This window comes from Xenopus laevis, chromosome 2S (assembly GCF_017654675.1).
Source record: "Xenopus laevis strain J_2021 chromosome 2S, Xenopus_laevis_v10.1, whole genome shotgun sequence".
In the NCBI taxonomy this organism is placed as follows: Eukaryota; Metazoa; Chordata; class Amphibia; order Anura; family Pipidae; genus Xenopus; species Xenopus laevis.
The window spans coordinates 74,463,924-74,536,012 of record NC_054374.1 but is presented as its reverse complement, the minus strand read 5'-3'; the positions used below and the strand labels follow the sequence as shown (position 1 = coordinate 74,536,012).

Below are 72,089 nucleotides of genomic sequence, written 5' to 3'. Positions count from 1 at the left end.
TTGTGCAGAGTTCCAATACTCAACACCGCTAAAGTTAATGAACCCCTATCAGATATAAATTCTTTGATATGTTCCTAAATTGTTCCCTTAATATTTACTGCTGTAAAGGCTATAAAGGCTCCCTAACACATTTCTTAGGTGATTTGACAATCTGTTATTTTAAATCTGTTATATATTTCTTAGTTAATGATAATTAATTGGTAACTAACGGCCTTTATTCTAGATCTAAATGAAACGGAAGGTAAATTCACCCTCATTTGGGAACAGAACTCTAACTTAATCTCTGGTTCAAAGATTCTTAAATTATTCTTTTACATTCTGAAGCAAGCCATGGATTTTATCCCCTTTGTGGATTCAACAATGTTTATTCATGAAAGACTTCTCTGGGAATATGGATTATCCTTTTATATAAAGTGGTATATTATATTTTGTCGTTTTCTCTTTATTTCCATTTTATTATTTATTAAGTCTTTCATTCTCTTTTTCCTCTATAGCTTGGTCTTGGAATACATTTTCTTCTGTGTGATATTTGTTTATATATCTAAGTTTACCCTACAGGATATGCTGCACACATCACGGATTATGGTTGCTGGTTAGCAGTATATAATTGTGGGCATACATTTATGTAAATAATGTACAATCAAAGCCAATGCAGTTCAATGGATGCTTTTTCTGAATTTAACATTTAATTCTCCTCCAAAATGTTTTACAAAAAGGCTTATTTGCAATCTATAAATACTATTTTCAGGGTACTAATGCAGTTTACAGTCATAATCCTGGGGCCTTTAGGACATTTCAGTATAAATCACATTTCCTATGAATCAGCAAATCATAGGGGTCATTTACTACTAGGGTGGCAGGGTCCAAAGTACAAAAACAGAAACAATTTGCCATTTGTTTACACTTTTCACCCTGCCTTCCTGAATGAATTGCCACTGTTCTCTGCTATCAGAAACCTGTGGTCAAGGCCATGAATGCAGGCCCTTGCTATCAGCAGCACTGTATTCAGGAGGTATGTGCAGAGTGAGGAATGAAGGTAGCCTCCCTGCCACTCTCCAGGTAGCAAGAAAAGTTGATTTTGGCATTGCTAGGCGATAATTCTGAAAATATGTGATGATAGGCACTAATGTATGTGATCCACAAAATTACAGAAGATAATGCAGTTTACTAGGCTAGCTTTGGAAATTAATTTTTTGATGTTATTTATGGTAAGCATTGGAGATAATGAAATTCTGATTAGCTATTATCACCCTATATCAGACTAGTATACAGATGCCTCAAGACTCTCTTCAAGCTCCACTTCTGCTTCTGTCTGAACCTTGTCTTTCTGGTCTCTGTTATTCATAACAGAACTTGAAACTTGTTTTCTCAGTCCCGGCTCCTGTAGTTCGGAGCCTTCTGGATAATGGGTCCCATACCTGTATTACGATTTATCAATATGTCTATCCTAACTAACCTATCCGTTTTCATCTCTAACAGTAGAAAGCAATACTGTATGCCAAGGGATATGCTTACAAAACAGTACATCTCTCTAGCTATCTATCACCATTAGTATGCATGTATTAGTATGCAAGTTTTTCATGTCCAAAGGTATATCTCACCCACATTTTGTCTCTAATGTCTGTACCTTTATTATCTCTCTGGTGATGTATCTTTCCAGAATTCTGTGTTCCATCTAGCTAAGCCTCTACACACTTTGCCATTTAGCTGCTATACTTTGTATGCACTTGTACCTAACCTAGTGGTGCAATTTAATTCCAAGATGAGCTGTTTTATAACACTGCCTTTTGGACTGATATATGTGCTGTTAGTACTGTGGATATGTCACTTGTAGGGAAACACAGTAAAAAGGAGAAAATGCTATAAAAAGTTTTCATTTATACCTATAAATCTTGTGCACCGCTGAGTGGTAGAGAATTTTTCAAATAGATTATCTTTCTCTCTTTTTTCCCTTCTACAGTTTAACACTCATCTGTATTTAAAGGCAATATAAACCCAGAAAATTAATTACTGCAAATTTACTCAGAATGCAGCACTGAGCTCTTTTGCAATTTTCTGTACTGTTCCAAGATAGGGACCAAGAGCCCTGCTTAAAAAACAACTGCTAGATAAACAGAAAAATCAAATATGATGGTGGTAAAAAATTTACTGGACAAACCTGCGGTGTAAATTGCAGGAAAACAATATATAAAAAAATGAGGGCCCATAGTAATACATTGCAATACTGTACATTGTAATTAGCAGGACTATGAGAAGAAATGCATAGAATATAGGAAAACATAAAATCCAGGGTTTGACTGTATTTGCATTTTTAGACTGCTGATACCAGTTTCTTGGTTCAGCTGGGGTTAAAGAAGTAGGTCACCATTTCTTAACTTATTCCCATGCTCTCACTAGTACCAAAACAAAAAAAAATTTTTGGTAAAAGGGCATGTTACAAAAAAAATAGCTTTTCTCCCCTACTAATAGCTTCCACGCCCAATCGAAGGGAAAAATGCCCTCAGTTCCAATGCAGCTTGCACTGCTTCTGCTCCTGGATGCACTGATGAAGAACTTTGGAGCAGATGGTTAGTAACCCCCCTAAGTGAGATGTAAGTGACTTAGATGAGGTTAACACACACTTTATTTGGAAATGCTAGGAAACAAGCCATATTTGCCAATATGTAATAAAAATGTTTAGATGGCAAAGCTGATTCCCAATATTAATTTAGGTCTCTTAAGCAAATGTTCAGAATCACTGCTTAAGAGAGATTTTAGATCACTACTTTGCAAAGAAAACTGTAACAAGGGCTTGACAGGGAATAGAAGACATGCAAGTGAAGATAAAATGGATTGCTATGAATTATGGTCAAAGCAGCATCCTCTACGGCACCTGTATGCCTGGCATTGTCTGCAGGCTAGACTTCTATAAATGCTGATGACGGTGAAGGGACAGTACAGTGTATAAAGGGGTACACTGAAGAAGAAAGGAAAGGGAAGGGCATATAGAGAAAAATTAGGAAAATTGTTTAGGGCAATGGGAGATTATAAGAAAAGAATGTAGGAAGTAATGAAAGTTCATATGAACAAAAGCCTTAAGGCAAGGTAAATGTGGTAAAGGGAAGATCAAAGCTAAATATGAAGGTTTGGGGGCAGTAGATCAGAAGCATCTAGGTTTTCTTGGTCTGGTAATGTACCATCCTGTCTTACTCAGAATATTGGCATGTCTGTTATGATGTCAGACTCCCTGTCTCAATTCATACTGCTTTGTGTATATCATACTTTTATTAGTATGCCTGCCACTGTATAATGTTCATGGAGTTCCCATTACTTCTCACTTGTGTGCCGGTACCAGTGCCAGTGCCTCAATTATAGATTTCCCTCACTGTATAGTATGCTTGGAATTCTGTTCCCTTTCCCATTGCTCTCACTGTAAAACATGTTTCAAATGATATTACCGATTGTACTTACTATACATATATTGTGCCACCACTAAATAATGTGCTAGGGATACCACCCATTGCTATAACAATGTTATATGCTGGAAATACCAGTATACCCTGCTCTCATGTATAATGTGCTATGGTTACGCTGCCAATATAATCCTTTAAAGTGCTATAAATCATGTTCTGCTTAGGAAAAAAAATCTTTGAAACAATTTCTAGGTTTATATGAGCATTGGATCTTCATAGAGGAAATTTTATTATCAGATATCTATACTTTGTATGTGTCTTCAAAGAGTAGGGTCAAAATCTTGCTTTGGCAAGGAGTATGCACTACATTACTACTACATGCCCCCTGTATATATTAAACTCTGCTGCCTATGGCCCTAATTATGAGAAGCACATCCTTATTCAGTGTTATTTGTACTGCACTTACTGTGTGGAGGTAAGTGCCTTGTGCATGCACTTTCTCCGACAGCTCTATAAAAAGTCAGCAGTGGGTCCTCCATTTTTCAGCCTTTTTTTTGCTGCAATTCATGCTTTGATGTCTATAACATGCACATTACTGTATCAATGCCCTCCTTTTACAACTGATGGAACCATGTGTGCATGGGCACTGACATGTTAACAGAAACCAATGGAAGAACTATATACTTGTGGAATTCTTTCTCCCTGTGCGAATGGAAACTAGTAAGTACTGTATATCTATAGCTTTAGTTGGTATACTACAAAGCTTCTCAAAGACATCATAGCCCCAAAACATGTACAGTATTTAATTTTAATGATTGATGTCCCTTTAAGTTGAAAGCTTCTGTATGTGAGAATGGTGGTTTGTTCTGGCTGGAGGACAGTGTTTCCAATAGTATATACTATTTATTCATCCCATGGTATTTTAAAGAAAGTCAATTTTTCCTTTGTGTGCTTTTTTTTCTTGCTTTGAAGATTCCAACCCAATCAATGTGTCGTATTGATGACTTGAGTAGCGTAAAATTAGCTTTTCTAAAATTAAACTTCTTAGTTGATCCCATACAATACCTTCAACAAGCACATTCTAAATGAGAGAGTATTTACGAAATACCGCCTGTGTCCCTAGCAGATATTGTTTCTGCTTCATTCCAATACATCAGTTGTGACAGGGCCCAGGGAAAATAGATTTGATGGTGCCCCGTTATTCGGGGTCCTTCTGTCCTCCCTGGCACCGGAGGCTGAAGACACCTGCATTCTTCCTAATCCCACATTCATGTCCCTTTTCTGTGCTTTGTCAGGGGCAGGATCACTTGTTTAGATTATGCACTAGTGAAGAGAGCAGAACAGATGTAAAGTTCTTTTGGAAACACTTAATACTAAATAAAGTATTACGGTCATCATCTTGCCCTATTTTCTTTCCTTGCTCTGATGCCTCCATCTAATGCCTTCATCTTGCCCTGCTGCCTCCATCTTGCCCCACTGTACTGCGTTGTCAGTTTTATCCTACTTCTTGCCATTTGCTCTATTTGGGTCTCTTAAACCAACTTATTTTCAAGAGCTTAAACCCAGTAATGTACTTCAATATGCCAATACACCTATTTTTTATATGCACCTCAGGCATGCATACTGAAGTTCATTTCTAGGTAATTAAAATCTCTTGTTATTAACTACTTAAGGGCAGAGACACACACTGCAATTCGGGGAGATTAGTCTCCCGGTGACAAATCTCCTCTTTTTCCGGACTGCCTCCCCTGCTTTCCCACCAGTTAGAATGAAAATCCCCTTTGTTTCGGGCGACTTCGGTAAACGAATCGCTCCAATCGACATCCCGCCGACGATTTTCATTCAGGGTAATTAGTCGCCCCGAAGAAGAAGAGATTTGTCCGAATTGCAGTGTGTGTCTCTGCCCTAAAACACCCATTCCATTTACTTTAAGGAGCTTAGTTTATCAGACCCACTTATATTAGACTGTTTGTTGTATTTATCCTAATTTTTTTTTGCATATTTTAATTATCTTTACATTGTTAAACCTGCAGGATCAATAATCTCTCTCTTAAAATCTTATCTTATTAAGGAGGGGTTTTATATTTACATATTCTCCTAATGCTTCTTTCTTCTATTTTCCATCTAAACCCCAGACCATCCTCCTTCCACCAAGATTTAAGCTAAGAGCTTCTTTATCTAAGCTCCTGATGCCTGTTGATATTTCAGGAAATATTACCCAGAAACATGTTGTTTAACCCCTTCCTGTGATATAAATAAGGTTTAAAGGTTCTTCTGTGCAGTGGCACTTCTGAGATGCTAGGGTTATAGAACATATATGTATATATGTAAATATATGTGTTTTTTACATAATCAGCAAGGTGTTAAGCGTCTTTAAGCATCTCAGCAGGCATGTTTGGTTTAGTGCCTCTGACAACAACATGATTCCAAATAAGATATGAACTGTGTGTGGCAAAGCAGCTAACTGATGTGGCTTGTAAATATCTGTGTGCATTGCATACAAAGCATTGTGCATTATATATTTCACATTATACAGACCCTAAGAGATTGTGGGTATATGTTCATGATCTGGCTATTTATATTAGAAATAACCTTCTCATATAAAAATGTGTTCCCTGTGGAATACTCCGTTATTATGATCAGTTGAGTATTTTGAATACAGCCATTTTCATACCTTTTGGGGTTATTTTTATTGCTTTTTATCTATAGTAAAGATATAGTGCACAGTATTTTTACTGAGAATGTTTGTCATTTGCATCAATGCCTTCCCCAGTGGATCTGTTATATAAATTCCCTTTCACATGTGACACACACACTAAGGGGGTTATTTATTAAAGTCAGATTTTATATCAACATTTTCTGCTACTAACTACAAAATTAAATCCGCTCGGGTATTTTACGCTTTTCTATTATTAAATTTTCCCTGAACATTTGCTTTGTGGGAAAAAATCAGATTTTCAAGATTTTTTCGGATTTTTCACCCTAAAACTCAAATTTCTGCTGCTTATTTGCCCGAAAACTCCGTAAACTTCAGGGTATTGCACGAAACCCAGCGCACCTCAAAAAATCATTGGGACTTCTCCCATTGACTTATATGCAACCTCGACAGGTCTGAGATGCCAGATTTTGGAGTTAAATAAATTCAGAAATTTTTTTGCATTCAGTTTAGTAAATAACCCCCTAAGAGGGTTACCTATTTTATTATAACAACTTCGACCAAACTCCATAATTTTACCTTACTTATTGATAAAATAATTTGAAAACTTTGGTGCCGGAAAGAACTCGATAAAATTTTGAAAATCTTCGAATTGTACCAAGCCTGAAAACTCAGGCGATGGATTATCGTACGAAATCCATTGCAGATTATGATATCTTGCAATTGTTACAGGGACATCTGACATTTACTTTTACATGATCTTGGCATGTTTGAGATGGAGTACTTTTGATTCTGACTTTTAACAGCCTCGGGGTATAATAAATATTGAATCATTTTTTTTTTACACAAAAAAAATTGTGTTTTCCCCTATAAAACTATTACCAGAAAAAAATCTGACTTTAGTAAATAACTCACTAAATATTTACAGATATGTCCCAAGTTGATATCAAACTGAGGGCCACAGTGCTGCATGGAAACGCAATGGAGCTCCCATGCCACCTGTTCTAGTCCTCATTTACAAGCACCCCACACCCAAAGTAACTTCTGCTATGAGAGATAGGTGAAGCCAAAAATTTTCACCTCGCTGCACAAGTTTTTATCCCTCTTTTCGTTTTTCAAATGTTGGGAGGTATTCTCAGTCCACATTAAGAGTAGCAATGGCAAAGCAGCCAGACTGGCAAAGAAAGCACAGCCCGATGAAGCAATTGTTTGCACATGGTACAATGTCTACACAAAGAATGGAAAATGCAATTTCTGTTCAAGGCAAGTACCTCACTCCACCCACTGGCTCACCTAAGGAGCACGCTGTTCAACCACTCACTTGGCGCCCTCTCAGTTACTCCTTATTTCAAGACAGAAAAGCTAGTTTGCTACACTAATCCCAGAGTTCACTATGCAAAAGTATAGAAACAGAAAAGCCAGGAAAAGCAATTCTGTGACAAGATTTGAAGCCTGTCTCTGGCTTGGGCAGTGTTAAGTACATGTGGCTCACATGCTAGCTGCGTGTAATTAAGTGGGTAGTGCATGATTAATTAGTAATTTACAGTAGAGCTAAAATCATTTATACTGTATGTCTCCTACAATATTCAGTTCCTTTCCTCTCTCGTCTCTTTGCTTCCACCCCTATCCTTCTACCCCTCTTTGTATATCAGACTCCCTCGATTCCTTTTAATTTTTTTTCACACTTCGACTTATTTGTCTTCACTCTCCCTTCTGTGCTGCCCTCTTACGTCATGTCTTCCCTTCTCTGCATTATCCTCCCTCATAAGACTCTGGCCCTTCTGGCATGGAAAGGGGTCAAATCTTAATAAACGATCACCACACCATTAAGCACACAAGCTGCTTTATAGCTGTGTTTTTTTCTTCATTATATGTTACTTAAGGGATTTAGCTAAAGAAGCACATATAGCCCAAAATTCCCCCGCAGGCTGTTTGCTTGCTGAGCTGCAGAAGGATTCTGGGAGATCTAGGGTTGCAGAGTTCAAGTTAATGTTTTGGATGTCATTTGAAGCTCAGCTGCATTCTCCAGCTCTGTTCTCTGAAACAAATATATGGTACAATAGTTTGAAATGATTTGCAGCTGCTCTTCAATAGCTGAGAATTGTAAGAAATATGTTTTCCTATTAAGTTAAGACAAAGAAGCAGAAGTTGCAGTTTCAGCAAGTGTGGTTATTACATTTATGGGGGAGAGAATATCATTATGCAGATGATTACAGGGGGGGTAATAAAGAAGAGAGAAGGAGATGTAACACTGAGTGACTGTGTGATACAAAATAAAATATTAGGTGAAGAGGTTTATAAGAAAAGAAACTTGCAGAAGAAAGTCTGTCTAGTGACTTCAAAAACGATGCCATGTTAGGCCATGGTCAACGAACCAACCAGAACCTAACACACCAGTTCTGATTGGGATTGAGTTGGACAAGTCAGGTTTCAGTTGCTTGGTGGGAGGAGTGGGGGTTCTCGCTCCTCAACACAACCCAGAAAATAGGAGATTTAACAATTCCCACCCACCATGCCATCACCATAGTTCCCTCAGAATATGTTCAAACTTGGGTTGTCATTGCCAAGTAATACATCCATAAATTGTATAATATTATAACATTATTGACTGAAATTATGCTTTGTTTTTATTTGGAGCTTAAAAAGGTATATATTGTATTTGAAGAGTAAAACTGCAGGGGCCATTAGCCAACATATTTGCCCCCTGCAACAAAAGACTAAGGTTACACTTCTTTCTCCTTAGATGCTGTGTCAATATTGTCATTTTCTTGGTTAGGCCATACCAATACCTTGCTTTCTTGGATGGGATTTTGGTCCTCACAGACCAAGTAAAGGTAAAAAGGATCAAAAGTTATGAATAAACAAGGAGGATTGTTATGGAGGGTGATATGGAGTGGTAGGGGTTTTAAGGAAATTAAATGATAAACAGAGATTTTAAAGTACTGTTAAAAAACCATTGATGTAGATCAGAGCTTGGTTTGTGGGTCTCTGAGTCCACCAAGTGGTGAAAAGTGGAACTCTGCCTCTAAACAAATCCACAGCTGTGTAGCATACCTCATGCTTTAATAGTTATTCATGATATTTTATGCATGTATTTGTGGGTTAAACCATCAGTAGCGCCGTGCAGCAAGATGACCTAGTGACAATGGTGTGTTTGCTTAGATAAGGCTTCAGTTCCAGTGAGCAGAAATGTGACATTATGACAGTGACGGGGTGTGTGTTTGTGGAGCTTCTTCTGTGCTTGTACTTTTAATCAGGGATGATGTATTCACTGTATTTTTTGACAGTTTGCTAGCCCTGACCAATAACTCTTAACTTGTCCCAATTGTCCAAATATATCTATGGTTTCAGGACCTGGCTCTGATTTGAAGATGCTAAAGGGGTAATATAATTCATTTTTCAAAATGTGTTCCAGGTCTAGTTATTCACAGTAGCCAATTAATTGGTAGGCTTTGCTGGTCACCTGTAAGCATCTGATGGTTGCTATGGGTTACTATACCTGGTGCACACTTTGCAACTTCTACCTATCAAATTCAAATTCTGCTTTCCTTTCCAAGCCTGATATAATTGTGCCCTTGGTCTTTCATTTCATTTGTACACAGCTTGCCTCCTGAACCAACATGCCTCATGGTAACATTTCTTTGGTACTGAATGAACCCTGGATTTAATTCTGATTATGGCTTTTAGTATTTTTTATCCCCGAAATGTCTTAGCCCTTTCATGCTGCAAGGTCCCTTTAAAATCTCCTCTAAACAATTCTTACCCTCCAGCTGACTGTGCAGAGTAAACACTTGTTTCTTTTTACAGTCTGCAGTGTAATTAGAGAGTAATTAGCAATTAAATAAATGTCCCCTTTTTCGTTATTGCACTCTGCATATAATTTCCTGCCGTACGCCGCTTGCAAGGTTTTGTTAATAAAACTGTTTTTCTCACTGCCACAGGTTTCGGCTGTGTTAATGACATTGTTTCTAGATACAATGGTCTCTCTGCGTGGGTTATGGCCACACGTCTCTGCCTCTGTCCATAAAATGTATTTACATAGTATATTGTTTATGATTATTTTCTCCTAATTTTTTGTATCTATTTTTTTACATGTAATTTTTTTTTAAAGCATTAGCGCTAACAGAGTAAAATACTGTTTATCCCCAGGATCTCAGTGTTTTCATTTTCTATTTTGGATCCTGAAATAGAGAAAAGCATTTTGCAATATGTTTTCATTATCTGCGCTTGCCTGGCAGAAAGCTCCAATATGCATGCAGAAAACAAGCTACGGTAGTTACTTTTGCAATATCAGGTTGTGAAATCTTACAGCTCCTTATCCATAAAACCGGGCCATGACATAACTCCAAATCTTTTAAGATTGCACCCCTGAAAATGTATTTTTCAGAAAGATTGGGGGGGTAAATTTACAAAAGAGCAAAGCACTTTTTTTTAGCAAAAAATCTACAAAATGTCAATTCACGGGGACATCGCCATTTTACTAAAAGGCAATTAATTCTCTAGCGAAAAAGCTCAGTGAAAGAGAATTTTCTCGTTGTTTCGCGAACCATCATTAATCTGCAAATTTATCATAGTGTGGGACCTGTTATCGAGAATGCTTGGGACCTGGGGTTTTTCCGGATAATGGATCTTTATGAAATTTTCAAACCTTAAATCTACTAGAAATCTACTACTTAAATCTACTAGAAATCTAACAAAATAAGCTGTTTTTTCTTACAATAATGATTAATTATATCTTAGTTTGGATCAAGTACAAGCTACTGTTCTATTATTACAGAGAAAAGGGAAATAATTTTTAAAAATTTTAATTATTTGATTATAATAGGAGATAGCCTTTCGTAATTTGGAGCTTTCTGGATAACAGGTTTTCCGATGGCCACTTCCAGAAATTTCACCAACATCACCAATAAATACATACATATGACCTATATGTACACGCCATCTTTAAATTGATGAAAGAGTAAGTAGGGTAACGAAGTTTCCCTAGGAAGAAAGTAACGCTAGAGAAAAACTTTTGCACTGATGAATTTTTGCTGACGAAAGTACTCCAGCGTTCATTTGGCGAGACAAAGTTTCACATTTTGATAAATATGCATATTCGCCACCAAATAATGTCTGACATGGTTGCGCAAATTATGACGGAGCCTTCCAAATCAAAAATTGCCATGTAAGTAAATATGCCCTTTGGTTTGTGCACAACCACCAGGGCGTCTCAACTGTGCCCCACTATTCTAATACCTAACAGTTATAAGGCTAGGTTAGTATACTTTCCTAAGTTTTCTCAAAATTATATTTTTGAGGAAAAAGGATTGCTAAGCCTCTTTTACAATAGTTAGTAAATGTACTGTAACATTGTTGAATGAATGAGTAACTTATCGCTTGGTGTTAAACACTCAAACAACAGTTAAACATTGTGTTTGCCAGTTTTGCCGAGGATGTGTGTGAGAATATTACCTGTGGTGGATGCCCACCACGTCCGCTTCCTCGCGCTTCCAGCCGCAAATAATGCATTCTCACGCGGCCTAGGGGCACCTGCACTCGAAATCTGGCCCTGCCCCAACCCAGAACTATAACAACCACCTTTCACTTTGGGGGGAGCCCTCCGTTAATCAGGTGCCACCAGGTCTTATTGTGAGAGGACCAGGGAGAGAGGTCTAGGCAGGCAAGGGAACTGAATGTAGTACTGGAACGGCAAACAAGAAGCGTGGTCAACGGACAGGCTGGGTCGATACCAATCTGAAGAAAAAGTACAGATTCAAGAGACGAGAACCGAGGTCACAGGCCAAGTCAAACACACCAATATCGCAGTACAAGTCAGAATCCAAGAGAGTCATCAGTATACTGGCAAGAGTCAGGACAGGCAGAGAACTAGACAAGGTCAGGGACAGGCAGGGTCAGGAACAGATCAGGAATACTCAAAGAACGTACACAGGAACTATAGAAATAAACCTTTACGTTGGGCAATTGGAATAGGTACATGGCACCTTTTTAAATTTCACCCCAACCACAATGACGTCAGACATGGCGCACGCATCAAACCAGGAAGTAGCGCGAGCATGCGTCATTTGCAGCTGGATGCGTGAGGAAACGGACGTGAAGAGGGTGTCCCTCTTGCACCCCCACTAGACTGCCAGGTAATAGTCTCACAATTGGGGTCATTTATCAACACTGGGCAAATTTGCCCATGGGCAGTAACCCATGGAAACCAAATTGCTGCATTCATGGTTCTACTTGCAACTGACTTTTAAAAGCAATTCACTGATTGGTTGCTATGGATATCTGGCCATGGGCAAATTTACCCAGTGTTGATAAATGAGCCCCAATGTCTTTTTTAGGGGGTTATTTATTAAAGTCCTAATGCCAAAAACTCAAAAAAAAAAGTCAATGGGAGAGGTCAAAGAGGTCAAAAGAGGTCAAAGAGGTCAAATATCATATTTGGAAGTTTCTGTGGTCTGCGCTGGAATTAGCCCGAAAATCCAACTATTTTTGGATTTTAGGGGAAAAATCCCCAAAATTTGCTTCAATCACAATGACGTCAGATGCGGCACTCATGTCAAACCTGTAAGTGGCGTGAGCACGCGTCATTTGCAGCTGGACACATAAGGAAGCGGACATGAAGAGGGCGTCCCTGTTGCACCCCCACCAGGTTATATTCTCACAATATGTTTTTAGGGGGTAAGGTCCTAATGCCAAAAACTTGAAAAATTTACTATAAAATTCAAATTTTAGTGGAAAAAAAACCCTAAATTTTTTTGAGATTTATTATGCTCCAAGGTTGCAAAAAGTCTGAATCCTAAAATCCGCCATTTCAGACCTGCCGAGGTTGTATATAAGTCGATGGGAGAGGTCCCAATCCTTTTTGAAAGTTTCTGTGGTCTGCACTGGAATTAACCCGAAAATACGACTATTTTGGGCTTTTCGGGCAAAAATCGGAGCTTTGCCCGTCATGCAACTGTATCATTTAACCTTTATGCATAATTGGTTTAACCCTGACCCCGACAACCCTCTTACAGCATTACATGGGAATACTGTATAATCGGATCTCTGGAAGCATTACAGAACGCCCCATACAGGACGAAGGAAGATGTACCTACTATACCAGAGGTGCTTAGTTCCCCCATTAGAGCATGGGAAAAGGTACGGAAGCAGATAACATCTGATCATAAATCTTAAATTCTAATTCTTATTTGAGTTTGGATTATTCCCAACTCGAATTTGTGAGTTTTGCCAAATAATCCAACTGGAAAATTTTAATTTGAATATTAGTCAGTTGCTGGCATGTAATAGAAAGGACGTTCAATGCTTTATGCTCTCTCCCTTATATCACTCTATAGGTAGAGATTAGATAGGAATAGTCAAGTTAGTAAAGTACCCCCAGGAATGTGCAGATATAAAGCAAAGCTTTATATCAAGTTACTATAGTTAAGGCTATTGTTTTAAGAAGCATATTATTACTACACATATTGGCCATAATATACTCTGTTTTCAGCCTTAAATATTATCAAAAACAGTGCTGTGAAAAGTATAAGGACTGTGGAATAAAATCACATCTACATATTCAGGAACATTGACTGGAGGGATTTTACATAAGGTCATAATCATTGTTGTACATGGATTGTTGTATATTTATAGGAAAGTAAAAGCATAAATAATACAAAGCTACACATTTTCAAGATTAAGGGAGGCAGAAGAGAGTAAAACTCGTCATTTTTTCTCATTATGCAGCAATAAAATGACCCAAACTATCAGGGGCGAATTTGATTTTTAGCTGCAATTAACATTTTTTTTGCACTAAAAATCACAAATTTGGATAATAGTTTCAAATGTTTCGCTATTTATTTATAGCAAAAAGCATGAAAAACATGGCATCTTAAAGCTAGCAAGGTCATGTAGAAGTCAATGGGGGCTGTCCTAATCTAAATGGTTTTTGGGTTTATAAAAATGATGAGTAAATTAGGAATATGAGGAGTTTTTTCCCACAATTTTTTTCAATCAAGTTTTTTATATTTCGATTTTTAAATAAATAAACAAACATCCGAGTAAATTGTGAGTTTATTAGAAGTAGAAAAAAACGTCTAAAATGACACAGATATGAAGTTGGCTAATTCGTTCTACTGCACATGCGCCTGCCCCAGCCCCGGGAAATTCGAAGAAAGAAGAAGGAAGCCGATTGATCTGTGGAGCTCACTGGTATAAACCCAGTCTGTTGCAGTACAGGGTTTCAGGTATTTATATACAATCACTTGTATATAACAAGTAAATAGACCTTTCCTTCTCCTTTGAAGCTAAATTTTTCTTACCAATGTAATACTCGCCAGCGAATGATTTTAAATAGTGAGCAGCGCTCATAATAATTGGGTTCAATAGTTTCTCTTGTACAAAGCTTCGATATACAGGATTATAGGTTATAAAGTTGTCTTGTACACTATATTGGGTTCAACATACCATATTGGGTTCAGTAGTAGAACAGTTCTTTGTGTTATATTTCTATCAAACGTATCAAAGCATTACAATGAGTCACCATTGATATTGGTTCTTTGTGTTACATTTCATCAAATTCTCAATATTTGTATCATAGTATAACCATAAGCCATTATTGATAAAACTCCTTTTATTACAACATGCCTTCTACTTTGTACCTTGTGTGAAGGCTGAGTGGCACATTGGCACAAGTTGTAAAAAGCAACTACTTGCTAACTACTTGGTACAGAGAACATGTATAGGAAAAATGAGGGGAACAGGGTCATATGTGTAACATTCAGCAATTTATAAATACATATTTAAAATTACAATTACAAATTGCCAGAGGACAGGACCTTTACTTACCCACCTCAGATCTGACAAGTCACATCTCCATGCAACTCAGGGTAGAGCATTCATGGGACTCTCTTTTAAATGAGCCCTTGCTGTAGGATGGAGGAAGAGTATCTAGAAAAAGTGCCAGGACCAACAGACAAAATATAGGGTAATATTGATTTAAACAGCACCACCTTAGTGCTCGAAGGTAGGATTTAAATATTCCACCGCTATGTGATAGACCCTTGTTGTCTCACCACCACCTTAATTATTCTATAAAAAAGGGAATTTTTTTCTCCTTCTTTTAAGGATATTTAGGTGGGTACTCACAAACAAAACTCTTCAAATTGCATGTAAAAAACGAATCGCTTAATTCAGCCCTCCTTCTGGTATAAATGGCATCTCATGTATAAAAGCATATCTATGCTCCGTCCTGTTGGGACTGTCCCATTCTGAATGTCTGTTAGATATGAAAAACAGCCTGCAGCGTTTCTTCCTCATGCTCAACGGGGCGCCCTCCAGTGACGTCGCCAGCCTTACGCGTTTCGTCTGCGACTTCTTCAGCCCTCTGAAACGTGAAAAGAAATATAAGCAATGAAAAATAAGAATATGGGTAAAGCTTCCCCCTCACATTCCACATTTTTTATAGTTGCAGCTGGAGACATGCAGAAATACTAATGATTTAAACAAAACCCAAAAGAATGAAGACCAGTTGAAATGTTGATTTGAGCAAGTCTCACTTTAAGTCCAGTTTTAGCAAATACTAGTCCCCATCACCTCAATATGGAGGTTAACAAAATGGGTTATAATAGTTATTATTTATTATTCTGCACTGCAAGTCTAATAGAACTCTAGTGATCGTTTATCTTGAAATATGGAGAACACTTCTGACAAGTCTGTTGATCATATGATGAAGGTACAATGTGAAAACAAAATGCCAGTAGATTAAAACACTCAGCACCAGGTGAGTTCTGAATTCCATTATTTCCCAATATTTGGGAGATGTATGTGCTCCAGTCCCACCCCACCACACACACATGGCACTCTAACTGCTGCACTTTCCAAAAACTCATTATTGGAATGATGGGGCAATTTTTCACAGAGAAAATTGCCAGGACAAAATGCTAGGTAATAGCTATCAGAACCTTAGAGCGTCGTGCTTATGGCACAGACTTGCAATGGGCACACTTTTGTACCACTTAGCTCTCTAATAGGTGTGCCCTAGGGATCAGGAAATAACCCCTTTTGTGCACAATATGCAAAAATTTGCATGTTTTTTTCACCACAACTTCATGTTTTTTCTATGAATTTCTGTATATAAAAATAGTTTGATGTTACAATGTTTAAAGGGAGCACTGCTGTACTTACAGCCTGATTAATGTCAATTACAGTTTACTCAAACAAGGTTTCTTTCAGTAAATTCATGTATTTTTTAAAATTTTAATTAATCTCTGTCATACAATTAGGGTTGGACTAGGTGATCCAGGTCCACCAGGCCCAAACTTTAAGGGCCCACCCCTCCTGTGAAAAACATGTGTATGATGCTGCTGCCCCCCACTTAGTATATACTGTATCTGTGAGGTTCATCTAAAACTACAGCACATCTACATATTGCAACTGGCTGAATAATCACAGAAGTTCTTTTAAACTAACCCTGGAGGCAGGCCTAGGGAATCACTTCTTCCACAACATTTGGTATAGACTAACTCTATCAGGTCTAAGAAATGTGACCATAAATCATGTGTCTTTGTGTGAGTAGAAAATTTTGAGCAGGAGATTAAAACTGGATAATTGGTGTATTATTTTTAATATGGCAGACCATTTGATAAAAAGTTTAGAGAAGTTTGGAGGCTAGAAAGAGCCAACAAGCCTACTACTGTACATAAAATACAATGAAAACAGTTTTCGTTTGAATAGACCAGAGTAAACTTTGCTTTTCCTAACATTTGTTATGAATGCTTTTTTTTCATCTTTTCTTCCTGGGGACTGTGCCAATTCTCCTAATTTTACCTGCTCGCTTGACTTGTCCTTTGCAGTAGCATGGAGAAAAGGATGCTTTTGTTTTGTGGCTGTAGGGTATGCTTGTAATTGGCAAAATGAGACTGAAGTGACATTGACTATGATAGATGGATGACCTACAAAAATGATTAAAGAAGAACATTTCTGGCAAGAAGGACCCAAGTGAAATTGTGCATACTTCTGGAGCAAGAGCTGCACAGTCGTGTGTTGACAATTACCTGTTTAGTGAGTTGATGGTAGAGTTTGCTTTAAATAAAAGATGGCTGTTAACAAATGGATCACTCAGATGGAGTTTCTAAGATGTAAATAAATATACTATTTTATTGAAATACATATATCACGTGCATGGTCAAGAAACACATTATTGTTGCTATTTTTAATGCCCTTGTGACACATTGATTGGCTGTGGTGAATTTAAACAGAGTTGACCCATTTTCTTTGGTAATCCTGTACTTGTGTATGAGCTATTATTATTTAAAACTTCTCTGCAGAAAACTGTAGTTGTGGAACCTATACATAAAAAGAGCCATATTTATATCATTGTTTATTGTTCTGAGTATATATTTCTTTCTGGCTGTTGGATGATGCTGTGAGAGCTGAAGTTCAATCACAATGTTAGGGTCAAGTATAAGTCATAACCAGGCAGAACAATTGTAATTGTATCTGCAGTTAAACTCCTTCACTATTTTATATAATTAGTTTCTTTAGCTCTGGCATATCACACTAAATGGAGTTATGCTGTGTGGCATTATTCAGAAGAGACAAGCTTGTGCATTCCAGCTGTGAGTTCCTTGGATTCAGCAGAGAATTTCACCCCCATGAACTGAAAGACTATTTGTACAGGAGCATCTAATGGGTAGAAGGGGGGTTTCATTAATTTCTCTTCAGTAGAAGACTGTTACATTACCGCTGTCTCTCTGCGTTGGAACTTGCAAGGAGGTGGCGGAAAGGTTAAGGAAACTGAACTGTAGCCCCACATGTGATGAAAGGCACTATGATTGCTCAGTAGAAGTAAGCTATAGCTACTAAGAAGATGTTTGCTTTTAGGGCAGGACTACACAGCCGATTCCGCCGAGATCTGACGCGCTGCGCAAAATCACAGGCGTCACGTTGGATGCGACAGAAATAAGGTAAGTAATGCCAGTGTCGGATCGTGTTGCGTTGTTTATGCATCTGACAGTTGTGTCGTGTCGAATTGCAGCAGAATTGCCTGTGTAGTCCTGCCCTTAAACAGGTGATTAGTAAAACTGGTTGCTATGGGTTACTGCATCTGGGACAACTTGTGAATGATTGATTTCTCCAGTACAATGACACCTTAGCAAAATGGGCCCCTTGAAGTGATAGCCTCTCATGGATAACAATTAGCCCCAAAAAGTGTAGGTGGGTTGATGTGAACTGTTGTTTTATGAAAGCAGGGAGCAGATGTAGTGACAGCAGGATACGTGTAGGTAGCAGGAAGTGGGAAGTCATTACCTCTTGGTAAGTAGATGAGAGCCAAAAGAGTTTTAGTAGTCCGAATAAAATTAGGTTAAAATCTATTGCAGCTCCTAGCATAGTAGGGTTGCCATAGTGGGTAGCCATAGGGGGGATATAGAATGAAGGTGCAGGTATTTGGGAGGCATAGGCCAGGGGATAGGCCTGGGGGAAAATGGGCACAGTTAGGAGGTAGAGGCTTAGTCTCGGTACACAATTGTTCAAATGGTTATTGTTAATTTATTGTTTTGATAACGTGTTATACAGTCATCAGCAGCTAATATTCACATATGCATCTATATTATTGTGTTAAGTGTTTGGATATAGTGTGTAGTGTAAATAAAGTATGCTGCAGCCTTTTGCTCATAAAATTATGGATGTGTGTATTTGGTGTGAAGACAATCCCGCTTTAAGATAAAATACCAGCCTTTTTTTTTTTAACTTTTATGACTTTTCAGCATACAGGATATGATGCACTGACATAAGATTGAGGAGGAAGTAGCTTTATCTTCTAAGTTCACCAGGTCTAAGGTGGTGAAGGAAACTCTGGCGAAAGAGTTAATGTTCTGTAAAATTCACCTAGCGATAGGGTGTGAACTACGCTACGACTGTCTCTTTCACTAGCAAATTCTCCTCTATGCCTGTTAGTAAATTGGAGATGTCCCTGTGGAGGGGATTTCTGGCGAATTTTCACAACAATCACTTTGCCCTTTAGTAAATCTGCCCCTAGTGTAGTTTTATGGCACGCAAGATGATGCTAGAGTGACGATGAAATGACATAAAGCCATCTGTTTTAATATTAAAGACTGCTTGATACATGACAGCAGATGGTTAAAAAAGAAAAGACGCCTGCTATGGGTTGGTGTTTTTTGTTACCATTGAAACATTATATATGGTATCCATGCCATAGGCAACTGTATGTGAAACTGCCTGAGTGGGATGAAGAATGAGGGGCTGCTCTTAAACAGGGCCCAATTTTCCAGTAACTCCACTGGATAATAGAAATCGCACCAGTTAAAAAAAATGATGACACTAATACAGAAACAAATGTATGTTATGGCCCCTGATGCTTTCTATTGCCTTAGCTATTGCCATGATAATTCTCTGGCATTGTGCAGAGAAAGCAATCACTAGCACTGAACACATCTGTCAACCATGGATACATTTCCTACTTGCTAGCATGGTTTTCTCAAGCAATAATGGCCATTTTGTGAAAGGTTTTGTCAATTCTGGCAGACAAAGGTGTCCTTCTGTATGGTCAGAATCACAAAATACCATAAAGCCCCCAATTTCTTCTTTACAGATTACAGATATTATTTATAGGGTCATGGGTTGCACAGCAAAGCAGTTGTAAATCTGTCAGTGGTTGTTACGAGTTACTAGTTTGGTCCAAATTTGTAGATTTTGTAAACAAACCCCTCTAATTTAAGGGGGAGTGGATTATATATAAAATAAGGATCGGTTGGCATATATCCAATAACAAGACAAAATCTTGCAGCATTGCTATGCAACTCTTGGATTCTAGATTGATATCAAAGGGTTAAATCTGATACACCAATATGTTCTGTGTCCTTTTGGTTGTCTCTGTCTGTCTGCATCATTTCCTCTCTCATTCTCTGTGCTGCTTTTGTGTATTTAGTTCTTATTTATTCCTCTCTCAAGGCTCTTATTGATCTGTCAGGGAAAAACTATCAGCTGCATGAATAATAACAGCTGCAGGTTAAAGCCGCACACTTACACAGAGTCTACAGAAGGCATTTAACAATCACATTATAATTTCGTGAGGAAAAAGAAACGCAAAAGGCTAATGTGCACTTTACTGTGGACAAATAAAAGTTCAGAATTAAGGGGGACTGGGAGAGATTTAAAAAGGTATTGAATTTTAAACACTGGTATTTTGTATGCAGGGTATCCATTAGTGGTGGAACTTTTCTATGGCTGCATACGGCTGGACAAGCCCTGCAACATTCAAATAACACTTGCAGATTTAATTTAAGTTATGTGCTTCCATGACTGACATAAAAGGTAATACCACAGTACTGAGCTCATTATTCACTCTTGGCTGATGACTTCCTAAAGTAAAACAGAGGTGATATCACTGCTGGGATCCATTAACAAACTGACACATTCAGTGTAAATTTACATGAGGGTGTTGCTACGGGCGGGGGGGAGTATAAAGAGGGGCACCTTATTAGATTCATGAGCTATGAATACATTTTTGAAAAAGGTACATTTTTACTGCATGTGTTTGTGGCTTTATATATATATATATATATATATATATATATATATATATATATATATATATATATATATATATATATATATATATATATATATATATATATATAAAGATAAAAAATACCAGCAACACCAGGTTTTTTTGCAAGTAGAAAAAGTGTTATTGCATATGTAACCGACGTTACGTTTCGGTCCCTTTTGGGACCTTTCTCAAGGTGAAACATGTGCCAAACAATTCACTGAATAAATACCCTCCCCTCCCAAATGCACACAGGAAGTGACCCTTCAGTAATTAGCATAAAAAAACAAACAATGATCCATGTGTTAAAGTGCTAGTGCATCCATAATAGATAGCTAACATCAGCATCACCTGGTTAATGTGTGGTGGCAGTAAAGTGCTTAAATTCATATATAAAAAAATATCCTAAAAACATGTGGGAATGTCCATATAAAAGCTACTGTTATACCATGTAACTGGTTTTAAACTACACACATATATTAGATAGACACATTTTTTTACAGTATGTAACCCCAAGGGATCCCTACCAACATTTATAATATAATTTAGAGTACTCTACAAAGCACCACCAGAGTTACAAAATTCAACATCATCTCAATGGTAAAAAGCTATTAAATTGAAGGTAGGTATTCAATCCTCTGGGAGCCACACTGTCAAGTTCATAGGTCCAAAAGGCCTCACGCTGGAGCAATAAACGATCAACATCTCCTCCCCGTGGGGGCGTTGGAATGGAGTCTATCGGCATACATTTAAAAGCTGCAATAGAATGTTTAGCATTTAGCCAGTGCTGTGCTACCGGCTGCTTGGATATATCCTGTTTTTTAGAGTCCCCCTTAGGTTTAGGATCCAAAGCTGCCCTAATGGAGGAGCGATGCATACTAATGCGCTCTTTCAATTGTCGGCATGTCTTACCGCAATACACAAGTCCGCACGGACATTTGATTATGTATATCACATTTTTAGACGTACAGTTTAACCTGTCTTTTATCTTGTATGATTTGCCTGTATGCGGGTGAAAGAACTGGTTGCCCGTTATAAGTGTGCTACACATACTGCAATTGCCACATCTGTACACCCCAGATCTACCTGCCAGCACTTTGGAATGACAAATATATTTGTTAATCGGATCTGTCTGTGTCAATAGTTCCTTGAGGTTCCTGCTACGTTTATAGCCAAAAGACAAACCATCACTCACCAGTTTGCCCAAGTAGGGATCCCTTGGGGTTACATACTGTAAAAAATGTGTCTATCTAATATATGTGTGTAGTTTAAAACCAGTTACATGGTATAACAGTAGCTTTTATATGGACATTCCCACATGTTTTTAGGATATTTTTTTATATATGAATTTAAGCACTTTACTGCCACCACACATTAACCAGGTGATGCTGATGTTAGCTATCTATTATGGATGCACTAGCACTTTAACACATGGATCATTGTTTGTTTTTTTATGCTAATTACTGAAGGGTCACTTCCTGTGTGCATTTGGGAGGGGAGGGTATTTATTCAGTGAATTGTTTGGCACATGTTTCACCTTGAGAAAGGTCCCAAAAGGGACCGAAACGTAACGTCGGTTACATATGCAATAACACTTTTTCTACTTGCAAAAAAACCTGGTGTTGCTGGTCTTTTTTATCTTTATATACTGGTCTTACCGAGCACCCAGGCAAAGGACTTGGAACGGAGTGCTGTCCACTACTATAAGATATACATTTCTTTGACGTGCACCCGTCTACATATTCATTTTTGACAACCACTCACGCTCTCAAGAATGGCTACAGGAGTCCAAAGCACTGAAGCATTTACTATGTTTACCAAGGATGATGTGAATCGCATCTTATTTACTGAAACTTTTAAAGACACATTTGGAGATCTGGGGCCGAAGGAGTCCTTCCATGAGCTGTTACGCCTACGGAAGAGGGAGGTGGAGTTGCACCTTCACGGTGTTTCACTGTCTGAATATTACCGGGAACGCAAGATACCGCGTGGTTTTCGTATAAATAATGCACCCACACTGGGACGCAGTAACCCGGAATTTTGTGATAAGTGGTGTGCCATTCTGGATAAATGCTCGCTTGAGCTAATGTTGCATGTTATTGAGGAAACGGGTCGTGATCTACGCTCGGTGCGAAGTGAGATCCTGCAGTTTGAAACCTCGCATATTCATACAATATCGGCGGATAGGGACAACGATTGGCTTAAACGCCTACAGGACCAGGTGTCACAATATAAATCTGAAATACTTGCCTTTAAGAGATCGAAGTTCATGCGAGTGACACAGGACTACAAGGATAATACAGTCTATCGGTGGCGTCATGGAGGAAGGCAAGGCACGTATAGGCGGAGACTACCAATGCACAGGGCACGCAAACCTCCTGGTTACGTCTCAAGCAGCGGTGATTCTGAGGAGGACGCCGATGCGTCTACACAGGCTGCAGCGGATGCCTTTTTATCTATGGAAACACCGGCAAATACCGCGCTAGAAAAAGGCATCGCCGTGGAGGACGCAAACACGGCCAGAGGAAAAGGTCGGGGCAGACCTCCACGCTATGGCGGACGGGGGACCAGGAACAGGCAATAATAAATCTATCGAGCCACCAGCTGACGGATATGGAGACGGCTGTACTGGCAAAAGGTTTGACTTTTGTTCCTTCTACACGTACACATGATTTTAACATGGCTGTAGATAATTATAAATTTACTCGCTCCCTGCGCCTAAGAGAACACTATGGCTGTAGTTTAAAGGGGCAAGCTCAGGACACTACACCCCCTGGCTACAAACTGCGTAACAATTTTGATCCTATCACTCACAACACCTCTCTTAAGACCTTTTCAAGGATGGTCAATGGGGCAATCAGGGATACACCTGCCCAGATACATAATAGGGGGAACTTGAATAAGAAGGAGCGGGAGGCCCTCGAACAGTTAAAGAATAACCCCTCGATTATTATTAAACCAGCGGATAAGGGTGGAGCCGTAGTGATATTGGATTATGCATACTATAAATCTGAGATTTGTTCCCAACTAGCTGATGGTTCCTGTTACCAAAAACTGACGTTTGACCCCACTTTGAAATTCCAGGGGCAATTGGGCAAAATGCTGGATGAAGCTGTTACACAAGGCTGGATTACAGAGGATCTGAGGAATTTTCTATACGTCAAGGATCCGGTAAGACCTGTACTATACACCTTACCTAAGGTACATAAAAATTTGTTACATCCACCAGGCAGGCCAATTATATCGGCCAGGGGGTCCTTAACTGAGCAAGTGGCCAAATATGTGGATTCATTATTACAGCCGTTGATACGGGTAACAAGCACATATTTGCAGGATACCAATGACTTTTTAAAGATCGTGAATAGCATAGATCCCACCTGGTGTGATAATGGTTTTTTCTTTGTGACTATGGATGTTAATAGTCTTTATACCATAATACCACATGAGGAAGGCCTCAGTGCGGTCAGGGAACTGATGGTAAATGCCGAGAAATATAATGGCCCGCCCACGGAATTTATTCTATCATTATTGCATTTCATCCTGTATAGGAATTACTTTAAATTCGAGAAGGATTATTACTTACAAACGGCAGGAACAGCAATGGGGTCCAATGTGGCCCCCACATATGCAAATGCCTTCATGCACACTTACGAAATGCAACATATTTTAAGTAACCCCACATTTCGCAAATTTGGTGGATACTATAGACGTTATATAGACGATCTGTTTTTCTTATGGTTTGGATCTGAAAAGGATTTGCTAGAATTTTTTGGGGAGCTTAATTCACACAACAGCACTGTACGCTTCACCCTGCATTATAATTTTGAGAAAATTGATTTCCTGGATGTGACTATATACAAGCAGTGTGGCCAATTGCATACTAAAATATAATATATAAATATAACCCACTGATAGAAATACACTGCTGCATTTCAACAGTAGCCACCCCAAACACCTCCTAAAATCTCTTCCGAAGTCACAAATGTTGCGGGCTGTAAGGATTACAAGTGAGGAGCAGGAGAGACAACAGGCAATACAAGATATGGCAAGTGACTTTCTGGCAAGGGGTTACCCCGCAGCGCTGATAGAGGAAATAAAGTCCTGGGCACTAGCATTGGATAGAGCCTCAGTGTTAAAAGATACAGGAGATTCGAGGAGGGCTGGGGATTGTGAAAAAAACAAATTGTTTTATATGACAACCTATGGCCCACATACATCTTTAATCAAGCAATCTGTTTTACAGAACTGGCCAATTGTTGCAACGGATCCAGACTTGGGCAAACTGGTGAGTGATGGTTTCTCTTTTGGCTATAAACGTAGCAGGAACCTCAAGGAACTATTGACACAGACGGATCCGATTAACAAATATATTTGTCATTCCAAAGTGCTGGCAGGTAGATCTGGGGTGTACAGATGTGGCAATTGCAGTATGTGTAGCACACTTATAACGGGCAACCAGTTCTTTCACCCGCATACAGGCAAATCATACAAGATAAAAGACAGGTTAACCTGTACGTCTAAAAATGTGATATACATAATCAAATGTCCGTGCGGACTTGTGTATTGCGGTAAGACATGCCGACAATTGAAAGAGCGCATTAGTATGCATCGCTCCTCCATTAGGGCAGCTTTGGATCCTAAACCTAAGGGGGACTCTAAAAAACAGGATATATCCAAGCAGCCGGTAGCACAGCACTGGCTAAATGCTAAACATTCTATTGCAGCTTTTAAATGTATGCCGATAGACTCCATTCCAACGCCCCCACGGGGAGGAGATGTTGATCGTTTATTGCTCCAGCGTGAGGCCTTTTGGACCTATGAACTTGACAGTGTGGCTCCCAGAGGATTGAATACCTACCTTCAATTTAATAGCTTTTTACCATTGAGATGATGTTGAATTTTGTAACTCTGGTGGTGCTTTGTAGAGTACTCTAAATTATATTATAAATGTTGGTAGGGATCCCTTGGGGTTACATACTGTAAAAAATGTGTCTATCTAATATATGTGTGTAGTTTAAAACCAGTTACATGGTATAACAGTAGCTTTTATATGGACATTCCCACATGTTTTTAGGATATTTTTTTATATATGAATTTAAGCACTTTACTGCCACCACACATTAACCAGGTGATGCTGATGTTAGCTATCTATTATGGATGCACTAGCACTTTAACACATGGATCATTGTTTGTTTTTTTATGCTAATTACTGAAGGGTCACTTCCTGTGTGCATTTGGGAGGGGAGGGTATTTATTCAGTGAATTGTTTGGCACATGTTTCACCTTGAGAAAGGTCCCAAAAGGGACCGAAACGTAACGTCGGTTACATATGCAATAACACTTTTTCTACTTGCAAAAAAACCTGGTGTTGCTGGTCTTTTTTATCTTTATATACTGGTCTTACCGAGCACCCAGGCAAAGGACTTGGAACGGAGTGCTGTCCACTACTATAAGATATACATATATATATATATATATATATATATATATATATATATATATATAGGCCCGCTATATTGAAGACAATGGTTTGGAATAAACGGATGAAACTGTACTAAGGCCTTCCCCAACAGGGCCGCCTCCTCATTAGGACCCACAAGAGCAGTTTTATACCCAGGACTATGGTCCCCCCAGGTACACCAATGAATGCAATACATACCAAATGGATGCACGCAAGCTCAGAAGTATAAATAAGAAAAATGGTTCCCAATAAACTGTGGGGTTCACCCCAAGAGTTGGGGCTGGAGCAGTGGCTGGGGGGGGGCAAGTTAGGATGAGATTTGTGTAGGCTGCTTATTTGCTCCCCTAGATACTAGTGGTATGAATGTCAAATGAATGTGAAAGTTGGGGATGCCCTGTTACTGATCTATATGTTATGGGAACTATGGCTGAAAGGTTTGAATTCATCAATTTGCTTATGTAACTATAACCTTGTTATGAGCTAAGGGGGCCCTCGACCAACTATTAGACCTTCAAGAGGACTTGATTAGTGATGGGCGAATTCATTCGCCAGGCGCGATTCCCGCGATTCGGCGCAGGTGAATAAATTCACGAAACTGCCGACAATTTGCACCAACGTCCTAAAAAATTTACGCCTGCGTTAAAAATGAGACGCCGGCAGCATTTCGGGAATTTTTCGCCATTTTGCGAATTTCGCTGGAAATTCGCAAATCTTTTGGCAAAGCGAAACGCCCCAAATTCGCCCATCACTAGACTTGATTTAAATAAGGTCTGATTTGTAACAATAAAGGTTTCAATAAGTCTGAAAAGTGCAGGCCTCTTATCTAGCTCCATATACTTCCTGAGTGCCTTCATGCTATGTGTTATCTTTTAAAGAAACAGAAGTGTCATTAAGAAAAACAAAATGGACACCTATCAACATTTTTCTTTAACCACAGTACATATCAAGCCCTGGAAAAACCATCTCCTCAAGGCAGTTGTTAATTCCAGGGGTCCCTTGTTTCAGTGTATTCTTGCACCTGGCACATGCAGGAAAGCAGGCCCATCCAAGTATAGTGAATCTTAATGGATATCTTTTATAGCTTTGCACTTGAGCTTGCAATATTAAACAAGTTGTATAATCCTTAAATGAATGCTCTTAAGAAATGCAATTCATGATTTCAATGGTATATCTTCGCGAGTTCCTTGTCTTTCTGTTTGATTGACCTACTTATCACTGTGGTTCACAAGGGACCACAGACTGAGAAGCACTTATGGCTCTAGAGGGCAGACCAATGCTATACGATATGCAATATTGAATGGCATTAATGTTTGCGACCACAAAGGATTTTACAACTTGAAACAGATTATTTATTGTTTTATTCCCATTTAAAACAATCTAAATCTGAAAATAAATTATTAAAAAGGCAAATGCATGATCCACAAATAGAGGAAAAAATAGGCATTAAAAAAATCAAATATATTTTATATTTATATACATTTTTATATATTACTTTTTAGGTTTGATATGCACACAGAAACATTTTGGGGCACAAACACAAATATATTTATATACACAGATATGCCTGCATAGATATATTTGCATGAAGGGAGCGGAGAATACATGTAAACAAAGTAACACCATCAAATTGATGACATCGTAGTGATATCACAGCTAATGAGCACTTTTCAGTCGGAATCCATAAAGCAATGAATTGTAAAGAGAATATTAAGAGAATTATAAAAAACTATAGTACTAGAAGATACAGCGGGATTTTAAGAATTCATCTTTCAAAAGGAAGTCAGTTATTTTTTATATAATGATAATATAAGAAATAATTATTTTTCAGTTTTTTTTTCAATAACATTCATCGGATGTGCAAATTTAGTACCTACACATGGGTATTCACTAATAAATAATGACACATTCTGGCATTGCAAGGGAAGGCTTTACTGTCAATATCAATATCAATATGCCCAGTTTACATTAGAGGTTGGCTGGAGTAATCCATAAGCAATATATTAAACTATCACTAGATAATATCCCGTATTAACCAGTTGATTCTACATTATGATACTGCATACACCCACACATATATTATGCTTAATTTTCTTCTGTTTTAAAATGGTGCATGTACTGTATATATATATGTATGTGGGTAATTGCTTATGTATGTACATACATGTCTCTATATACATATAAATACTTATTTATATACGTTGGATACACAAATATATGTTTGTGAATGGGTGTTTATATTTCAAAGGTATATGTGTTTCTGCACATTCGTTAGCACGCAAATGTTAAAGGGTGCAGTATGTCGTTTCACCAATAGGGACGTTACATAGCAGAAAGTCTCTCACACATTGCATTCACCATGTGGTAGAATGTTGATGCTAAAGGCACTTCTTATGTAGCCAAAAAGGATCGTTTACTTGTTGGCATCGTCTCAAAATGACATGAAGATAAAGATGGAGATGAGAAGAGAAGATTTTTGTGGGTCCTGTAGATTTCTATGTGGCATGTAGGCTCACACAGTGATTTTGTTCTCTAAAGCAGCGAGTTTCTTGGATACTGCTTCAAGTGATATATAGGTTAAAGAAAAAAAGCACATTGTTTGTAAAAATACCTACCTTTTTGCTAAGTAAGTGGATGTATTCCTTCATCAGTAGGAAACCATGCATGGGTATTAGTTGGTAGATTTACTAACTTTTTCTGATTTTAAATATTCAATATTTTCGAGCACAAAAATATTCCATTATTAATTATTTTCTCTTTAGTTTTTTCCTTTACAGAGCAACTAAAGCCCAAGAAAAACAAAGTGTTTGGCATATAAGATTTAGCCCTTAGCACTTAACACTAATGCCAGATTGTTGTTAGGTAATTTATTATATGTGATACAGGGTTGCTCTCTGTAAGAAAAAGAAAGATATATTTGTTTCACAGACACAGCTTCATACATATGCTAAGTTTATATTGAAAGGATATTCTTTTTTGTTAGTTGCTGGATGAGACCTTCAACCTTGGTCTGGAACTTGACTATGGACTCACACTCGCATGGGTTTTCTTCTGTAATTGGAGAGATAAAAAAATGTTTCATTACAGCCAAATGCAATTCTCTCATTCAAAGCTATTTATTTATTTTCATTTTGGTAAAATGTACCTACCCACACATATCTTCATCTGAAGCTTCTTGCCAATCTCCTTCATTGCCTTGAAATCAGCTGTATAGAAGGAATGCTCAGCCACGGGTTCAGAAGCAATCATTCTGAGCTCTTCTTCCACAGCATTGCCAACACCAACAGCGAACATCTTGTAACCTGCAGTAGTCCAGAAAACATTCAGTTAAATTAAGGTTCCTATAAGTCCCTGTTTAACAGGGGTAGGCCACGTTTCAAGACTTTAGTCCCTGGGAGAAACAGTATCTTGTATATAACACATTCCTTGACTTTGTCAACTACAGTTTTCTATATTAATATATACATGATGTTGTGTTGCACGGGTATACAATGAATGTTCTATAAGTTGTTGTAATTTGGCAATACATCAGACATTTCAAAATATACCTACACTGTAGGCTAACACAGTGTATAGCATGCCTTGTTTGAGACATCAATATGTGGTTGTAATTTTATAATAAATATGCTTTTTTCATTTTCTAATTATAAGCAACAGCTGTTTCAGAAAAGTGAAATATCTTACCCAGCTCCTTGGCTCTGACAGCAGCATCATTGATGTAATCCTGGGACCGCCCATCAGTAAAGACAATGCCAACTTTGGGTACAGCTGGTCTACCTCCGCTGGAGATGGCAAAGCTGTTGTCGACAAGATACTGCAGGGCCTGACCTGTCATGGTACCCCTTTCCATGTAGGACATTTTCTTTACTGCAGATTTAATGTCTTTTTTAGAGCTATACCTGCCCAGGGGGAACTCTTGTCTTACTGAACTGGAATATTGCACTAAGCCCACATGAGCCCTAGCGTCTCCTACATCCATAGATTCCACAATCTGGTTGATGAACTGCTTGACGAGTTCAAAATTCTCAGGACGTACACTCTTAGAGCCATCAATAAGGAAAACCAAGTCAACAGCAGAAGCTCCACAGGCTAAAACAGGATACAAGAGCAGCATTCAGAAGTCAGTATTTTCTGTTCAATAGTAATATACATATTTACATCAGCATTTCTGCAATTGCAATCCATTGAGCTTAAACTATGCAATTACTGTATGGATCTGTTTGTAAATGGTGTCCAGGCACTCTATTTATTTTGGGTACACAAAGGTGAGCCGTGGCTTATACTCCCGCTATGGTCAATGGTGTTTGGCTTCCTAGGAGTAAAATAAAGGTATAGTACTTTTACAGAATGGTTCAATGGACCATTGCAGAATGGGTGTAATGCACAAAATGAGTCATGTACTCTCTTGTGTTTTCTCCATGGTGAACCTTACTACAACTACTAATAGGTGCAAGAGGTACATTGGTGGTATGCACTAGTGCTTTATTATGCATGATTTTGTGCTTGCCACCTACTATTAATAAATGAGACCCAGTGACTCTGTAATCAACAATGTAGCTATTCCACCACTGTTTAATTTTCCACCATCCCCAGTTTAAAAGCATTTTTGTTTTTGCATTGTCCCCCCTCTACTGTAAGTTGATATACTCTATTTCCTCACTGTTGCAAGTCTTGCCATCTTCATTTAGGGTGAAACCATCCCTACAGGCACAAGTGTAGGAACCTGGGGTGCTGACACAGATTTGTTCGCAGTCATGATCTCCAGTAGAACATAGGTCAGCCGTTACTGGAACATAAGGCACATCATATAACCATCAACATTTAGAAATATATATGCAACATATAATGACCAGTTTCAATTTAGTAAAAACATGCTTTAGTCACCACAGAATGCTTCCTGAAATTTCTTGCTAAGCTTCTCAATCAAACTGTAACTTTCCACATAGTCAACATGTTCATCTAGGGGTTCGCTGGCAATCTGACGCAGGGTGTTCTTATCAACGCGTCCTACTCCGATAGCATATATTTCTAATCCACTTTCTCTTGCCCGTGCAGAGATATCTTTAACAGCGTCCTGGGGCCTGCCGTCTGTAACAATGATTGCAACCTGAGGATAAAGACAAATGAAGGATCCAAATTATGGGTGCACTATTGCACATAATTGTGGGAATACATTGTTTATCCCTTCCACTCCATTATTTCTTTGTGCACTTCCACTGTCTCATAAAAGGGATATAAAATCAGCAATGTAGTGGAGGTTACTGGCCGACAGAAGACCTACAGAAAGACCATATATGAAAATAGCATAAGGAATGCACACATACCATCAATGTGCACCAAAAACAGAATTATTTTTAAAAAGAAGCAGGCATTATTATCTTATTATTAACAGCAAAACAGGCATCTATAGGGCAGGTTAACCTAAGCATGCTAGATGGTTTATCTTTAGTCCTGTAAGCTTTTAATATGACAGACATAGATTAGTATGGTCAGTGTGCTTGCAAGAAACTACAGGATAGGATCCCCCAAGGGTTTCATCCATCAAATTACACAGCCGTTTGAGTTGACTTAAAAGTCCCAGTCCCAGTTGAGAAAACATCTGTCTAAAAATTCTCTGTCAAGACACATCAACCTTTATAATCAAACACAATGAAACATCTGGGCATATATTAGCACACATATATACAGTGATATTTGAAAACTTCCCAGATGTCATCATAGGGCCAGTTTGATGTTGCTTGGTATCAGAAAATGTAATATTTTCTATGTCAGTGTAAGAGACTTCTCCTTGAACTAGCATTATCCAATCCAAATTCAATATCAGACAGCACCGGTTATGCCTTCATGACATGGTGATCACTGAATATTTCCTTAAAAAAACCAGTCCAGAACATTCCTAATAAAACACTAACCAAACACTTGTTTTTATTGCCTTGGATATTTATGTGGCTTACTATAAACAAAGTTGGCATGCTGTCTGCCTATAAGCATTTAGCCAACTAGACCCTCATCCAGGATACTGTATTACTCAGCGAAACTCATACTTCTTGCTTCCGCTATACATATTTACACCTTCAGCCTTTAAGCTCAACTCTGAGAAAACACAGCAACTTTTAAGGTTCTTGATGAAATGGTATCGAATTAATATTCACCTATATTGCCCAATATGTTGCAAACATTTAGTCAGTTCTAGTTTCATCATCCCCCAACTTATTTCTTTTATATAACGTAAAAAAAAACTTTGAATTGATCCTATATAAATGACAGGACCCCAATAAACAATGAAGAAGCTAACATGATGTTTATCCATCTGCCTGGGGTTAAAAATAACTTTTGCTTGTCATTATCTTGGCAGACTTTCAGCAACTGTATATGTCCCATAGTCAACCACGTCTGTCTCATTAACTTCATATATTCCCTCCAAGAGTCTTTGCAATATTTCACTTTTTATACTGTTATTTATTTGTGTCCCATGAATCTTTGCTAAGAATAAGGTACTGTCAGTGGAGTTTGTTTGTCCTTATTTTGCCTCTGTTAAGCTGAGTTGCCAACAATAGTTTCAGTGTTTCTAAAAACATTGTGATACACAAGCCAGCTATCCTACACATTATCAGGAGTCGACTCAGCCAAGGTTTGCTAAACCAAATAACAAACACCTCTGATAGCTCTCTGTTTTTCCTTATCAAAGTTGCATTCTTCAGCTTAATATACTGGGAAGTCGGTTGGCATTAAGTTTAACTTTTTGAGCATAGAAACAAAAGTATCAATAATTCAGTGTCCTGAAATAAATTAGCACTGGTTAAAAATGAGAGATCTGCTTATTTTCTTTTTGTTGAGATGTGTTCACCTAGCCATGTTACGTGGGCCTTATCATCCCATAATACTGCATTCTATTGTAACACCCCAAGTTTCATAAATAAGTAGTTCTGTATAGTTTTAAATAACTTGAGATATCATCATTTGGTTTTCTCTTCCTCTTCTTAGGTTTTTGTATTTGTACAACATAGTATCGTACAGGGCAGATTAGCTAGAATATCAGCTATAAATTTTTTTTTGAAGAGACAACTACATTCACTCCCCTATTCATCAAATATTGATTCTTTTTTCCCAACACATCTTTGATATTTTACACATTATTTTCACAAAGCATATAGTGTCCCTTTAAACCTTTCTCACCTTATTGATGCCAGGTGACTTTAATCGGGCCCCCTCAGACTCTGTGAAGGCATTGTTCATAGCATATTGAATAGCAAGGCCTGTCATTGTGCCAGTTGAGAGTGGCTGAACTTTTTTCACAGCTTGAAGAAGTGCTGCCTTTGCTTTGTGTGTTTTGAGAGAAAATTCATTTTTCACAGTGCTGGCATAGTTCACTAACCCCACTCTGGTTGCATTGAATCCGACATCCAGCGACTCGATGACCTGGGACAGGAAAACCTTGACTTGCTCAAATTCAGAGGGGCGAACGCTACGTGAGCTGTCTATGATGAACAGTATGTCGGTGGGTCGGGTTCTACAATTGGGTCCTTTTTATGGAAGGAAATAAAAGAAAGAGAATAACTGTATGACATAACATTGTTTGCCTATGAAAGAGGAAAATAATTGGAGAGATAACATAGAAACTAAATATTACAAAAATGGAAATCTGATCTAGTACACTCTGCAGCTGATGCGATCCCTTAGAATAAAGTGATTTCCAGTCATACCTCTTACCCATAAGACCCTATAAGATGCTACTAATCAAACAATTACACAAATCTCACATACATATATGCCTAAACTTGCCAAATGCAATCCTAGCCATCAAAGATCAAACACCTGAAAATGTGTGTCTCTACATGCCTCTGATAATCACAACATGGTTCGCTACACTTGCTGTTCTTAAAGCTGGCCATAGATGCAAAGATCCGACCGTTCGAATCCTCGAATGATCAGACTTCCCCATCTCCAGACCTGCCACTAACCTTTCAGACCAAATAAAGTAGAAAAAGAACAGATCAGCTGATGTTCTGCACCTGACAACAATCGTACGAAAGTTATGTCCGACAAAGCTGGTGACAGTCTCCCACTGAAATTCGTCCGATCAGCTATTACATGCAGAGATATTATCGGCAGTCGACATCGACCAAACGACCGATTTCCATGGGATGAAAAATGTTGGGACTCTCAACACACAGTCTGAAAATCGTACAAATCGAGGATTCGTATGATTGGATCTTTGCGTCTATGGCCAGTTCAAGACAGCAGGCCCAGTGTTTATACAGTTAATTTGCTATTAATGTGATTATGTTGGTATATAGATTAAAAATGGAATGTACTATATTTACTGGGTGCAGTGTGCAAAATCAATTTTCAGATGCTATGTTTTTTACCCACAATTTTTCAGAAATACAGTGCATCGTGCACAGTTGTTCCTGTCAGAGTTGTCCCTGATGCAATATCACATGCATTTTTATGAGAATAAGGTGCAAATTGTACCAATAATGGGGATTTCTGGCATTTAAAATGAGCATGTGATTCTTTTGGCATAAGTATTTGTGCCCCTATTGATGCATCCTGCTATGGGAAACCTGTAAATACCACCAGGTACTGTATGGGGCACATTTACTAAGGGTCAAATTTCGAAGTGGTAAAACTTCGAAATTCGACCATCGAATTGTAGAAATTCGATAGTCTAAGTTTTTTTTCCCGTGAATTTAGCCGTTTCCATCTAATTCAAATCGTTCCATCGTAAACTTAGCCAAGTACTGGCTATTGGTTCGATCGAAAACTTAGCCAAATACTGGCTATTGGTTAGATCGAAAACTTAGCCAAATACTGGCTATAGGTCCCCATAGGCTAACATAGTAATTCGGCAGGTTTAAGGTGGCGAAGTGTCGAAGTTGAAGTTTTTTAAAGAGACAGTACTTCGATTTTAGAATGGTCAAATATTCGAAGTTTTTTCAATTCAAATTGAATTTTGGCCTATTCGATGGTCGAAGTACCCAAAAATTACTTTGAAATTCGAAGTTTTTGAATTCGAAAATTCACTTTGAATTCACTTCGACCCTTAGTAAATGGGCCCCTGTGTGTACCTGCTAAGCACACATGGCAGTCACTTTAGGGTCCCCACATCTAACTAGGTATCCCAATATCAATAGTCATGCCATCAACAGCATTAGGACCTCATTGTATATGAATGCCTGATCCACTATGTAAACCCTGGGCTTACCTGCAGCTAAAGACTGATGTTAATTCTACAGTGTAAGGAGGGTGTATAGGCAAAAGTGCATAAAAGGTTTTTGTGTACCTGGTAAGCACACATGTCACTCACTAATTCAGTCTCTAGCTGCTACTTTATTTTTTCAGTAAATCAAGAGACTATGCAAAGTGACTAACTTTAAACATTTATTTGTGCAAAATCATCACAGCAAATAGTTTCAAATGTGTTAATCAGTATCAAGGCTTTTTCACATTTGAAACTTTGAAATTTGCTGTGATGATTTTGCACAAATAAATGTTTAAAGTTCTTTTGATTTACTGCCTAGTGCTTTTGGACTCTTGCACAGTGCTCACGTGGTATATATGCACATTACAAGTTTTTTTTTTATGCATAATACATTTCCTTAATTTTACATTTTCGTGGATTTTACATCATTTTATTCTGGTCCCCTGAAAAATGTAAAATGGGGGTTCTACTGTACTTTATTTTGTCACTTGTTCTGTTTACTCCATGGCAGGACCTCACAGATCCACATACTGCAACAGGGACATAGCAGTTGCACCATAGTGTTCAGTGTACTGTGATCTTAGTCCTGTGTTATGCCTCTTTAACAAATGGCCCCATTTTCTATAAAAAGAGCAACTTTTTTTAAAAGATTGCCATCATTTTCATAATATCAGTAAAAGGCTTCAATATTTAAAAAAAATGGATATTGCTCTATGTTAACACATTGTATAGATATACAGTAATTCATTCTGAATTGCTATTTTCATGCATTATATCTTCAAAAAAAAAAAAGCACATAACCAAATTCATGTCATTCTCTGTCAATGCATCAGGAATTTATCATTCGGAAAGTGACACGTACAATCATATGGAAATACAAGAATGGCTCCATTTTACCTCCTGTCCAATGATGGTTCTTGTTGTTTCATGGTTATATACAACCGGTGCTCAATCTAAACTATTTTTGTTTTAGGGAAATTTGAGGCATCTTTTAACACTGTATGTTTGTATCACCAGATGTATGTCTCTTTTCCACCAATGTTAAATACAACAATCTTAATATTATCATTGATTCACTAAAAGCTTGGGCTTTTTTAAGTGCAATGAAATGTTCTAACGTTTGTTAAAGGAATGTAACATTGGCTGTTGCAGAAATCCAAACAGTCATTTTGCCTCAGTGCCAGAATCATCCATTTCCCCACAGCTCTGAAGGTCTAAACTCAAAGGTTAAATCAGCAGCACAAATCAAATTTAGAACATACCCCCGTAACTGAAATGAAGAGGGATGCTGGCAGTAGCTTGCCTTATATTTAACTTTTGCTCTATTAAAATAGCATCCAAAACCCCAATCATTTGTATATTAGGATCTTGTAAAAATCAACACTGTGGTACTTTAATAACTTAAATAATAAAAGAAAGTACTGTATGTAATGTTATACTTGAGTAATGATTTCAATGTGGCATATTTGGGGATTTAATTGGGACAATCACTCACCCTTCTGCGCTTGAAGAGAAGCTCCATGAATGGCATGGTGATAGCAGAGGAGAAGAGTGGTCAGGAGACACAGAGAAGTCCTCATGTTGTCTGTTGTGGAGTCAGAAAGCAGAGTGAGGGTGATGGAGTGGGGCGTGTGTGTATCAAGGTATGCTACCCTACCTACACCCCTTTAAACACACCTACAGATTGATTGATAGAGCTGGGAGGGTGTTTGTGTGTATGGGATGGGTGGGGGCCAAGTACATGGTTGGGTGGTAAGGGGAGGAGGGCTAGGTATCTAATTTAAAAGTTGTGAAAACATCAGTGTTAACTATTTTATCTAAACACAGAAAGACAGAGGTAACTTGAAAAAAGGCAGAGCTGATCCTTGCTTAGGATGTTACCCTAACCACCTATGGGGGGTCATCCCATCTTCTGGGAACAAGGGAGAGTGCAGAGGGCAGCAGCAGCAGTGTCAGGACACATCTAAGAGTGTTAGGAAGGGAGGAGCCACTGGAATGCACAGAATGTTACTTGTACATCCACAGGCTGATACTTCACACCATGATGGGTTAATAAGTTTGAGCGACCCTAAATGAGAACCTTTCAAATTATGTTATAAAGAAGCCCTGTATCTGGGAGAAGAACATAAAGGTGTCTATTCAGCTGCAGGGCTAATTCCAGCTAGTGCATACACAAAATATCAGAGTTTACTGTCACAAGGCAATAGGCTGCTAGCAGACACACAACATGCTCTCTGCCACATGGGTTACTGTGCTTACTCTGCTCTTGCAAGATTAAAAATGTTTTTATTTCAGTTTTCTATAAAATGTATATTATAGGTGAATATGAGCTGGAACTATACAGAGACTATATTGTTTTAATTCAAATGTACCCAAAAGAACAGTGTTCCTCTTTTTCCTTATAATCTATTTCATAAACGTCACATAAACTGCCATACACTGTGTGCTTCATAGTACTCCATTTCAGCATTTCTCCATACAACAACCTCTTCTCCCTGTAAGTCCTCATTTCTCTACATATAACATTGACCTATTACTTCCCCTAGTTCTCCCTATAAATTCCCATCTCTGTTGCATTATCTCTTTTGCATGAATCAAGTCATCAAGTCATGACAATGTTTGTGTAAACCCTTGAAATCAACAGGCCAAACTCAGGCAAAGTAGGGTGAAAAAAAAGTATTTTTTATTTAAAGTTTCCATATACTGTACCAATGCCTCAGACACAAGTGCATAGGCACCAAGAGGTGCAAAACCACAAGCACATGGTGCTGAATGTAGACAGCATTGTATTCCTCAGGGAAGCTGTGGAGTGTTCATGGTGAGACAGGGAACAAAGTGGGAAACACATGACAGCTTACACCATTTGTAAATGAGTTTTTACTCCTTGAGCAAGCCAGTTAGTCCCCTGCATGCTTTTACGATATATAAATAAAGTACCTGCTTATTAGGAAAGCCTTAACTTTCAACCCCCTTTAATTTTATTTACTTTTTTCATCTCTTTCCTTTCAAGTGCGTTTTCTAACTTGATATACAGTAGATCTTCTTCTCCTTTCCATTCTTCTCTTCACCACCATTTATCTTTATCATCCCTTCTGTCAGTAAGCCAGTCTCTGATTTTTTTTCTATCAGTATTTCCAGCTTCCATTTTCTCCTTTCTCCATCCCCCATGTCTCTCTCTCCCCTAAACCCCCCCCCCCGTGCCATTCTTTCCACATTCCCTACCGTTTTGATGAATATGCCATTCTTTATTATCCCTTATGTGCCTGTTTCATGAGATTCTGTGTCTCTCCCCTAAAAAGGTTAATATGGCCATACCTGGGTCATTATATGATGTTGACTTGTCACCTCCAGATCAAGTTAGCAGCTTTTTGGCCCTTGTATAGGGCTTTCCCAATGGCCTGCACCATGACATATGCTTGAAAAGCAGGCAGCTTAGAAAATCCTGTCAAGTGAGAACAGCCTTAGCCAATTAATGCAATCCTCTCCTGACGTGCGGAATCAGGTTGAGTTCAAGAGGAGAGTAACAAGGAGGGAGAAGCAAGACACAGCATTGCTTACTGCACCCCACTATGTAGACGTATCATCTGTCTACCCCCAGTTCTAGCCCTTGACTCAACATTTTCGTTTTATAAACATGAATCATTTTACACGTCCCACAGCAGTATTAAAGTGGCGATGTTTTGTGTCTTTCAATGCCATATTTTACATACCTTTCATAAATATGCTCTTTTGTGTTTTAGGCTGAAAAAAATGCAATTTTCTTCCAGACTAAAAGCCAGTGGTTTAAATGGTTTCCATTCATGCATATTTTTGTACACGACTCAGATCATGAATGAAAGCCATTTGAGCTGTGCATATTTGAATTAATGAAGGCCTCTGAATAACTGAACACATTTGTGAGACTGCTGTAACACCTTCTGTCATGCCATACAATCTCACCTCCTCTCCCAATACAGCACCCCTATATCACAGCCTCTTACTGTAACTGCTCCTATATTTTTATACGAGACTTCCAGTAATAAACTTCACCTAGTTTATAAGAAATATCACAAGAAAAAAATTCAGTGTAAGAAAAGGGACATTTTATTTCACTGCATTTGAAAGAACAGATTGGCATTTTATAGATATAAAAAAACATATATCTTCATGCTAATAGTCAGAATCTCTGGGCACTGTAAGTAAACACCATTAAGATGGGCAGAGTTTGTTATACAGATACAGGAACAAGTTACAAAAAAAGCCTAGAACGAAAAACCAGCTCATCAACTAAAATTAAATCTACAGGCTTTGAATACTTTATATTGCAGAAGTAGCAGGGTGGATGTCAATTTTTAATTGCATTCATATTTCTCTTTTTGAATTTTACTTTTGGGTGACTGATCTACACTCTCTACACAGTAAGAAGAATTACAAAAGGCAGCATTCCATGTCTAATCCTCCAAACTGGATGATAGCTATAGCTAAAAAATAGTTTTTTTCTTGTGCCAAATTTATTAGTAAATTAATAAGGCAGTGGCTCCATACATATTCACCATAACAGATCTACTAAAAAGTAAGGTAGGAATGGTGAATAAAAAAGCAAGCACATCTGAACTTTTCCAGCAGTAGACCTGATTCTAAGGGCTCTTACTAACGAGCGGTTGAAGCTGCGCTCCCCTGCGTTCCGTTTTTCTGCGTTCAGCCACAGGGGAGCGCAGGAGTAGACGCATTTAGCTTTTTTTTCAATGGGGCTGTACTCACACAGTCGCATGTAGGTGCCCGAACGAAGGAAAAATGCAGCATGTTGCGTCTCAACCTGCGTTCGGCGCCTACATGCACCTGTGTGAGTACAGCCCCATTGAAAAAAGCTAAATGCGTCTACTCCTGCGCTCCCCTGTGGCTGAACGTAGAAAAACGGAACGCAGGGGAGCGCAGCTTCAACCGCTCATCCGTAAAAGCCCTAAGACATTACATCAGGACCTACTTATTTGGATTTGTGCACACACAACACTGGCAAGGATCGTGGCAGGTTTCATAGGTTTTGTGACTTCATTTTGAATGGAAGTGTCACTTGTGATGGCACTACACTCTCAAATAGCAAAACTGTTGCGTCCATTACATCTCATTATGTTCTACTAAAGCATGTGACTTGCAGTCCAGTGGCATAACTACTGTGGATGTGATCACACCTGAGCCCGCACCACCTTGTAGCCCATTGGAGCCACGATAAGCAAATTGCAGGCGGAAGGGTGGGCAGCTAAAAAAGATAGCAAAGCCTATGGGGACCTTCCCAATAGGCTAACATTGACTTTGGTAGCTTTTAGGTGGCGAACTAGGGGGTCGACTATCGAATGGTCAAATGGTCGACTAGTCGAGCGATTTTTAGTACGAATTATTCGAATCAAAGCCGTAGTCGAAGGTCGAAGTAGCCAAAAAACCATTCAAAATTCGAAGTTTTTTTTCCTCCATTCCTTCACCCGAGCTAAGTATATGGGCCCAATGTTCAGTCAAACTAAACTGACATTTGTTGGGGTATTTTAAGCAAATGTATGTATATCATGCAAATCAGGGTTCAGAATCTGTTCTTTATATGATTGGATTGTTTGTGAAGGATTCAGCATTCAGTCCAATAAAAATGTATGGATTGAGTGCATCTATAGCATATCATGTATAGTTTTTCCAATTATTTTTTAAATAGGAATCTGGGGAAAAAAGAAAAAGACCCAAAGGGTGTGCACTTGACCAATTTTCAACTGCTAGAAGCAGCTAGGCCTAGTGTCTCTCAGTGATAAGATTAAGTGTGGCTTTAATTTATTAATCTTATATTCCTTTCTTGCCAGAGGCATGCAATGTAATTTCCAATCCACCTGCAATTTGCATTTTTTTCAACATTCTTGATTAGAATGGTTAGGTTATAAAAGTTGGGTTTTTGGTACTCTGTACAAAGCTGATGGCTAGAAACAGATTGCTAAAATAAAATATTCCAAATTAGATTTTTTGGCTTCTTCTTCCTTCCCTATCCCCATCCTATATTGATCCTACTTGATCCTACAGTCTTTATAATATGCATAGTAAATTGAAAATGTAAATTCACTAACAAATGTGGCCCGTGTTTAATTCACATACCGAAAGCATATTTCAACCACTACTTCGAGTGAAGGATTCGAAGTAAAAAAACTTTGAATTTCGAAGTGTTTTTTGGGCTACTTCGACCATCGAATGGGCTACTTCGACCTTCGACTACGACTTCGAATCGAAGGATTCGAACTAAAAATCGTTCGACTATTCGACCATTCGATAGTCGAAGTACTGTCTCTTTAAAAATAAACTTCGACCCCCGAGTTTGCCATCTAAAACCTACCGAACTCAATGTTAGCCTATGGGGAAGGTCCCCATAGGCTTTCCTAAGTTTTTTTGATCGAAGGATATTCCTTCGATCGTTGGATTAAAATCCTTTGAATTGAACGATTCGAAGGATTTAATCGTTCGATCGAAGGAATAATCCTTCGATCGTACTATCTACACTAAATCCTTCGACTTCGATATTTGATTTTAAGGATTTTAATTCCCAGTCGAATATCTAGGGTTAATTAACCCTCGATATTCGACCCTTAGTGAATCGGCCCCTAAGTCTCAGTCTAAATGCAGTAACCCAACCACTAACTTTGCAGTTTGTAAATGTACCTTTGTGTCCTCAATGTTCTTTAGGTGTGTGTGCTTTAAAGTGTGATACATGAGATTATAAGGGAAGACACTGTTATTATATTGTTATTTTTTCCCTCTGCACATTTATCTGGCTGTTTTTGTCATCATCCATTCTAGCAAAGTGCTGGTTGAGTAGCTGAAAAAGACTGCTTGGTTGGTCCTTTCGTAGAGTATGGAAAGGGGCATTTGGTGGCTGATCTGACTGCTTCCTCATAAGAGGGCAACACAACCTGTAAAACACAGAGTAACTTTGTGGTTACATAGAAGAAAGTTAGAACTACATAGAAATTTACACAAAGTAAGGTAAATGTGGCCAGTATTCGTCTGAAAATGTCAACACTTGCTCCATTACTTGATATCAAGCTAACTGTATAGTTATTAATGCAGGAGCACCACATCCATGAATGTTCACGGAACTGATTTGATGGAAAACTGGTGACATTACTTAAGAAACAATATAGGCCAACTTAATCTTTGAGTGAAGGAGGATTTTTACTATACAGAATGGATCTTGACCGATTGAATCTGTCTTCCAGTACAAAATGTGGAAGCTTTAGGCTGCCAGTGAGTTGTCGGTAGTTGTACTTTAATAACAGCTGAAGGGCCCTTTTATAAAGTATTGTTCTAACCAAGTTATTCTACTATCCTCCATGTCTCCTTACAACTGCATAGCTGCAGGGATCCTCCATTATTGATGTGGCTTGTAGCATTATCTCCTGTTTGCACTCAACTACAAACAGGAGTAGTAGTATTATTACATAAATCATATGAAAGTTGAGTTAAAGAACTGGCCATACAAGGTATGGCTTTGACGGAGTTGGCCAGCTTAAATATATTACAATATATGGACAAACAATCCCTGTTTTGTTTAAAAGAGGAGGGCATTTTTAAGGAGCTTGAGGCACAAAATGTCTCACCGTCTTAAATATATGGATAATGGGTTGTGGTTGAGTGCAGAGGACTCTTGTATTTGTCTATGTGAATTTTGTGGTCACAACCTCATTGCACCCCCGCCTAATGGTTTAAAAATTTGTAGTGAGCACAACTTTCCCTTGTTTGTTATAGTTTATACAGGAGCAGTGACCAGCTCCATGTTGTAGTTCCCACCCTTTCTAGCTATAGTCAGGTGATCCCAGTGGTGGACAATAAAAGGGCAGCCAAGTTTGGGAGTTTTAGCATTGAAAGCAAGTGAGTTGCAGGTAAAACTTAGTCCCTGTGTTTAATATATAATGATGCAGTTGAATTCTTAAATTAATCAGATATGTGATGAGTGTAGGAACTGGCCACACCAGTGATGACTTAGTTGACCAGCTTAAATATATTGCAATAAACGGACAAACAATTCCTGTTTTGTTTAAAAGTGGAGGACATTTTTAGTAGCTTAAGGCACCAAATGTCTCAGTGTCTTAAATTATATTGATAATGGGTTGAGTGCAGAGAACTTCTTGTATTTGTCTGTACCCACCTACAGACAGCTGCTTGGACAGGGCTAAGGTCCCCCTACAGTGCACAATTTATATACAGTACAATACCATAACCTATAGCCCAAAAGTTGAAACTTGAAAGCAGACTCTGTAAATAGTGGCCACAACCTTTCATGAAAAATTGGTCAATTTATTTCTACTAACATTGGGTTTAAGTCAAGAAAAGAAATTAAGGATGTGCAGTCTCAGTAACAAATATACACTTTTAATGTCATAAAAACATCTTGCATTTTAGCTGTAGCATTTTGTGTTCTGGAACACTGGTGTACCCAGCAGACAGTGACAGAGAAGACAAAACAGGCTCTGACGTAGTTAACTGCTGAAGTGTTCAGCCGTTTCAGAATGATGTGCCAACAAAAAGAATGATATGAATATAGACCTCCTGATCCCAGACACATTCTTACAGTTCATTAGACAACATTTTAACTTTCTCACCTTTGAGATTTCCTGCTGCTTTTTTGCATCTTCATCTTTGGAAGTATTTGCATGATGAAGGGATACAAAGACTTTCCATATGTGGTAAATAAAAATTGCCTAGAGGCAAAAGCAAAGCTATTATAAATTGTATACAAGCAACTTAGGGGATATTATACTGAGCATTTATGGAGTTTTAAATATATTGCATTTTTCCAAGCAATGACCAGATGCAATCCAGTGTAGCTCGTGGTTTTGTGCATAAAAACTCAGAAGTTTGTGGGGATATTTATAAATTTCATCTCATCAAATTGAGCCCAGTAGCTGGTCAGTTTGTAAAAGCTTGGTAATGTAAGACTGGCCACACACGAAAAGATCTGTTCATTTGTCTAGTTGCCAAATGCACCCACAGGCCCGGACTGGGAATCTGTGGGTTCTGGCAAATGCCAGAGGGGCTGCTGTATGGTTCAATAGAAAGTTACCATATAGTGGGCTGGTAGGAGGCAGTTTGGGCTGGTAGGGGGTTGTTTGGTCCTCTGTGTACTTGGAATGGCAGGGCCTATTTTAACTCCCACTCCAGGCCTGCACGCTTTATAGATCTGATCTGACAAATTTTGCTAAAATTTACTATTTTGCCAAATCCCGCAGATGCAATCATTCTGCTTTCAGAACAACAAATGGATTAAAAGGGGGTAACTTGTATGTATATATAACTTTATTTATAGTGTGCTACTAAGATATGCATTACTGTATTCTTTTTTACAATACAGAATAGTACACACAAGGAGGACAGACATTATACTGAACAAATATGTATAAATATTGAGATTAAGTGCCATGTGGTAAGAGATAGTGATGGGCGAATAAATTTGCCAGACGCGAATTCCCAATAAATTTCCACGTTTCGATGAAAATCCGCCAGTGTCACAAAAAAAAATCAAAACTTCAACACTATTCGGACACCCATTGACTTTAACGCCAGAGTCAAAATTTACGGGACTTGACACAGGCATCAAAATGCAAGTTTTGTAAATTGTTTGCCATTTTGCGAATTTCGCGCAAAGCAAAATTCTGTCAGCAGAGTTTAAAACTGATTGCAGGGTAGAAAGGTGGGATTTTGGGAGTCCAATGGGTGGTTACAATAGTGTAAGCAGGGCAAGAGAAGGGCATGGATTAGTGCTTTAGCATTTACAGAAAGAAAGGGGGTTGTATCTTGAAAACTTTGCAGAGGAAAAAGCAGCAGGTTTTGATAATGAGAAGTATGGGCACATTTGTGCTGTGCCTGCTGCAGATGGGCATGGGTGCAGTTAGTAGAGGACAGAATTGAGTTATTGGTATTGACAAGTAAATAAGGAGCATGGGAAGTGAGAAGAAGCTAGAATGGAGAGAGTTAGAGCAGATACATGAACGGAGTGTGTGAGAAAAAAAACATAGATTATATGAGAAAATGGATAATTGTTAAATGCTGGAAAGGGATAGGATCAAATGACTGTTGAAATACTTATGTATGCTTGTGTCTGTCCTCTATTGAAAATCAAAGGAGAAGCTTAGATAGAGAAATGGAGATACCAAGGACTGAGAGGAGTCATCAAGGGACATTTTAAATCACACAATATAATTGCAGGACTTTCAGAACACAGAAAACAGCAGAGACTGGAATAAAAGTCAGACATGAATTTGGCGGGGGATGTGGCAGAAGGATGACTTTATTCAACAACTAGATATGCCAAGCCAACAGTCCCAGACTGCATTTACAACAGAATCTCCATGCCAATCAACAGGGAACAAAGGAATTTCTTAATTTTGGGGCCATACAAGGGCAAACACACTGCAGACACTCGACCAAGTTGCAGGCTAGTATGGGGCCAAAATGAAAGCTTCCCTGATTGATATCTAAATGGGGTGCATGTACACTTTAAAGGGGTGGTTCACCTTTAAATTAACTTTTAGCATGTTATAGACAGTTCTAAGCAACATTTCAATTGGTCTTCATTATTTATTTTTTATAGTTTTTAAATTGTTTGCCTTTTTCTTCTAACTTTTTTTCAACTTTCAAATGGGGTCACTGAGCCCCATCTATAAAGCAAATGCTCTGAAAGGCTATACATTTAGAGTAATTGCTGCTTTTTATTACTCCTCTTTTTATTCATGCCTTCTCCTATTCATAGTCCAATCTCTTATTCAAGTCAAATTGCTGAAATTGCAAACTGGAGAGCTGCTGAATAGAAAGCTAAATAACTCAAAAACCACAAATAGAACAAAATGAAAACCTATAGCATATTGTCTCAGAATATTGCTATCTACGTCATACTAAAAGTTAACGCACAGGTGAAGAACCTCTTTAATGCTCTGTAGGAAACAAGGGTATCAGTTCACTACTCATTGCATTGCTTCTTCCTGCAGTTGATCTGCTATTTAATAACAACAGCAGCCAGACTGGTAAACAGCTAAGGAAAAGAAACATTTTGAAACATTTCAAATCATGTTTTCAGATACATATTTTTTTCTATGTAAGCTGTCACCGGCAGTGAATGAGGCCAAAGGAAAGCAGACAGAAAAGAGTTATGATACATAGCATTTGTTGCTTCCTTGGCAAAATGATGTAGTGATAAAAGACTGCTTTGGTACATGACTTCTGTCACCTCCACAGTAGAACTTTGGTAGAAAGTACTTTGTGTTACTTTCCATATAAACAAGGCTGACGGTGCTGAGACCCAAACACACAAACAAGCCTTCTTTCGATAAAATCCAATGACGAGTCTACACTATTAATCCTGTTTCAAAAAAGAATCTTCTCTTTGAGAAATATGCTTCAACCTCCGGACGCAACATGGAGCAAAGAAAAATATTTTTGTGAAATGTGCTATCGCTGTAAAAATATCAACTAATCTATTAGTCAGTTATGATAGGTTCTATCCCTGCACATGTATTCTACAAGTGTTGGTGTGATAGACCGTTTCTGTCATTCTATAGACCCAAACAGCGCCAATCAACACAAATGTTTTGCTTATATCTTTATTTTTATAAAAAAAAATGCAACCAGAAAAAAAAGCTGAATCCATATAATTTTTTTTAAATCAAACAATGTGAAGAGACTTTGTCCCAAATTGGCTTCCTTTGACAGAAATGTAGTGTTTTGCTTATTCCCTGCTAATGGAACAGTACATTTGCTTTTCAAATCATCCGCAGTGATGGTAGCTAGGAGGATACACGCAGTGATATTCAAGCTATTCATTTAACCTCTTTGTGAGTAAATTGCTTGCAACATGTTGTATAATCAGTTGACATTGCTTTCTCCTTGATTTTGAATGAAAACGCTATGCAGTTAAATGGAGGGAAGATCAGATTTTAACACTCCTTCCATTGAACAGAAAATTGCAGCTTCTCCTACAAAGTACACTGATGATTTTTTCTCTTTTAAATGTCATTAGGCTGGGAATCCTGCTGAGGGTCTAATTTCCCTTCAGAATGTGAGGCCTGTACATAGGAGTATATGTGTAGATAATTTACCTTTAAAATGAGGACTGAAATGTACATGATGTTGAAGATAACCAGGTCCATGACGTAATTCCGAGAAGATCCATTTTTCTTAGGAAAATAGTTCTAAAACAAAAGGCAAACATGGGTCATTATTAGGCTTTACTGGCACTGTTTCCTTTAACTTTGCACATGCTCCCCATTTGTGTTTGCAGTATCTGCCTTTGTTGCATATTATATGGGCAACATGTGGCAGGACAAGGGTGTCCTCTGGCACACCCTAACCTTGAGCATCATTTAGAAAAACAAAAGCACCAGTGGATGCCTGTCCAAAGGAACCATGTACCTACTAGGTGACAAAGGCGTCCATTAAATACAGGGTCCCTTTGCCCCTGTGTGAGCTGCTCTCTATTCATTATACATGATTTTTAATCCAGGATAAAGCATGAAACAGGACTCTTACCTGCCACTGGTACAGTGCTCTGTGTGGGCATCTATCTATCTATCTATCTATCTATCTATCTATCTATATCATATAATATCGTATCTATCTATCTATCTATCTATCATTTATGTATCTCTATCATTCATCTATCATCTATCTATCTATCTATCTATCTATCTATCTATCTATCTATCTATTTATCATCTATCTATCTATCTATCATCTGTCATTTATGTATCTCTATCATTCATCATCTATCTATCTATTTATCATTCATCTATCATCTATCTCATCTCTATCTATCTATCTATCTATCTATCTATCTATCTATCTATCTATCTATCTATCTATCTATCTATCTATCTATCTGTCATTTATGTATCTCTATCATTCATTTATCATCTATCTATCATAGTTACATAGTTAAATTGGGTTGAAAAAAGACAAAGTCCATCAAGTTCAACCCCTCCAAATGAAAACCCAGCATCCAAACACACACCCCTCCCTACTTTTAATTAAATTCTATATACCCATATCTATACTAACTATAGAGCTTAGTATCACAATAGCCTTTGATATTATGTCTGTCCAAGAAATCATCCAAGCCATTCTTAAAGGCATTAACTGAATCAGTCATCACAACATCACCCGGCAGTGCATTCCACAACCTCACTGTCCTTACTGTGAAGAACCCCCTACGTTGCTTCAAATGAAAGTTCTTTTCTTCTAGTCTAAAGGGGTGGCCTCTGGTACGGTGATCCACTTTATGGGTAAAAAGGTCCCCTGCTATTTGTCTATAATGTCCTCTAATGTACTTGTAAAGTGTAATCATGTTCCCTCGCAAGCGCCTTTTTTCCAGAGAAAACAACCCCAACCGTGACAGTCTACCCTCATAATTTAAGTCTTCCATCCCTCTAACCAGTTTAGGAGCACGTCTCTGCACTCTCTCCAGCTCATTTATATCCCTCTTGAGTCCAAAACTGCACTGCATACTCCAGATAAGGCCTTACCAGGGACCTATAAAGAGGCATAATTATGTTTTCATCCCTTGAGTTAATGCCCTTTTTTTATGCAAGACAGAACTTTATTTGCTTTAGTAGCCACAGAATGACACTGCCCAGAATTAGACAACTTGTTTTCTACAAAAATCCCTAGATCCTTCTCATTTAAGGAAACTCCCAACACACTGCCATTTAGTGTATAACTTGCATATATATTATTTTTGCCAAAGTGCATAACCTTGCATAACCTTGCGTTTATCAACATTGAATCTATCTATCTATCATCTATCTATGTTATAAATACTAATTTTGAACGTTGTAATTTCATAGAGGGCCTGTGAACCCTTTAACAAACTGAATATTAGTCTTTGAACATTACAGCTAAGTTTTACTTTTGTCTAGAAAATAACATTAGCATGATACACAGTATTGCAGTAAGACTGTTTCAGTAATGCTGATCGAATGTATTCTGAAATAAACAGGTTTAACACTTTCTGTGGATTATTGCTTCCAATCTACAGCCACCAAGATCACAAATTATGCTGCTTTTAAGGTAACCTCAAAAGTGACAGTATGATAGGTCTGTAAACATAGAATCAGAGGAAGTTATTGACCTCTACTTACCATGGAGCTAAAATACTCAAGCTTTAAGTAAGATGGGAATACAGAGAAGGAACTGCACTGAATCAGCAAATTGAGGCACATGTCAAAGACTATTTGTGCTGGAGTTTGCAGCAAGGGATCTAACTGTAATACAAGAACATGGGTTGTAAGATCACATATTAGGGACATACAAAATTTCTAAATAAATTAAGGTCACCCACCAATTTATCTTTTATTGTTACTCCTTGAGGGACTTGGTTTGAAGTCTGTTCCATATAAATGCTGCAAAGCATCAATGAACTGCTGATAAGGTCCAAGACCTGCAGAGCCAGAAATGGGATAACCAAGTGGCCACGTTTCTAGGAAAGGATAATATTCAGACATAAGTTCATGTAATCACAAATGTAAGGATGCAGACATAGCTATAGCCCACCACTAAAGCATAGCTGAATGTATATTTCATTCATGATCAATCAGATGTTTTCCCTTTTCTATCTCCCCTGAAATTTTTTCATCTACCGCACGTGATTTAGGCGATTAACTCATGTTTAACAGAGACTATTTATTCTGTCACGGCAAGCATGGACCTATTCACTTGTAACGTTTATACTTACTAGGAGGGAAAGCTGTGGAAAGTGAAATTTGACTGGCAAACTACCACAAAGGTAAAAAAATAGTCTTTGTTAATACTCCTATGGCATTAACTTAATGCTCTTATTTAAGTTAATCGCCAGTTTTTCACTATGATCCACTTCTTTGCTTCTTACGCTGTTTTTATCCAGCTAGTGGTCAAATGGCTGGAAATGTGCGCATCCACATCCATAAATGACATTCACGTGAATTATTTGGAAAAAAAATAAAGGTTCGACTTACCATCAGTATTCCACATGACAGCAAGAGGCTGATCACAAATAGGTTGAGCAAGAGAATGTAACTGGAAAGAACCACCGCTGAAAAAAGGACAGATTTCAGACTTACCAATACAGATATTCTCTCCTCCCTTTATGTAAAAAGGAAATAACACTTGTTGCTTAAATGGAGGAGAATTTCTTTTTCACACTAATGGACTGTATATGGACTAATGACGTCATGTTGGTGCCAAAATTCACTTGTGGGGTGGGTATTTAAGTTGTTTCACAGGAAGTGCACAATATCCTGATCAAAGTTGAGGTTGATTTATTTTTAAGATTAAATAAACCTCAACTTTGACTATTCTTTTTTTGTTTTGGTTGTAATATTCCTCAGAGTGCTGTCATCTCATGCTTTATTTATTATTTTATACGGACTGGCACCCAGGCAACACTGAACTTTTGGTTGTGTGTTCCATTTCCTGCTATGTGTATATATATATATATATATATATATATATATATATATATATATATATATATATATATATATCTCTATCTATCTATCTTTATATATCTATCTATATATATATATATATATATATATATATATATATATATATATATATATATTTATATATATATATATATATATATAGACAAATACAAGACTCCTCTGCACTCAACCCATTATCAATATATTTAAGACAGAGACATTTTGTGCATACTGCTACTGAAAAATGCCTTACCCTTTAAACAACACAGGGATTGTTTGTCCATATATTGCAATATATTTAAGCTGGCCAACTACGTCAAAGTCATCCCATATCTGGCCAGTCCTATGCTCAATTTTCATCTGATTCATTAAGAATTCTATGGTTTAATTATACATTTTATAAAAGGGACGAATACGTTTTACCTGCAACTTACTAGCTGCTTTCAAAGTAAAACTCCCAAACTTGGCTGCCCTTTTATTAGACACCAGTGGGATCACCTGACTATAGTTGGAGGGGGAGGGAGCTACAACATGGAGCTGGTCACTGCTCTTGTAGAACTATAACAAACAAGGGAAAGTTGTGCTCACCACTAGTTTTTAAAACATTAGGCGGGGGTGCAATGAGGGTGTGACCACAAAATACATATAGACAAATACAAGATTCCTCTGCACTCAACCCATTATCAATATATTTAAGACAGAGACATTTTGTGCATACTGCTACTGAAAAATGCCTTACCCTTATATATATATATATATATATATGGCATGTAAAGATAAAGCACTAAGCAGTTATATAGTTGTATAGGCAATTATAGTTGTATATAGGCAATTTCTGGAGTGTAAGAAGTCATTTAAACTTATAAAGGTATAAAGCTGGACATTCGCGAAATGGCAAAAAATTCACGAAATAGTGCCGGCGTCTCATTTTTTAATTTTCGCTGGTGAATTTTCGTGGTGAATAAATTCGCCCATCACTTATTACAAAGACAGCAAAAAATATTTATAAGATGTTTTAGCGTTTAGGCATGAATTAGCACAGTGCTTTGCAATAATAATTCATTACAAAAGACTGATTAACGTATTTAAAAGGATATTAAACCTAAAATTAAGACAATCTTGTACACCAGTCTAGACCTGGGCTAAACCATTGAAGTCAATGGTACAAATGTACGTCATGAACATTTAACACCCAGACAAACCTTTAAATAATATAATTACCTAGCTTTAAAAATACATGTGATTTAACACAGCTTACCGTAGTGGCAAAGTGTAAATGTCATTTTATTGCTTATTTACACATCTTTATATATATAGTATGCTCCGTAATAATACTAAGAATTCCATAGCATCACCAAATCATTCAAATCATCCCCAGAGCCTTTGTTTTTTAGACCTTTGTTATTTAGGGTTGTTTTGTTGATAGTGACAAGGCTTAAATCAGTAGCCAGACAGTATAGCTGTCCTCCTTTTCGACACCCAAGTTTTATATGGACATTGGCAAGACATACAGAAGAGTAATAGGGAACTAATAGTTTGTTGAGGGCTTTAAATAGGTTGCAGTTACGCATATACTATCACTCCACAGGATCCCTGAATACATCATGGGCAGTTAATTTGTATGTTTATATGAGAGGAACAGAACAGTTGCCCGGTCTGCTCTTTAACCCTGTAAATGCCATTCTGCGTTTCACATAGCTTGGGCAGATGTTATGGGTGTATTCTGAGGCTCAGCAAATGAGGAATGTTTTTCATTTTTATGGATGTTTTCTTTTCCTGAATTCCAAGGCAAACCGCAGTAGCCAGCTCTCAGTTTGTTTTTGAGCTTACACCTAGATAGGGAATACCATTTACAAGAAGAACCTGGATGAAAATCCCTTTCCAACCAACACAGTTGCTTTTTTGACATTTAGACTGAGTACTACATGTTCTTACATCGTTCCTCTATAATTAGTCTATTTAAATAAAATGTTTTCTTTCGTTGGGGTACATGCTAGCAAAGGTAGAACATTAAGCAACCATCATACAATATTTTCATAATAGAGGGAACCCTGATTAAAATAACTGCAGTCTATATACACATTGCATTAATAAGCTTGCATTCATATGTCGACTCATTTAAGCTATGTATTTCTCCTAGAAAGTCTAGAATCTAGAAGTGGCAGTTGTGTGCTTCAGTTTAAAAACATTAATAACATTTAATTATTTTTGATTATTGGTAAATAAAATATGCAAAAGTTATGCACAGCCATAGAAATAATATTTCCACAAAGTCAAATGACTGGGATAAACTGTGAGGTGTGTAGCTAGAGTTACAGTAACTGTAGCCTTACCAGATGGGTCGTATGTGTCTTTCTTCTTTTTCACATCAAGAGTTTTTTCAACCAAAAGAAAAATGTTCATCACCTGAACAAAGAAAAGAATAAAGGTTGAGCAAGTCACTCATCACTAAAAAATGTTTTAACTCTGAAGCTAGAAAATGAACTGACTGTGAAAATTGAAATCTTCCCCTGATCATTTTAGGTGCTCTCAGATCATTCTTTCATTTATGCTTGCTTTCAAGTGCAATCACATTGGGATATACATCAGCCAAACTATTTCTAATGCTTCTAATGACCTTGAATATCTAATGTCCTCTAATGCCATTGTAACTGTTGTTAAATAAGACATTCACATTAAATGCAATGCAAAAAAGACAATGGCCAAATTACTTTCAACGGTATATTTGAAGAACTACAAATACCATACAGTAAGTTATAATAGAGACACTTATTATGGGGTAAAGGGAAGTTGTTTTTGACAAAGGATTATGCCAAAAACATCGCAGTGATTCTCATTTGCCCAATGGTATTTGCATACTAGTAGCTTTTTTCCACTTCATGGGGTTGTATGTTATTCCACAAGAGGGAGGAGTTCATTAGTCAGTTAGCTAAGCTCAAAATCTTTGGCTCCCAACCCCTTGAACCAGGTATGTACCATTTCCTTGATGATCTCTACCTAGGGTTGCCACCTTACCCTTTAAAACAGAACACATATGGAATTCACAGCCTGCATGGCTAATGAGCAATTCATTTAGGTGCATGCTGCAGACTGAACTGATTTATGTGCAGCCATGCATCATGCATCTAAATGAATTGCTAATTAGCCATACAGGCTGTGAATTCCATATGTATTCGGTTTTAAAGTGGTTAGGTGGCAAAGTTAGGAGGCAACCCTATCTCTACCCTTTGTCCATTGTTAGCAATGCTAACAAACCCCTAGATCCATGAATTAAACCCACTCAGAGGGCAAGGTCCTAAATCTTTTATTAACAACCTCACCAATATTACAGTTAGAAGAAAGGCAGAGCTAGGGAATATCCTGAAGAGGCTGATAAAGTTAACAGCCCATCATATTTTGTCCTTTGTTTTGCCTGTGGGGTGATTTAACCGTATTGAGGGCAAACCCCTGTGATCCAGCAAAATGCAGTGCCAAATGTAGGATTTAGAATGCTGCGTAACAAAATAATTGAAAAAATCATTAAATAGACTCGATTTTCAAGCCGACCCGAGTATAAGCTGAGGTACCTAATTTTACCTACTAAAACTGGGAAAGTTATTGACTAGAGTATAAGCCAAAGGTGAGAAATGCAGCAGTTTTTAGCTGAAAGAGCAAGTGAATGCTCAAAAACATGGTAAAAAATTGCATTGTTTTGTGCCAAAAAGCTAAGGTAAGCACTGTGGGATATAGCTGATATAGCAGGGAAAGTTGTCAGCAGTACAATTAAAGATATTATATCAATGTTTCACAAGTAGAATCCTAGAACCTAGGATGCTGGGAGTTTTGTTTCAGCAACTGTTGACATGCAGTAGGTTGGCTGTTATATAAGTCTGTTGTGTGAGAGTGGGGCACAGGGCTTAACTGGGAGTGCGTGCAGGGCTAATCGCGTGGAGAACAAGCATGCGCTGGTTCATGATGTCACACGTAATCAGCCGGGGACATCACTCGCAACGTGCCATGGAGAACCCGGCAATCAGGAGCACGCAGCCATTCACTTTGATCAGCTAGGTATATATTCATACTGACTCGAGTATAAGCCGAGGTAGACTTTTCCAGCTCGGCTTATACTCGAGTATATACGGTAGGTTACTCTATCCAATTATATTTATTTTGACATGAAAAGCTCACATACAACAAATCTAACACTTGATTTGTCTGCTTTCCCTAATAATGTAGCAATATGGCTAGAGTATGTTGTATTACAAAACATCCTAGAAAGTATTCAATGATTTAGTAAGCCTGTAACATTATATCAGAACAAAGTGTATATGGTTCAAAATGGCATTCAAACCATACATCTTTATGACCACTTATAGTCTTGTAATGTCCTTACATTCATCTCTACCCCCTTTGAGGATCATCCACATCATGCCGATATATTTGTATCCTTACTTTTATATTTTGAGCTCTTTTTTTCTTAGTCTGAGTAGTGCATCCTTCCTTTTAGTTCTTTTCTATTTTCCTACCCCATTCTTTATTTGCAAGCTTCAAATGGCTCTGCAATAGATATCTCTCAGTTGTCAGACTCATTTCTGGCTCATGCAGTTATATTGAAGTTTTTCATTTTATCTCCAACCTGTGCTATGTGGCCTGAATCCACATTCTTCACATTATTAACCCTGCAGTACAGTCTGCTCAGTTTTAGCCTTAGGGCAGGGTACTGCATACATTGTATATTCATCCTCATGTGCTTTAGATTTAAAAGGACAGAATTTATGGCGGTTGGAGATTTTTATTTAAGGGCATTTTGACCTTTTGATTTAAATAGTCGAATACATTCAGAAAATAATAATTAGATAGAATGGAAGAAGTGTATCACTGTAAAATAAATGCTTCACTCAATACTTGCATTCATATATAGTACTCTGAGCATATCAAGTGCCTTTTTTTCTAGAATAATGATGAACTTGGAACACACTGCACTTTTAGAAACTGTGATATATTCCCTCCTGCTCCCATATACTTGAAAGTCACAAAAGCAGGGGCAGAAGATATTGTGAGGATGTGATGTACTGCAGGAGGCAGTAGGAAGCTACAGTAATTCTGTAAGCACAATTACAGTAATGCCCAATGGTCAAAAGCATAACTGTGCCACTTTATGTGAGCTCCTAGCAGCTGCAGTGCAACATTTCCCATCCACATTAACATATGGCAAGGACTAAATGTTGTTGTTGCTGCGGTTCCTTTTTTTTCTTCTCTGCAGACATGAAACATTTTCATCTTATATTTCACACTCTGTCTCCTTCTGCATCATGCCTTTAAAAAATATTTAACTTGCTTTGTCACAGCCTGTAAATGACATGTGTGACACAGTTTGTTTGGTATTCTTCTTCTTCTTTCGCTTCCCAGTTCTATACTGATACATATCATTTATCTCTGCAAAACTCTCTCTTATCCACCCATGCTCTTCAGCATCATGTTGTAAAGCTTCTGCTCAACTTTTCTTTCTTTATTCCAGATTTACTGAGCTTAATGTACAGTGCTGTTTTATAACTGAACAGAGAGTCAAAATCAGGAAGAATGGGGGAGATGGTGGTGATCTTTTTATAGAAATTGTAAAATTGACTGTTGTGCTGGGTCTCGCATAGAACTAGCAAATGACACAGGTTTTCTTGGCAGTGACTTGGCCGGAATCTGCATTCAATTTGCTAAGCAGATGCCGAGATTAGAAATGCAAATTTACTACATTTTTCCTAAGCTCTCCTTTAAAGTCTGGTGTTATACAGAGTATTCACAAAATATGAAAAACATAAATGAGGGTTGGTCGGTTTTCTTCTGCCCCCCCCCTATACTTTTGCTTCTCCCATAGAGCTAGCTACAGAAAACGACAAATTTGCATAGCTCCCATTTTACTTCTATCTGCCTTCCATTTTAGGAGTATATTTATCAAAGAATGAAGTTTGCCAAAAGAGATTGCCAAAGTCCGCTAGAGTGAAATCCTGCTGCTCGCCATTCATTTGAAAGGTATATTTATCAAAGGGTGAACTTTCACTTTCATCCATTGATAAATACTCTCTTAAAAATGTCATAGAAATTAATGGAGAAGACAACTTTCCCCAAGTCCCTGGGAGCACTTGGGGAAGAAGTGCTTCTTCTTAGACTCATTGGTGTGAAAATAGCAGCATGATTTTACTTGATTCATCAATGAGTTGGGCCACCTGGGTGCATATATGACAATATCAGGAAGTAAGATTGATTTGGGTTTGAGTCACTAACTGAAGAGCAAATTTAATTGGAAAACATGACTTGTTAAAGTGGTGTCACAATTCTATGACTCTACTGACTACCATGGGGATTTATGTTGATTTGATCCAAGAGCAAGGGAAGCTTCAAAACAGCCTTCATCATTATCTTTTCATTATCAAATTTTTTTAAAAAATGGGCGTTGGTTTGGGCAGTCTCTCTCTCTTAAAAGCCGCAAAAGCAGGCGGCAGGGGAGGATCTAGCCCACAGGTTGAAACCAAGGCACAGGAGACATTTACTCCAAGTAATGCTATTAAAGGAAAACTATACCCCCAAAATGAACACTTAAGCAACAGATAGTTCATATCATATTAAGTGGCATATTAAAGAATCTTACCAAACTGGAATATATATTTAAGCAAATATTGCCCTTTTACATCTCTTGCCTTGAGCCACCATTTTGTGATGGTCTCTGTGCTGCCTCAGAGATCACCTGACCAGAAATACTTCAACTCTAACTGTAACAGGAAGAAGTGTGGAAGAAAAAGACACAACTCTGTCTGTTAATTGGCTCATGTGACCTAACATGTATAGTTTGTTGGTATGTTTGTGAGTACAGTGAATCCTACGATCCCAGGGGGCGGCCCTTATTTTTTAAAATGGCAATTTTCTATTCAGGATTACCCAATGGCACATACTACTAGAAAAGTATATTATTATGAAAATGGTTTATTTACATGAAGCAGGGTTTTACATATGAGCTGTTTTATGCAATATCTTTTTATAGAGACCTACATTGTTTGGGGGGTATAGTTTTCCTTTAAGCAGAGAGGTAAAAGACCTTTTATACTATTGTAAAGTTCAGGGGGAGTGGGATCGCCCATGCACTATGGCCACAACACAGTAGTAGAATGAATGTCTTTTTATTCCTTATTCAAACAAACAAACTGTATCTTCAGCAGGTAACAATCACAACGTAAACAAGCTGTATCCTCAGCAGGTAAAATAAGTCAACTTAAACATAGTCTTTGGCATAAAGTAAAAGTCACTTTCATGCACAGCAGAATTGAAAGAAAACAGTTCATATTCCCATTCAGGGATCAGGCTCACCTAGCCTTACAAAGCTTTTGATTCCCAGTCAGGAGAGCAGTTTCCAAACACACTTCTCTCTTGCAGACCTCACGTGTGTCTACCAACCCCCTTCCTGAACTCTCAGGGCTCTCTTAACTCCTGCACTGCTGCAGTAATTAGCCCTGCTGTGCACCCTCCAGGTACCTGAATAAAGGGGAAATATACCTGCTGTCCAGGACCCACCCCTGGAGTCCTGTACACTATGAACAGAGGTAAACAAGTTAGGGACCACCTTACCTTTACCTTGACGTGGTATGGTGGCTTATCAATTTTATGATCATAACTTTGTAACGAAAAAACCCTGTTTTTTTTTAAATACATGCACTTGCATATTTATTGAATTACTAAGACAGGTGACCAGGGAATGTGCATTGATTAATTGGCCAGGTCAGTAGCACTTTCATTGTACTTAAACATATTATAATTTAGCCTTAGGAGTGAACCCACAACCCCCTTTTTGTATTTGAAGCTTCAAAACAGGCAGGGTACTGTGCAAAAGGTAATCTCAGATGGAAATCACACCAATATTGTAGGCTAAATAAAAATGGTTTGATGAAGTTTTGGACACTGCAATGCTAAAAACATAACATTAACAAACTTTCATGTGTCCACCTTGTCATTAGATAATTGACTTGATACATTTGCTAACTCTCCAATCTTTTTTCCTGTTAATATATTTGGCATAAACAGACCAGGGCTAGAATACAGGATGAAATACCTCTGTCATTAAGTAGGAATATTAATGCATTATTGCAGAAATAATTGCCATTCTCACCTAGGCAAATTTCAGGCCTGAACAGACCCTGAGATTTATGAAAAATCATAAGAATAATAATCACATTGGTCCCCCAATTCACATTCCTGGCGCAAGGAGTTAGGACAATACATTTCCAGGATCTAAGGGACTCTTTGGGCCTGGAGTTACAATATCTCACTGTTAATCTGAACACTGGTGGAAACCCTAGGACACAACGAGGATAAAATACCCCCTACCATAATTTATAACAGTATTAGAAATCAGTTCTGTGACCACATAAAAGCACAAGGTCAAAGATCAAAACTTTTTTTCATCGAATTTGGCTATTCTGCGTTTGAAGTTAAATCGTATGATCGAACGATTTGAACGGTTTTATCATACGATTGAAAGATTTTTACTTTGACTAGCATAGGCTAACAAAGCACTTTGGCGGGTTTAACTTGGTGAAGTATTGAAGTCTACGTTTTTTTTAAAGAGACAGTACTTCGATTATCGAATGGTCGAATATTCAAACTATTTTTACTTCAATTCGAAGTCGTAGTATCATATTCGATGGTCAAAGTATCCAAAAATTCCCTCAAATTCACTTCGACCCTTGATATATCTGCCCCCAAAAGGTCAAAATGGTTCCACGAGCATATAAAAGCATAAAGAAAACTGAGTGATTTTATACAGGCAGTGGAACTCGGAGGTGCCATCTAAAATCTTCATATTTTACAACATGGGGTACTATATTTTTTATCATACATAAGTTCCAGCAAATCATGTGACAGAAATTATATTAATAAGCACCAATTATAACGGATGACATTATTTAACAGGTTTATAAAGATATAATTTAATAATTCGGACGTGCGGCAACAAATTTAGAGGCACAGCGTCAAATTCGCCGGCCCGGGGACCCCCTGTTATAAATGGTGCATTCTGATGTCAGAACGCGCCGTTTATAAGGATATAATTTACAGTCTGGTCCCATAGGGAAATGACCAGACTGTAGATTATAAAGGTATAATACAGTGTTAACAGACAAAAACACTAGGTCATACTGATTCATTTGAAAGTATCAACGTTACCAATTATGCTACTCAGTGTGACCAACACTATTCACTTATTTCATGGATTCAGTCATAAGCCGGTCAAACACAAGTGAGCTAATAAAAATGGTTCAACTTGTGACTGGCACATCAGTGTACAGGGAGGCATGTATCTAAAGTAGATTTTCTAAAATGTGTTTTTCGAATTTATCAAGTTCATTCTTTCTTGTTCTAGCTCGTTAGGATGAAAGTATTTTTTTTCAGAGCTGTATCCTTGCTTTGCTCTTGGCTATAATTATTATGTCTTCCTCTCCGCTAAATAATCCATAAATCCCTTGTCTTATTGCCTTGGCATAAACAATATCTGTTTTTCCTGTAGATATCAATGGATTCTCTCCTGCGAGTATTCTGTGGATAACTTTCTGCCATAGACATAATCAGACATATAGATTTTCACCTAATTATCTGACTTGACAGCAACTCCAAGTAAAAACAAACAAAAAGAAAAACAAGACACAAAAACAAGCAAGAAGATAAAATCTGCCCACTGATAAAACAAAAAAAATTCAATTCCCAGTTCACCAATTTAGCACTAAGTGGACGCTTCTGTGTCCCCACAGGCAGCCTTATATTATTTAACCACTGTTTTAACAAAAATATTTCAGTAGTTGGAAAACTCTGTAATACACAAAGGGCTAAATATATTTAAAAATAGAATTTACTCCTAGTACGTCTTTAAATGTAACCTCTACAGAGGAAGCAGACCCTTTGGCTGCAGGGGGGCCCAGGAGATACAAGGGGCCCCATGAGGCCCTAATTAATGCACAATTCCAACATATATTGGTAAAAAAAGGACAACCTCTGGATATGTTGGGGGCCCTAAAATTAATTTGCTGTGGGACCCAGTAATATCTTGTTACGCCACTCACAAGAAAGGTCTGATCAAGTTAGAACAGATTTTAATATAGTAGTATAGTATTTTTCATGGGCTCCCCTGTAAAAGGTGAACCGGTAAGCTCAACTTGGATGAATACAGTAATTTTTAATGGCAGGCTATATGTGGGTGTAGTAAAGAAATTAATGAATTAATTGAAAAAAACTGAAAGAACACCTTAGTGTTCCTTTAACAGTACTGGTGCCCCCACCCCCGGGGTTGTGGCTCTCAGCACACCACCATGCTTCAGTAAGGTCTGCCATTTATACATATTGTCTCCTTCCAATGTTTTGTCTTCAATTCATTCAAGTTTTCTGTTGATACTAAGGTTTTGAGCTTTCAGCTTAATTATGAGATCATAACAACTTTGTTAAAATTTTGGGGAATTACAGAAGTAATCTTTAAAACGAATGTTTTGCATGGTATCACTTCTAATTCACGTCATTTCAGGAACCAGCTGTTGCTACCATGACTACTGGAAAGACATATGTGAGGTCAATAGACAGGCATCCTTTCTCAAACATGTGGAACTCTGATCAAACTGCCTCTATAATAAATGATCTTTTATGAAATAGGAAGCAATGAATCCTAAAGGGGTTGTTCACCTTTAAATTAACTTTTAAATTTTATTTTTTAGCATGTTGTTAAGAGTGATATTCTGAGACAATCTGCCATTGGTCTTCAGTTTGTATTATGTGTGGTTTTTGAATAATTTAGATTTTTGTTTAGTAAATATCCAGATTGGAACTTCCAAATACAGTAACCCTATAAACCAAGCAGTGTTGTTAGACATTGGAATATGAATAGAAGAGGCTTGAATAGAAAGAGAAGTAGTAACATATAATAATATCAATAAATGTGTAGCGTCACAGAGCTCCCATTTGAAAGCTGGAAAGATTCAAAGGACGAAGCCAAATATTTAAAGAACTATAATAAGATTGATTGAAAAGCTGCTGAGAAATGCTCATTCTATAACTTACAAAAAGTTTAAAAGTGAACTACCCCTTTAATTTATATTTTGGCATACTGACCAATTCATGTTTGTGTCAATATTTTATATAGGGCTTAGCTGAATGTAACTGAATGTCACCCCATGGGTGTAAAGCTGTAGTGATTAGCAGAGAAAAATGATGGTATCTGTATATCGTCAGTAAAATATATCCACTCATACTGTACACTAATTTTCTGTAGATATAAAAGAAAAAACATAGTTTTATGACTATGGAGCAGTCAAATTTCCTAGGTAATTCACATGCACTTTTATAGAGAGCACTCAAATTGACTGTGGAATAGTATTCCCTGACAAACCATTTATAGTTCCTGCTTTATTTTAATAAATATAATGCACAGTGGAAATAAAAATGCTGCAAGAGATGTTTTTGCTAAGCATTTGCCAACTATTAAAACTAATTTATAAATTGCATTATGAAAAAAAATACACTATTTATCTTTTTTTTCGCAATTTAGTAACAGACAAATTAGCCGAGCAGTCCTCAAACGAGTAGTAAACTAATTAGCAAGACTTTTAATGACACACTTGCATAAGGAATATGATTTTAGATGCAGATCATTTAGGCTATTTAAGGCTTATCAGAAGTTGGCAAATGTTAAATCTATTTAAATGTACAAAAAAATGAATGAGGGCTTGATTGATAAATCACTAGCAGAAGAATCAGAGCTGTTACTTGAATGGTTTGTCGTAATCATTTCACTGTTTTCATCTATAGAATTTTTTTTCACTTTTTAACTCAGTGGTGCACTTACAATAAATAATGTTATTTTTTTCAAAACCTGTACCCAAGGGAAATAAGCATGATATATAGGAGACAATAGTCATTTGTAAGTAATCATACAGCAAAACTTTAATTGTAGACCTGACCTTTCTAATTGTTTACACTTATATTAAAGGGGTTGTTCACTTTCAGATTAACTTTTAGTATGATGTAGAGAGCGCTATTTGCAATTTTTTTTGTATTATTTGTGGTTTTTGACTTATTTAGCTTTTTTTCTGCAGCTCTCCAGTTTGCAATTTCTGCAATCTGGTTGCTAAGGCCCAAATTACATTAGCAACCATACAATGATATAAATGAGAGACTGCAATATACCGAGACTAAACTAGTATGATGAAGAAGGCAAATCCTTCTAAAACCATAAAAAATAAAAAATTAAAGGCCAGCTGAAAAGTTACTTCTATAATATACTAAGGGGTATATGTAATAAAAGGTACTAAGTTTGCACAGGTGCAGTAACCCATAGCAACCAATCAGCAGGTAGCATTTTATTGGTCAAAAAACAAACATCTTATTGGTTACTATGGGTCCCTGCTACTGGGCAAACATAGTACCTTTTATTAAATACAGGGGCGCTGCTGCCATGAGGCAAGTTAAGAAACTCACCTTAGGCAGGTGAGTATGGGGGTAAGACTTATCTTAAAGAGGATACTGACTTTAGAAAATAACCTTTATTATTATTATCTATCATAACATTGTCTTTGAATGCTATTCATAATTTTGCCATAAAAGTATTTGCTTTTACATTACCTTTCTTACTAAACTGTTCCTCTATGAGGGGGCTGCCATATTTGTGCAGCAGGAGTCCGTTAGTATTAGAAACTCTAACTCTGACAGGTTAAGATGGGACAGTCAGGTTGGCAAAACAGTCAGGTTTAGGAACTTCAAGTAACAATTACTTACAAAAGCAGAACTATCATCAAAAAACTATCAACATTACCTATAGTTACTTTTTAATGTAGAATAATATTTTGAAAAGAAAATGTTTAGTGTCAGTATCACTTTAAAGGTGACTCGCCCCTTTAAGCCACCTGCACTTGAAAGCATTCCTTTATTGTCAGTCTGTATGTTTAGTCATTCACAATTTTAATTAGGGGCATTGCTAGGTTCTCAAAAGACTTAGGCCAAAGTCTCAAGCCATGCAGCTGGAGAGGAAGAGCAAAGTGCAAAATGTGCACAGAATCTGCCATGTTTTATACCCGCAATGCAGCATTCATATTTTACTTGAGTCAGTGTGGGTGCAAACTTTAACATGACATCCACTTCTGAGTCAAAGCATATATGCATTGTAGAATTGTATGGGATGCATGCAGGGGGGCATAGTAATAGTAGTAGTACTAATGTATATAAGGTATACTAAAAATTGCAGCTCGTGCTTTATAATATATAACCTATAATTTGTTTGCAGATATGGTCCTGTCTTCCAGACAAAAGCTTGCATTTGAATACAATCATTAGCCTTGCTGCCAAACAAGCAGATCAACTCAGTTTGGCCCAATCTTCTTCAAATATATAAAAAAGCAAATTTCTTGACTGTATACAAATAATATAAATTGTAGGATACCTAGCTGTTTTACATTCATTAACTAGTAGTTAAATGAGTTTTATTTAGACAAAATTGATGAACTTAATGAGCCTTTTTCAGCCTTATTTGCTATGTTATAATACACATACAGTAGCTAGCCTTTTTTTTTAACATATTTCATTGATAATAAACCTAAGAATTTCACTTACATACACATACATAAAACTTGCACAGTAGCTTATTCCTAAAGCCTTAATAAAGAGCTACGGGGGAAAAAATGGCTGGCACATACAGCAATTAATTTCAAAACCAATGGACATTATTTACCAAATAATTTTGAAATAATTCCAAGGCAGCAAGAATATCCCAAATTTTTAGAATACTATGGGGAACATAGGCTGGCACTGGACAGACTTAAAAAAAATGTAAAAGTGCTTTACCATATGTAGGGTTCATTAACAACATTTTACCTTGACATTTGGGATAAGACTAAGGGCTCTCTTTTTTTCAGCATAACATCCTCTGGATGAACAAGCGCTTTAAGCAGTTTACATTTTGAGCTTGGAAGAAAATATATCTGAAATAGACAGTCTTTCAAGCTGTAGAATAAAGAAACTCTTTCAAGATGTATAATTTCCAGACTGATGCCTTTCTGAATGGGCAAATGGTTAGCTTCCTTCGACCCAGCTTTTCAGCAAAACTGTATGCAAAGAATTTTGCAAAGCAAATAAATGATTAAAAGACATTACATCACATGTATAAAATAAGACATTCGAGAATTCGTTAACTGTCAGGTCCATGAATATATGATTAATTAATACAGTTTGTAGAAATGTCTCATCTACAAGAAAAATGTCATGTTTATTATTCAAGATTAATGAACAAACCTTCTTAGCAAAATCAGGATGGGTAGAGCACGACAAGATAATAATAAGTTACACTGTACAATACAGAGGGCATGGTGAATAAAAGCGTAGGAGGTGAGTGACTTAGCAAAGCACACTGCATACAGCACTAGTACATGTGTCATCCACCTTTTTGTGCTATATATCTCACCTTCTTACCTAAAGGAATTGTGGGAAGGAATGTTCTACTATTGACATCACAGATAAATAGATGAACTGGTTTGTATAAATTGCCTCTTTGGTTCTAATATTGTGTTACATGGTTGTAGAACCAAATGCTAGAATGACCAATTTTTACAGTAAATATTTGAATGCATTTGTTTTTCATTGTTCAATTGTTCTAGTTTCTGCATATCAGAAATATACTGTATGGGGTACTGGGTGAGCTCAGGTAGTGGGACTAGGGAAAATCTGATGGACACTCCTATTTAAATATTCCCCGTTCAATAACAGTTGCTCATCAGCAGTGTTCTACAGTGTCCAACTTCCTAAGTTTGCCCAAATGGGCTTTTTTCATGAAGAAGAACTTCAACAGCTTTTTGGTTAGTTTTCCTTAATTCGAGATATAGAGACTGTATTGCAAGACAATTAGCAAAAATAACCAGTATTACAGGGCCCCTGCACAGGAGCTAATTGGCCCTAACAATGTCTTCCACTTACCATATGGTATAGGGACAGGGTGTGAGCTACAGTTCGGGAATTACAGCAGCTAGACATTCTGGACTCCTTAGAAGAGTTTGGTGCCATATCTGCTTCTCTTGCTGCGTGACTGTTTCAGCTTGTTTCTGATATTCTGTCAATTCTGCCTCACTTCCTTCCTGTACCACTTCAGCTTTGCATAAAAAAGTCGCACGGACACATAACAGCTAATTTATCAATATGGCATACAAAAAGAGGAAATGAAAACATCAGTTGTGGTTTTTAGCTAAGGAGAAATATATATATATATATATATATATATATATATATATATATATATATATATATATATATATATATATATATATATATATATATTAAACAGCCTCATCTTAAGTGGATAATGATTCAGCCCTTTGAAGCATTCATTTGGTCTATTAAAGTATTAAGAAACTATTAACATGAATCAAGAAGCTAAAAATATCAAGAAAATATGTCAAGAAGACAAAAATATAATACAGAGGAGTTTTAATTTAGCATAAAGTAAGACCCACCAAGTATAATGGTAGTAAAACATAAGGCTGAAGGAAGCAGGTCCACTAAAAAAGATACATGGTCAAAGTACTAAATAAATTAATTCCCTCAATATTGAATATTTTCATTAGAATAACTGTTCTCTGAGACCTTACATTATAGCTGGTCAGAGGGCTCAGCAAAAGCACATTATAGTCTAAAATAATTAAGAAGAAAGCCGAACAAAGCTCAGATGGATGGAACACACCAGTGCACACTTAACACTATAATAATTATCACACACACAATTATTATACACACTATAATAATTATTATCTCAACCTTGTAATTAACCTGTATATTTGAAATGAGGAAGTCATTGATAGTTTATTAAGAGAACAAAGCTATGTTTTGGAGAATGGCCATATAAATAGTAATCAGAATGGTTTTATAGACAAACTTATGTCAAACTTATGTTTTTTATAGACAAACATGTCAACTTTTTTTTTAATTATGATTGTACTGTGGTGGGTAGTACGACAGTAGATTTGGTACTTAGATATTAAGGTTTGATACAGCACCATATAACAGACAGCAGCAACAGAGGCAGACCACAACAGGGCCCTGATCTTACTGCTTGCATTACGACACTGGGCTTCTCTAATCATAAGATGTCCCAGCAGCCACTGGGTCTTCAGTCTGTATTGGAAAATTATGAATTAGTCATAATATTAAGGCAAACATCAACTCAAAAACCACATTAATAGCCTTTGGTTATCTATGGGATGCTTGGAGCTGGATGGCGGTGCACTTGACAGCCCTTATATAACCCGCCCAAAATATCTCTTTGTGCATTAATGGATATTTTATGATTTTGCTTAGGATATTTTCAGCCCAATATGTCATCCTCAAAAGTTTGGGATCAGTGCTTGACTCCTTGACCCTAAACCCATCCCAGTATGAAACAACAACATTGCCTCAGATCTGTCCAGTCTCATCTTGAATTAAGCCAGGTAGACTATAACAATGCCCAATCTGTGCTGGATGCAGATGCATACAAGCATACACTTAGAAGCAATGTTTGCTCCAGGGTAAATATTTATAATAAAGAATTGGTATTATGAAGTGCTGAAATAAAATCTTGTGATGAAAAGCTCTACATATTCCTTCTCTGTGTTTATATAAATCTCGAATGTTTGAAAAGCTGGTTTCATAACATAATATAGGAAATTTTCCTGACTGAAGTCTAGGCCTATTTGTTAGGTTCAGAGATCGTTCGCACTATGTAGTAGTGGGCACCTCTGTTCCTATATCACAGCTGCACATAGAAGGTTCTTGTGTTTAAGCTACATAGCTGAGCCTTTTGCATTACCTAGATGGATGAGTGAGTTCTCTGTATCTACAAGCTTTGCACATTCCTGAGCCCCCAAGGTGGGTAATGGCTGCTCAGTGTGGTAGGAAATAGCTGGGCTCAAGAGATTTTCCCAGATGTTTGTTTAGGAAAAGGCATCCATCAGGCCTTGGCCAGTTTTCTCAATCAAGGGTTTTGTCCTCTACATCAAAATGAGACCCTAAAACTCCGGCTGGTTTATAGATAAGATACTTACTGTCTAAAAGCAGGTCAGGAGATTAGAGCATCTTGGGTGTGACAGTCTGCTCCTAGTTTAGCCAATATCCTGTACAGCTGAATAAGGGTTCTCAGATGAAATGCTGAAATGTGTTTCCCTTTTTTTAAATACCATAATACTCAGAGATGAAATCTTCAAGAGGGAGAGTTGTTTAACATAACAGGCTTGTATGGTTAGAACTATGGTTTAAATACATTTGTACATTTTCAGCATTACATACACCGCACGCCCCACAGGTGTTTAGAACATTCCACAACTGTTAATGAAAGAGCTTTGCTTCTCTTTAATAACTTACTCCACGTACAATTGAGTGTTTACATGTGGGACTGTTCTAGATGTTATAATTTTACATAATTAATAACAGCGACATGTTATTATTAACACTTATTATAGATAATATACTGATAGAACATATTCCAGTGCTATACAACAGAAGGGTGTATACATTGAGCATATAGATCCCATACAAAATACATACATACAAAAAAAAAAAAATATATATATATATATAGATATAGATATAGATATATATATATATATATATATATATATATATATATATATATATATATATATATATATATATATATATATATATATATATATATATATGTGTGGTAAGTAATAAAAAAGTATATCAGGCCCTGCTCAATGAAGCATACATTTCCAGGACCTTAATATTTGAAATATTTGTTAAAAAATGTATTTAAAAATGTAGAGTAGTTTCTACTACATTTTTGCCATCTCAGTTTATGAAGGGGTTAAGGAACCCTGAAAGGAACCAAAGAGGCTCTTTATCTCCTCCTGTGCTAAGTTTGCCAAAGCTAATGTATTTATTTAAGTGGGCCGGGCAGCATTTCTCTGACAGCTAGGGAAACATACAGTAAGTTAAAGCCAAATTAGCTTTGCATTTGCATACTTAAAAAACACTGGTGATTGCCAGTACCTTGTAATAGTACATAAGTCTTGTTCTGGAGACCACAGGTTCTTAATTCAGAATATTTACCAGCAACCCACATCATCCAGCTCATAATCCCTGGCAGCTGATACAATAATATAAGAACTGTACAGTTTGGTCGTTATAACCTGATTTACAGGTTTTCCCTCTCACTTCCTCTCGTTCATCAGTTTGTCTCCATCTATATGTATTTGTATACTGCCAGGTATATAATCTGACTTTAGAGGAATCACACATTCTGGATAACATGCCGCAGAAAAAAGAAAGAACAAATTGAGATAATATTATATAGACTTCACAAAAACAGAAGTACAGTATATTCTAATATAAAAGTAAATAGTGGTCCTGTAAATGAGTGTAATAAATAACAAAATATGATAACACAATGCTTTAACTTTACCATCAGTAGTAATGAAGTTAGATCCCAGACTCACTAGAAAACTGAAATTAATATCACTGATATAAAGTAAAACAGTTACATAAAAATGATTGGATTGAAGCGTATTCAATTCCTTCCCTAATTACATCAAGGGCATTCATTTTAACCTTTTTGTGCCAGTTTCTCTTTGATCCTGCTTAGCAGGTTGTTCCCGATACCTGGGGCAGCATAGATTAAAGAGAGACCCAGAACTTTAGAATGTGAAGAGTGATTTAAAATGCTGTATAAAGAAAAAGGGCAATCAGTGCTGCTTTTTACAATTTTTTAGATTATACCTTTTTATGCCAGAAGTTTTACTGATTTATTTGGTTGCACATTCAAATAATATAATTACATAGCTATATAAATATGCTTGATTTTACATCCTGTACCATTATAATGTGAATTGTAATCCAATGCCATTTTAAATACTAAATAAATATATAAATCATTTTTATAGAAGTCCTCATCTTTAGTAAATGTTTTAAGTCTTCAGTTCATACTTATGCCTATGCACATTGAAAATAATTTCTTTTATGTATATAAAAAAGGAGGCCTACTAAATAACATATACAATGTGCCCATCAGAAAGCGGTCTTGTTCTCATTATTCTTTCTTGGCTGCCTACAGCAACTGCCATCGGGGTTACAGGGGATATGCCATGTACAGACCAGGAAAAACAGGCTTTCACAAACCAGACCACAGTAAATATTTGCTGCTGCAATCGTTTATTAAAATGTTGAAGCACCCATAGTGCAAACAAAGAAGCCTTATATGTTTTGTGCCTTCGTGGGGCACTTAGACATAGGCTCCATGATTGTGGTTTGTGCCAGCCTGTTTTTTCCTGGTCTGTAAGTGGCATACTGGGGTTTGAGCACCTGGACCCATTGTGTGAAATGGTGAGTCTACTTGTTTAATGTTCATCAGCTGGTTTCGTTCTCTGAATTCATGGGTACTGGGTATACTCCAGTCCGTAGCCCCATGGCAAGAGACAGGAGAGTGTGATTCATGGGTCAGGGAATGGTTGGGGTTTGTAGGATAGTAGAAAGATTAGGATGGAATGGGGTGTGTCTGGATCACATCAGGGGCATGTCCATGCATGCACAGTGATTTTGTTTTCTTTGGGGCGCCATTCTAATTGTTGGCAGGGCTGATTACCCAAGGGCCCAGTTGGCCTGTGAGAAAAAGAAGGTCTTGCAAACTTAGTAGTATGGAGACCCATAATTCTGGTGTTGGCTCTGGCTGCATAGCTTTACAAAAGTTGGTTGTTTTATTTATAGCTATTATCAAACTGTAATCTGAATGGGTTGGCTTTACTGTGTGGCAGCTGTGGTCCTAGATGCAATGGTTTGTATGTTCTCTCCTTGCTTTCTTCCCTTACTCCAAAATGTATTGGTAAAACTGACCATAGCATGTATGAAAGGGTCCTTATATTGTAAGCTTCACTGGTACAGTGATTAATTAATTAATTCATTAATTAATTCATTGATTGATTTAATGATAAAATACTAGTGGGAAGTCCAGTAACTATTTTGTTGCATATTTAATATATTATATATTACATTGTATAAATATCAATGTCATCAATAATTCCAAGTCTTTTAAAGTCAATAGTACAAATGAAACAAATGCAGATATCTAGCAGAGGTTACACTGGAACCCATTGCTTTACCTCTATTGTGTAAAGTAGGTTTTCTCAAAATAATAAATATTGAGGCACATTTAGAAAAACCTCGATGTTTTTTAGCCCTGTAATCACACAAACCAAATAAATGCTTGCTTTTATTATTATATGTGAAGGGCTGGCCAAAGTCATAGCCAGATCACCATAAGCCACAGCTTAAAATGTTAGTTTAGGGTTATAAGCACAGAGATATTCTTTTCATCCTAAACAACAATGTTCCCAATACCAGCCAATGTATGAATCACATCCTCTCTAAATGTTTATATTCCTCTGTCCCTGCAAAAAATATATTCCCCTGTTCCCTATAAAATTTCAATGACTTTTCAGTGACTTGATTGCCATGAAACACCAAACTGCTTCACTGTGAAAGTAAAATAAAAGAGACTATCAAGGTCATGCAGAAAATTTTAATTTGACTAATCTACATATTTCTGCATTCTATTTTTGAGTTTCCCAAAATTATACATCAATTTCACATCCACATAGCAACTGGTCTTTCTGTCAGTTCCCATATGTTGCATAATACGCGTTCAGCAGCAAATGTATGATTCATAGTCTGGTGTGAAGAAAATGAGAATATTTAAAAAAATGCTACATAGAGTTTAAAGTCCATACGATGAAATAAAGGCAATGTTCTTGCACTGGTTGTTGATGATTCTTGGATTATTTGGGGTCTACTGCACATCCTAAAATCCAGTAAAGCTGGCAGCAGCAGGTGTGACAACTGACAAAGTTATCAGGTGGGCACCAATAAATATACTCTGTTGGCTTTAACTTACTATTAATGATAAACATTGGCAAGTCCAATTCATGATGAGTTTGAGTTAGGGAGTCCCCATTGGTTACATGGGTCACACAACCAATGCATCAGGTCAGTGATCCAACAGGAAAAGAAGCTGTCATGGGGACTGGAAGCAGTAAAATAGTCCAAGAAATAAGAGATCCCATTTATAACAGCAATAGTAACATTTTGGTTCATGACAAGGGGACTCCTAAATTGACCCTTTGCTTTTAGCTTTACCACTGATCCCCATTGTTACATACCTTAATGAAACACCAGGAGCCAGAAATGGGGTAAAATGGCCACAGCATTTATTCACATTTTATCGAATAAATAGGACCATGCCAGCCTAATCCAAGGCAATATTCAAAGCCAGAATTCCATAAGAGATTGCTACTATGCTCTGCCATTCCTCACTTGAGATCAGCACTATAAGTCATTATATCCACCACTGAGTAT

The 72,089-nt window shown here is 37.4% G+C and overlaps 3 protein-coding genes across 4 annotated transcripts; 1 reads left to right on the top strand and 2 right to left on the bottom strand.

Moving 5' to 3' along the window:
• Positions 1–23,054: 23,054 nt before the first annotated feature.
• Positions 23,055–25,952, top strand: LOC121400598. Its single transcript, XM_041583990.1, has 2 exons — positions 23,055–23,767; positions 24,840–25,952. The coding sequence occupies exons 1-2, from the start codon at positions 23,210–23,212 to the stop codon at positions 25,485–25,487; spliced, it is 1,206 nt and encodes a 401-aa protein (XP_041439924.1). The 5' UTR covers positions 23,055–23,209; the 3' UTR covers positions 25,488–25,952.
• A 1,552-nt stretch (positions 25,953–27,504) lies between these two features.
• matn1.S (matrilin 1 S homeolog) lies at positions 27,505–36,934 on the bottom strand. The gene is made up of 8 exons (XM_018248582.2): positions 36,755–36,934; positions 33,231–33,577; positions 30,939–31,161; positions 30,715–30,840; positions 29,739–30,143; positions 29,204–29,356; positions 29,025–29,105; positions 27,505–28,619 (listed from the first exon to the last, which is right to left on the bottom strand). The coding sequence occupies exons 1-8, from the start codon at positions 36,837–36,839 to the stop codon at positions 28,567–28,569; spliced, it is 1,473 nt and encodes a 490-aa protein (XP_018104071.2). The 5' UTR covers positions 36,840–36,934; the 3' UTR covers positions 27,505–28,566.
• A 4,817-nt stretch (positions 36,935–41,751) lies between these two features.
• Positions 41,752–65,810, bottom strand: laptm5.S (lysosomal protein transmembrane 5 S homeolog). 2 transcript variants are annotated; one of them, XM_018249518.2, is made up of 8 exons: positions 65,670–65,810; positions 53,045–53,117; positions 50,241–50,317; positions 49,589–49,726; positions 49,389–49,511; positions 47,352–47,444; positions 43,863–43,961; positions 41,752–42,173 (listed from the first exon to the last, which is right to left on the bottom strand). In XM_018249518.2, exons 1-8 carry the CDS (start codon positions 65,754–65,756, stop codon positions 42,057–42,059), a joined length of 807 nt encoding a protein of 268 aa, XP_018105007.1. In that variant the 5' UTR covers positions 65,757–65,810; the 3' UTR covers positions 41,752–42,056. The 2 variants fall into 2 exon arrangements, with proteins under 2 accessions (XP_018105007.1, XP_018105008.1); XM_018249519.2 differs by lacking the exon at positions 65,670–65,810 and adding an exon at positions 58,044–58,206.
• Between the last annotated feature and the right edge of the window lie 6,279 nt (positions 65,811–72,089).

What these genes read in the sequence shown, in the direction of transcription:
- LOC121400598 (XM_041583990.1), top strand. Translation starts at nt 23,210, where the DNA reads ATGGAGACGGCTGTACTGGCAAAAGGTTTGACTTTTGTTCCTTCTACA. An exon ending in TTCTATACGTCAAGGATCCG is followed by an intron (nt 23,768 to 24,839) that starts GTAAGACCTGTA and finishes TCTGTTTTACAG; the next exon opens with AACTGGCCAATTGTTGCAAC.
- matn1.S (XM_018248582.2), bottom strand. Translation starts at nt 36,839, where the DNA reads ATGAGGACTTCTCTGTGTCTCCTGACCACTCTTCTCCTCTGCTATCAC. An exon ending in ATTTCAGGAAGCATTCTGTG is followed by an intron (nt 30,841 to 30,938) that starts GTGACTAAAGCA and finishes CTTATGTTCCAG; the next exon opens with TAACGGCTGACCTATGTTCT. An exon ending in TCAGATGAAGATATGTGTGG is followed by an intron (nt 29,106 to 29,203) that starts GTAGGTACATTT and finishes CTCCAATTACAG; the next exon opens with AAGAAAACCCATGCGAGTGT.
- laptm5.S (XM_018249518.2), bottom strand. Translation starts at nt 65,756, where the DNA reads ATGGCACCAAACTCTTCTAAGGAGTCCAGAATGTCTAGCTGCTGTAAT. An exon ending in TTGAGTATTTTAGCTCCATG is followed by an intron (nt 47,445 to 49,388) that starts GTAAGTAGAGGT and finishes CTTTTGTTTTAG; the next exon opens with AACTATTTTCCTAAGAAAAA. An exon ending in AGCAGCAGGAAATCTCAAAG is followed by an intron (nt 42,174 to 43,862) that starts GTGAGAAAGTTA and finishes TGTGTTTTACAG; the next exon opens with GTTGTGTTGCCCTCTTATGA.